The 72,089-nt window shown below is 33.4% G+C and overlaps 5 protein-coding genes across 10 annotated transcripts; 2 read left to right on the top strand and 3 right to left on the bottom strand.

Moving 5' to 3' along the window:
- Window positions 1-33,144: 33,144 nt before the first annotated feature.
- Window positions 33,145-39,477, bottom strand: LOC114182938 (tRNA dimethylallyltransferase 9). 6 transcript variants are annotated; one of them, XR_003604274.1, is made up of 11 exons: window positions 39,198-39,477; window positions 38,530-38,583; window positions 38,351-38,393; window positions 37,541-37,649; window positions 36,740-36,938; window positions 36,173-36,404; window positions 35,892-35,982; window positions 35,467-35,561; window positions 33,995-34,070; window positions 33,506-33,645; window positions 33,145-33,406 (listed from the first exon to the last, which is right to left on the bottom strand). XR_003604274.1 is itself a non-coding variant. In XM_028069749.1 (11 exons), the coding sequence occupies exons 1-11, from the start codon at window positions 39,435-39,437 to the stop codon at window positions 33,343-33,345; spliced, it is 1,347 nt and encodes a 448-aa protein (XP_027925550.1). In that variant the 5' UTR covers window positions 39,438-39,477; the 3' UTR covers window positions 33,145-33,342. The 6 variants fall into 6 exon arrangements, 3 of the variants coding, with proteins under 3 accessions (XP_027925550.1, XP_027925551.1, XP_027925552.1); XM_028069749.1 differs by having other exon boundaries at window positions 35,892-35,986; XM_028069750.1 differs by having other exon boundaries at window positions 36,301-36,404.
- Window positions 39,478-41,868: 2,391 nt separating this feature from the next.
- LOC114184662 (zinc finger BED domain-containing protein DAYSLEEPER-like) lies at window positions 41,869-42,961 on the top strand. Its single transcript, XM_028071978.1, has 2 exons — window positions 41,869-42,615; window positions 42,713-42,961. The coding sequence occupies exons 1-2, from the start codon at window positions 41,869-41,871 to the stop codon at window positions 42,959-42,961; spliced, it is 996 nt and encodes a 331-aa protein (XP_027927779.1).
- A 9,651-nt stretch (window positions 42,962-52,612) lies between these two features.
- Window positions 52,613-54,821, bottom strand: LOC114185524 (multiple organellar RNA editing factor 8, chloroplastic/mitochondrial-like). The gene is made up of 4 exons (XM_028073285.1): window positions 54,365-54,821; window positions 53,889-53,986; window positions 53,736-53,801; window positions 52,613-53,474 (listed from the first exon to the last, which is right to left on the bottom strand). The coding sequence occupies exons 1-4, from the start codon at window positions 54,745-54,747 to the stop codon at window positions 52,822-52,824; spliced, it is 1,200 nt and encodes a 399-aa protein (XP_027929086.1). The 5' UTR covers window positions 54,748-54,821; the 3' UTR covers window positions 52,613-52,821.
- Window positions 54,822-57,129: 2,308 nt separating this feature from the next.
- Window positions 57,130-59,266, top strand: LOC114184181 (ABC transporter G family member 10). Its single transcript, XM_028071452.1, has one exon. The coding sequence runs from the start codon at window positions 57,143-57,145 to the stop codon at window positions 59,249-59,251; it is 2,109 nt and encodes a 702-aa protein (XP_027927253.1). The 5' UTR covers window positions 57,130-57,142; the 3' UTR covers window positions 59,252-59,266.
- Window positions 59,267-64,962: 5,696 nt separating this feature from the next.
- LOC114184087 (protein DJ-1 homolog B-like) lies at window positions 64,963-69,487 on the bottom strand. The gene is made up of 7 exons (XM_028071326.1): window positions 69,207-69,487; window positions 68,693-68,842; window positions 68,418-68,603; window positions 66,264-66,344; window positions 65,905-66,102; window positions 65,684-65,824; window positions 64,963-65,318 (listed from the first exon to the last, which is right to left on the bottom strand). The coding sequence occupies exons 1-7, from the start codon at window positions 69,423-69,425 to the stop codon at window positions 65,121-65,123; spliced, it is 1,173 nt and encodes a 390-aa protein (XP_027927127.1). The 5' UTR covers window positions 69,426-69,487; the 3' UTR covers window positions 64,963-65,120.
- Between the last annotated feature and the right edge of the window lie 2,602 nt (window positions 69,488-72,089).

The following is a 72,089-nucleotide window of genomic DNA, read 5'->3' as shown; positions in this document are numbered from 1 at the left end:
AGAGAGAAGTAGTATTAGGAGAAACTTTGGTTAGAAAGATCATGTAGTTGCAATTAATATATGGTATAAGATTCACTGTGATTCCTTCCTATGATATCTTTTCCTTGACAAACCACAAATCTAGTTAAAAGAGCTGTGAGAAGAACAATATTAAGATTGTCACATCATATCAAAATGGTTTGATTAGTTTGATTAGTTTAATTTGAAGTTCAACGAGAAGAGACTTTGACTATTGTATTTCAACACCAAAAGTATTCGTGACTCTAAACTCAACTATAGTGTTAGATTTGGATCTTCATCTTTTTTTTGTGATTTTGGTACTAAATTTACTTTAACCTTGTGTTTGGATGGAGCATTTCAACAATGCTCAGAAATCAAAATGCTTTGTATTTGAATTGCTTGTCATTAAATTTTCTTCATTTTCTAAATAACTTGTTTGGATAAAGAAATTAAAATACCTTACATTTCAATTTCTTGTGAGATAAAATTTAATTTTTACAATATTTATTTTAGGCTTAGTTATGTTTTGAGTTCATGGTAAATTTGGAAACGGGCTCGACGACCCAAATGGGCTGAGCTGATCCAACTATCTAGCCGAATTGGTTTGACCCTACGACCCAGACAGGTCGGGCTGGCCGAAAAACTGAAACAGGTTGCGTCGGCCCGATGATCCAGACAAGCCTAATGGCCCATACCTATTAGTCGTGCCCGTTAGGTTCGTCAACCTGGCTCGGAACGACCCAACCCAACTCAGCCCCTCTAGGCCATTGGCTCGGCTTGGCCCCACTAGGTCGTCAAGCCCACTCGACCCATCTGGGTCGTTGGGCCCGTTTGTGTCATTAGGCCTGTCCGACCAATTTGTGTTGTTTGGTTGGCACAAACCAGCTAGGTGTTGGGCACGTTTAGGTCGTCAGGCCGGATGGGCACTTTTGGGTTGTCGGGCCGGTGAGGCCTGCCTTAGTAGTCGAGTCGATCGGGCCCGTCTAGGTCGTTAGACTGGTTTAATCCATTTGCGATGTCGGGACCGTTTGTGTCATCGGGCACACCCATCAAGTTTGTGTCGGTGGGCCGACCCGACCTAGCAAGGTCGTCGAGCTCGTCTAGGTTGTCGGGCTGGTTGGGCCTGACTAGGTCATCGGGTCGGTCAGGCTTGTCGGGTCAACGGGTCGGTGAGGTCGTTGGGCTTTCCCGACACATCTAGGTCGTCAGGCCCGTCCGACATCTCTAGGTCGTCTGGCTCGCCAAACTCGTGTGGGTCATCAAACTCGTTGACTCGTCTTGGTTGTCAAGTCAGTTTGGCCCATCTCTGTCTCCAAGCCCACCCGACTCGACTAGGTCGTCAGTCCCATTTGGGTCATTGGGCCCGCCAACCCGTTTATGTCGTCGGGTCAACCTGGTATGTTTGGGTCGTTGGGCCAACTCGACACATCTTGTTTATCGGGCCCCCCGGACGGTGTGGGTTGCCGGGCTTGACTGACCTGTTTGAGTTATCAAGCCCGCCCAACCTATATGTGTCATCAGGTCACCCGATCTGTCTAGGTCATCGGACCCGCCCGACCTGTCTAGGTTGTTGGGCTTGCTCGACCCGTTTGTGTCGTCAGGTCGATTTGATCCGTCTGGATCGTATGGCCAGCCCAGCCTATAATGGTTGTTGGGTTTGTCGGGTTCGTTTGGGATTAAGTCCAAAGTGTGAGGTTGAGTGAGAAGAATTTCAAATTCCAGCTTTTTTAAGGTATTTGAATTTCTTCTAATTTAGCTAATTGAAATACTTCAAAAAAATATATGCATTTTAAATGTTTTTTAATTTTTCCATCCAAACAAAGCATTTCATTACAAAGAATTTCAAATTCTCCAAATAAATGAATCACCCTCTTGAATTGCCTCATCCAAACACACCATAAGGGTTTAAGGGTTAAAGGAGTCGTGATTGACGTAGCATTAAACAGTTTCACTTTGCTAAGAAGTTCTTGAATGTAATTAGTTTGGTTGAGAAGAATTATGCCATTAGAGACATGAAATACTTTTATCGTAATGAAATTGAGATTATAAAAATCTTTTAAGGGGAATAGAGTATGAAGTTTGTTATTTAAAGCCTCAATAATACTAGTGATTAGAATATCATCAATATCAACAATAAAGATGTGACATATTTTTATTTTGTTTGAATAAAGAAAGATGCTCTCAAAATGCTCTCTCATTGCATTTAGCGACTATTTTTTCAAATCAAGCGTATTGTTGAGATGCTTGTAGTGATTGGATCATCTCTCACTGACGATTTCATTACATGTATCTTACTCACACTAATACTTTCATTGTTGTGGCCATTATGGTACTCTTCATGCATTAACAAGAATGGTTAGAAAATAAAAATCAAAGGGGTTTTGTAAGACCCGAAAAAAATTAAGTAAATAAATAAGTATTTATTTAATAAATGTGAGAGAAGGAATCTATAAAGTAATCAATGCAGAGAGCTATGAAAAAGGAGTAATGGAAGCTCAAGTGGTTAGACATGCTTGGTGTGTTTGAGGGGACTTGGACTCAAGTCTTGCATATGCCATTAGTGTGATGTTTTAATTATTTAATTTATTTTGGGCACATATATGAACACATGTTGTGATGTTACAAGTATACGTGTGCATGATATGTCAAGAAATATCTATTATTATTTTTATTATTACTATTATTATTATAAATTTATTTTACTATTATTATTATTTATTTTATTTTAATATTATTATTATTTTATTTTACTACTACTATTATTATTTATATTATTTTTATTTATATTATTACTATTATTATTTATATTATTTTTATTTTTATTTTATTCTTGTTACTATTATTATTATTATTTTATTTAACTATTATTATTATTTTATATTTATTTTATTATTACTATTACTATTATTATTTTATTTTTGTATGATTATTATTATATTATTTTATTATCATTATTATTGTTTTATTTAATTATTATTATTATTATTTTATCTTATTAGTATTTTTATTTTATTATTATTGTTTCATTTCATTTTATTATTATTATTTTTATTATTTTATTATTATTATTATTATTATTATAATTATTGTTGTTGTTATTGTTATATTTATACTTATCATTATTACTATTTTATTGTCCGTGCCATATTTTGGGACAATGGTTATGTGTTCTTCCTTGTTTGTATATTGTTTACTTGTTCAGGATTGTGTTGGTTATAACACTTTATTTTGATGGTTTAATATGAATTTATAAAGTCATAGATGTGTGCTTATACTTGAATGATGCATAGGAGCTGTGATGTTGTAAATTTGAGTATATAAAGTATATGAATGCATAATTTTGGTTTCTGGATGTTTGAGAATTGAATTGTTGGATTTGAGGAACTAAATTAGAGTACCTAAAACTAGTAGTGTCACATTACTGGTGTAGCGCCTGGCGATGCAGAGTTAACTGTCAGGCGATAGCAAGAAATAGGGAAGCCCTGTGTGTTGTGGCACTGGCGGTGTTGTGGAACTGCCAAACGGTCTACACTGTCATTTCAACTGGTGGCACTTATGTTGTGCCAAGCGATAACGCAAGTGGCAAGGTGTGTTATGATGCATTTTGTATGGCTTGTTATGTTGGGTCTGGTTTGGGATATGCTTGATCGTATCACGAGCAGGTTAGTTCGTGATTGGTCTTGGAACGCATGATTAATATGAGCGGGGAGGTTCATATTAATGATACTCTTGTGTGAGGATACGAACAAGGAGAGTCGTATGTTCCGTGCTCACAGTTAAAAGTTGCTGCGAGCGGGGAGGTTCGTAGATGGATGGATCACACATGTTGGACTACGGGCGGGGAGGTCTGTAGAGTTGGACTACAAGCAAGGAGGTTCGTAGAGTTGGACCACGAGCGGGCAGGTTCGTGGAAGCATTGGAATCCCTAAGACCAGCTTGAGTGTGTATCTTGTACAGGGTAGTGTGTTTTTTTCTTAATTTCGTTTTAATGTGTTGTGATGTGGACTTGGACCAGGAGGTGCTTGACTATGTCGTGAGCGGGTAGGTTCATGGATGGTGGTGAACACATGATAATATGAGCAGAGAGGTTCATATTATGATGCTTTCGTGTGAGGATACGAGTGAGGAAGTTCGTATGTTCTGTGCTCACACTTGAGGGTTGTTGCGAGCGGGGAGGTTCGTAGTTGTTGGATCACGTGTGTTGGACTACGGGCGGAGAGGTCTGTAGAGTTGGATTACGAGTGAGGAGGTTCGTAGAGGCAAGACCACGAGCAGACAGGTTCGTGGAAGCATATATATCCTGGGTCCATGGTCATGAAATTGTGGGTTGGAAACCTTATGGCAATAAGGTTTCTTAGTTAAGTGTTGGCTGAAATAAAGTAATTTGGGGTGAACTTCTATGTATTAAATTGTACGTTTATATTATTACATGAGCTCACCCTTTCTGAATGTGTTTGGCGATGATCGTGTAATTCGTTACACGGGAGCAGATGTTGTTTTAGGTGGAGCTAGTGACGCTTAGAGCTAGAGAGGGATTAGCTTAGGAAGTTTTATAGACTATATTTGACTATTTTGTAAATATTTAGTTGATCATTTTTGAACTATGTAAACATGGAGTTTACTTTATGGTTTTGAATTTCGAGACATTTTAGTAAGGTTTTAATTTTTCCGCATTTTGGGAAAGAACTTTGAATAATAATGACATATTTAATATTATTTTACTTTATTTTATTTAAATTAGTAATATTCGGTCGAGATGTTACAGATTCAACTCTAATTCAAGCATATTTCATGCAAACACAAAAATCACCATAAGAAAATCTCTTCAACTTTTGATTGAGGAAGAAGTAAAATACATGGCTATTTAACTTCTTATTAAGTAAAAGTGTCCAATGCTAAGCCAATCAAGACTCCTTTAGGCTCTATAGCAAAACTTACTCCCAAAACCACTAAAGTGTTGGGAGATCCAACTTTATACAATTTCATAGTTGGAAGCTCTTTAGTATGTAATCATAACTAGATTTACATAGCCTTTATTGATAACAAGCTATGTTAGTTCATGCATAGGCCTTCCATCATCACTAGAAAATAGTAAAGGGAGTTCTTAGATTGATGAATAAAATAATAAACTATGACTTTAAACTATCTAAAAACCTCATTGTCATTTGTTACTTTGATGCAGATTGGGCATCTAATTCTCCATACATGTAGTCCATTGTAGACTTTTGTATTTTCTTAGGAGACAATATTGTACCATAAGCCTAAAAAAACCACATTGTGTCTAAATCCAATTTAGAGGCATGGTTGCTCTTGTTGCTCAAGTTAAAATTTCTTATTGAATTTCAAGTAAAGTTAGACAAATCACCTTTGATATAGTATGACAACATTAGTACTACTCTTCTTGGTGCAAATATAATTTTTCATTAAAAATCAAAGCATTTTTAATTAGATTTGTAATTTGTTAGAAAAAGCTATCATTGTGAGAAATCACACACCTTAACTTTAAACTAATTTGATCTCCAAACTAGGGAAGATAATGCGGGTTAACCCGTCTCGTTTTGATTGTCTTGCCGCATTTGGTTTGCAAAATCTAGGTCGGGCTGACCCATCCCATATAAAAAAATGCGGATTAATTTATCTAGCTCCTTTCGCATAACATTTGACTCATAAGTTTGCAGGCTGACTTGTATAAGAAATTATTTGTTTTCTAATGTTCTCTCTTCATTATAACATGTGAAATACTATGGTAAAGGATTTTAATAACCTTATTTTTATTTAATTAAATTAGTAGAAATAAAAAATTCTACAAGTTTATTTCTTAAAATAAGTAATAATTATAATTTTATAATTTCTAATTTTTAAGTATTAGTCTGCTAGAAATTTCATAGCAAATGTATATAACAACAAAAACTAAATTTCAAGTAATCAAAGTTGTCAAACATAATTGATAACTAATGAAGGACTTTCCCAAAAGCAAACTTAAGTGGCAAATTCATACCATGCTCATATGAGTGGACACATTATAAACAATAAACACACTTTAAGTTAAATTCACACAATATGGACTATGGGACGAATCCATCTTGTCCCATTGTTAGTCCACATATGGTAGTTTATGCACGACGAATCTACACGACCTAATAGAATAAAATACTCAACTCACCCAACACTTATTTTTACCTGTCAACCAGCATGGTCTACCTCACATATTGTCATTCATACTCCTAACCAGACCTTGACACTTTTTTATTATCTAAAACCAAATTCAATGTTTGATCTGAAACCACATTTCAATTTAAGGTAATGATGCTATAACTCGTTAAAAATTACCCTTCTTTTAATTTGTATGGTGGCGGTTGAAGTGTAATTTTTTTTTCATTTACAATTATATTTGAATGGCATGGTGGCAAATTAAAAGCACACTAAATCAAGGGAAATGAAAGAGCACGTGATATGCAAAGAAAACTAGGTTTCGCTTCCACTGCTCGCTCAAAGGAAACCACTTCCCTAAACCTGGTGAATGCGCCATCAACGACCTCGCCCTACACTCGTCCAGTGAGCTCACCCTCACCATTGCCCATGAAACCTTCTTCTTCGTCGTCGACCTCGTCAACGGTCGTCACAATGTTGGTTGTGCCTCGACAAGGAAGATACCTTGTGTTAGTTTTGAAATGGTTGAAATGCCAAGAAGGAGTGTTGAATTGGCTAGTTAAAAATTTTGGCTATCTTTGAAAGCTAAAAACTACTTTTAATTGAATCAATTAGATCACCAAGTTAGGATGCAAAAGCTACTGGACAATATACTTTCAATCGGTCAAAAACAAAGTTAATCGATTGATTTTACTAAACAGATTCTGTTATGGTATAATCAACCGATTGAAACAGAAAAATAGTCGACTGAAATATTGGGAAAAATGCATATATGCATATTCGTGTTTTAAACAAGGAACAATGCACAAGAATGATTAAGACAAGTTCTAATTGATTATACAAACATGCTCAATGTTGCAGATGTCATGAAAACATGGAAGAACATGAAAAAGTTGATTAAAACTCAAGTTCTTTAAACTTTAAATGATTATGCAAGAGAGAAGGGTTAGCAAAAAGATTGGATCACAAGATTTTTATATTGGTTCACTCAAACCTGAGCTACATCCTAATTGGTTTAAAAATGTTCTATGCTTGAGTTGCTTGACTTGCAGCCCTAGAAAGTAGGTAAGCTCACCCATCATAGACATCTGAAATTCTCCCTACATAGCTGCAACAAACTCTTCACACAATGTGTTGTTATTTGAACTAAAGATGATATCATCAACATACACTTGAACAAGTATAACACCACTTTCATGTTTTCTAATGAAGAGTGTTTTATCCACTACACCTCTAGCATAACTTTTTGATAAGAGAAAATTGCTTAGCCTTTCATACCACTATCGTGGTGCTTGTTTCAAACCATATAAGGTCTTTTTCAATTTGAAAACATGGTTAGGATAGAGATGATCCTCAAATCCAGGAGGTTGTGATACATACACTTCTTCATTTAGGAAACCATTCAAGAATGCACTTTCACATCCATTTGATACAATTTAAAGTTACACATACAAGCATATGTAAGAGTAATCTCACAGCTTCTAGCCTAGCTATAGGTGCATAAGTTTCATCAAAATCAATGCCTTCTTCTTGATTATAACCTTTAACAACTAGTCTATCTTTGTTTCTTACAATATTACCATATTCATCCATTTTGTTTCTAAAAACTCATTTAGTTCCAATTATATTCATATCATCAATTTTAGGCACTAGAAACCACATCATTTCTTGCAAATTGATTGAATTCATCTTACATAGCAACAATCCAATTACTATCATTCAAAGCATCATTCACATTTCTAGGTTCAATTTGAGATACAAAAGCAACATGTTCACAAAATACAATTATATGTCTAGTAGATACTCCCTGCTTGATATCACCTATGATGTTGTCCTTTGATAAACCTCTAGACTGGATCCAATCCTTGGGAAAGTTATTGTCTGCAGGTTTTTCAATCGGCTGTTTTTCATTTTAAACCGATTGATTTCCTGCAGCAGAGGACTTTTTTGCAGCATAAATATTTTCTTGCAGTAGATCTTTTTCATCTGCATTCTTTGGCACTTGATCTTGCAACTTTGGGTTAGTTTCATCAAATACAACATGCATAGACTCTTTAACACTCATCAATCTCTTATTATAGACTCTATATGCATGACTTTGTATAGCATAGCCTAGAAAAACACCTTCATCCGTTTTTGCATCAAATTTGCCAAAATTTTTTTGCCATTGTTTAAGATGAAACACTTACATTCAAATACTTGTAGGTGACTTAACACAAGCCTTCGCCCTTTGAAAAGCTCATAGGGTGTTTTCTTCAAAATTAGCCTAATCAACATTATATTTAAAACATTGCAAGCAGTGTTGACTGCATCAGCCCAAAAATACTTAGGTAGTGAGTTTTCATTTAACATAGTTCTAGCTAGTTCCTGAAGTGACATGTTTTTCCTTTCAACAACACCATTTTGTTGTGGGTTTCTTGTTGCAGAAAAATTATGTTTAATGCTATGCTTTTCACAAAAGTGTTTAAACCTTTCATTTTGAAATTCCCCACCATGGTAACTTCAAATAGACACTATCTTGGAAATCTTTTCATTTTCAAGCATCTTGACAAGTCTTTTAAAAGCATGAAAAGTGTAATTTTTTGCAGCTAAGAACAAAGTCTATGTGTACCTTGAGAAATCATCAACTATGACTAATGCATAAATATTGCCACCAAGGTTCATGGTTCGAGATGGACCAAATAGATCCATGTGAGGCATCTCTAAAGGTCTTTCAGTTGAAACAACATTTTTGGATTTAAAAGAGACCTTGGTTTGCTTTCCTTTTCAATCGATTGTTTAATGCATAAATCTTGTTTGCTTCATTATGCAACTCTTCAAAATCATGCAACAATTGATTATAGTCATTTTTGTGAAGAGAACTTACTTGACTTGAGGAGGATGACTCATTTTTGAATCATCATTGTCCTCCCATGCAATGTATGCACGTCTCTCCTTTGGCTTCTTTTCCTTTTTTCTATCAACAATCTTCTCCTTTTCTTTGTTAGCATTTGGACATTCAATTTTGATATGTCCTTGTTTTCCACAGTTATAACAAGTAAAATTAGAAGTATTATTTAAATCAACTTGTTTAGAATTGTACCTCCTTTGGTTACCTTTCTTACCTCTTCCTTTGAGAGACATCCCAAACCTTTTGACAAGCAAATTCAGATTTGTATTCTCACTTGATTCAGTCACTTACTCATCTACTTCTTCATTGTTCTTGATGCTTGACCTCAAGGCTATATTCTTCACCTTTTTCTCACTTGACTCTAACTCATTTAGCCTTTGCATCTCAATCTCATGCTCCCTTAACTTGCCAAACAATGCAATTGTAGTCAAAGTGGATAAGTCTCTTAATTTTGAGATATTCGTGACATTTGGTTGCCAAGATCTATCAAGACACTTCAGCACCTTGATGTTTAACTCTTCTTTGTCAAATTCCTTACCCAAACCCATGAGATGGTTGATTATGGGAGTGTATCTCTTTTGTACATCCGCTATAGATTCTCCTTGTTTCATCTTGAATAGCTCATAATCTTGAATCAAGACATGCTTCCTTGCTCTCTTAACATCATTGGTTCCTTCATGGGTCACTTCAAGCACCTCCCATGTTTAGAGATGATGTGAGGATTTACAATCATATTGAGTTCTTCTCCTTTCTTCCTGAGTCCATTGAGTCCAAGGCTTATCAACCTGCACATTTGCAACAATATGATTATGAGTATATGGTCCATTTATGATTGCATCCCATATCCCTTGATTTATTGATTCAATAAAGATTTTTATCCTAATTTTCCAAAATTGGTAATTAATGCCACTAAACATCGGGGGTCTATGAATTGAGGCATCTTCAACAAAGGGTAACTTGTTTTCAGCCATTTCAAGTAGTTCAAAAACAGATTTATGACCTTACTTGAGCAAATTTCAAGTACCTAGTTCAAAAACCAATTGTTAGTTTTGAAATGGTGGAAATGCCAAGAAGGGGGGTGAATTGGCTAGTTAAAAATTTAGGCTATCTTTGAAAGCTAAAAACTACCTTTAATTGAATCAATTAGATCACCAAGTTAGGATGCAAAAGCTATTGGACAGATATTTTCAATCGGTCAAAAACATAGTTAACCGGTTAATTTTACTAAACAGATTATGTTATGCTATAATCAACCGATTGAAATAGAAAAACAGTCAACTGCAATATTGGGAAAAATGCAAAAATGCAGATTCGTGCTTTAAACCAGAAATTGTGCACAAGAATGATCAAGACCAGTTTTAATTGATTATGCAAACATGCTCAATGTTGCAAATGTCATGAAAACATGCAAGAACACGAAAAAGATAATTAAAACTTAAGTTCTTTAAACTTTAAATGATTATGCAAGAGATAAGGGTTAGAGAAAAGATTGGATCATAAGATTTTTATACTGGTTCACTCAAACCTGAGCTACATCTAGTTTGTCAATTTTCTCTATTTCAACATATTTACAAAGTATTCACCATTACACTTTCAAAATAAGCAAAAACCACAAACAAGACTCTTGAATCACACAAAAATTACACCAGCATAGCAAGAACCCTCTTGCAGACCTGGAAAACCACCAGGCACACACAAAGCTTGAGAAAGATCAAACCTCGGTGGTAGTGTCGCAACCGGGATCGCGACGAGACAGCGAACCAAAAAGAAAACGGGCTTAAAAAGGATTTGGGAGTCGCCACCATAATTATTCTGGAAAACTATGGAAAACCATAAAAATAAGACAAGTCTGTGAAAAACCAGATTTTGAATCCGGGAGTCGGTTACGCGTAGGAAAGGTGTTAGCACCCTACCGCGCCCGCCCGAGGACGGTACCTTTAATTAAAAATGCAAAGTTGATATGGTTTTCAAAATGTCAATTTTCCCCCAAAACAATGAAACAATAATATTAAAAAGAAACAAAAATATTTTTTAAGTTTTTGAGCCCGACAAGGGCTGACCTTGGGCCTACGTATTCTCATTAAAAATGAGAAATCAGGGCTATGTAGTTCTTAAAAAGACGTTTTGCTTGAAAATATTTATATTTTTGTATTTTGAAAATTTATATTTTTTTTTGGTATTTTTAGTTGAAGATACGTGTCACACGACGCGAACGATCGGACATACACTAAAAGAGAAAGAAAATAATTTTTTGGTATTTTTGAAAACTATTTGGAAGAAAGTGTCACACTACGCGTGCGGCCGGACAGACACAATAAAAATAAAAGAGAACTTTTTATTTATTTATTTTTATTTATTTTTATATATTTTAATTTTATAATTTTCAAATATATAATAAAATAAATAAATAAATAAAAGGATGAAATTATTTAAAAGGATAGAAGTGGAAAACAAAATATGGGAGTACATGAGTGATTAGTGGGGGTGCACAAAGTAAACACAACTCAACAAAAATAACACAATGACATAAGGGTGCGGGTAAGTAAAATGGGGAGTGTAGGAAGAACAGTGAAACAGGCCCAATTGAAATACAAGGAAGGGGTGCATGCAGTATGGGCAAGAGTGCGCAGAAAAAATACACAAACAATCCAAATCAAATGAATGGAGGTGCAGAGATAAGAAAAGGAGGTGCGCTGTGTAACTTCTAATAGATCCAAAACATAAACCAGGAGGGTGCGAAGACCGAAAGAGGAGGGTGCGCAGAGCAAAAGTGGGCTAATCCAATTTATTGGAAATAAGGAAAATGAGAAACCTAATTTTAATTCAAGCCTCCCTTCTCTTCACTTCACCAACGACAGCTCTTCTTCTCTCCTCCCGAGCCACCAAGACCCCAGCCGCATGTGCCACTGCGGCAAGTCCCACGGCTAGCGAGACGCACCGTCGTCGACGCCAGCCTCCACCGGAAGCATCGCCGGCGGGAACCCAACTCCCCAAAACGCTCCCTTCTCGTTTTTCTCCCGCGTGTGAGATAGGTCGGATCCCGGAGCTCCGCCGTTGCACACCATGCTGCTCCAGCCTCGTGTTCGTCAGCTCCGACCGCAGCGACCTGGACTGCCGCCACGACGTCATTGCCGCTCGCAGAGAGCACTGTCCGAGATGCCAGCTGCTGCCACGTTTCTCTGCTCAAAGCTCTGACTCGCCGGCGGCTTCCTCCCGTGGTTTCTCTGTTTCTGATTGGAGGTATGTGATCGGGGAAGATAGGAGAGTTTGGTGTTGTTCGGGATGTAACAGAACACGAAGAGTGGTGGTGAAGTATCTGCTTGATTTTCTGATTACAAATCAAAGGTGATGGTGGATTGGGAAATGATAAGGTTGTAGAGGATGGAGGTGAGGGCGTGATGCTGATGATGGCGAGATAGATTGAGGGTGAAGTGGTGGAATGGAGCGTGATTGGGTGATAAAGGTTGCAGTGTCTGGACTTTGTATTTTCATGTGTTTTTTGCAGGTGGAAGATGAGTGTGGAGTACGTAATAATGGGGGAATTGGTGAATGGACAATAGCCGTGAATATAGGGGTGATGGAAGCTCGTGTGTTGTTGGCTGCCTTTGGGGAATGGAGACGGTAGGGATAAATGGAGGTAATCTGTGGCTATGGGGTTCGGTTGGGAAGTGACTGTGGTGGGTTAGAAGGTAAAGCTAGTCATGTTACGTGTGTACAGGTGGAGGGAGGAGAATAGAATGGTGAAGGTGAGGGAGGATGGAGTGTATTACGTGATATTGATGTAGTCGTTGTAGTTGGACTCTGATTCTTTGTTTTTTTTTTTTGTTTTTATTTAGATGGCATAAGCACATTGTAAATGGAGACCACAACATCACAATAGAAGCTTATGAATCAACAAGCAAAAGAACACAACATAACAGAACATCATATTCGGTCATTTAACCATGCACAACAAGTCACATTTTCAGTTCATATTCACGGCAGCGATACTTACCTCTTGATGTTCCTTCACTCGTATTGCTCCTTTCTCTTTTCACTGTTGCTTTTGTCTTTTTCTCCCAAACCTCTGTGATCTCCCCCAACTCTCCTTTTTTCGTTGCCCCGCTATCCCTTTCTCTGCAGAAACAATATTTTGAAAATATGTTTTTCTCCCCCCAGATAGCTTTTTTTTCTTATATTTATGAGATCTCTGTTACTGGTTGAGAGACGTAACGTAAAAGGTGGGAAGTGGCGGGTTCTTCCCCTTGCCTAATCTCCAGAGTCACTCTCCCACTCAATCAGTCCATGTAGATGCAACTATAGTATAGTGATTTCCATTTTTGTGTGATAAGTAGCCGCAATTCAATTGATGCACACGTCTCCAGGGGTACCAAATGAGGAAATCACTAGTCTAATGTGTGCAGAAAATTAAATGCCTATGCCTTCCTTTTTTCAAATCTTTGTTCTATTTTTTTTTTCTTCTTTTTTTTTAGATATGTTTTTCCTTCCACTTTTTGTTAATCTGTTTCTCTTTCCACTTTTTTTTAACCTGTTTTTCCTTTTTTCTTTTTTTTTTAAAAATAAAATAAATAAATAATAATAATAATAATAATAATAATAAAATAAAATAAATAAATAGTAATAAAATGAAATAAAATAAATATAAATATGAAGAAAATTGAAAACAAAGAAAAAGAAAAAAAAGAAAAAAGAAAAGATAAAATAAAAATAAATAAATAAATAAAATAAAATAAGATAAAAGAACGTAATAAAATCAAAGTAAAATAAGATAGGAAAGAAAATAATAATAATAATAATAATATAAATAAATAAATAAATAATTAAAAATAATAATAACAAAAAGTAATAAATAAATAAATAGATAAATAAAATATATATATGTATATATATATTATAATCCGGATAAAATTGGGTGTTGACAGGTAGCACAGCCTAACCTACCACAAACCACATTCTCCAAGCTTCAAACACAAGTCAAAAGCTCCAAGAATTGATCCAAGATCAATCTTCAATAGTTGCAGTCTAAATGATCACGAAAGAGAGAGTTTCCACAAGTTTTCAGAATAATTTCGCGCTAAAAAATGATTATAATACCTCTCTTTCGAAAAACACAACTCTTATAGTCAAATTGTTACGAAATTCAACAGGTTGATTTCCAAATCAATCAGTTGATTTCACTTGACTTAAGTGAAATCAGTCGATTAAAAAATAAATCAATTGATTGCATAAGCCATAGTTTAAGACTACTGTAACATCCCTTTTTTTTAATAAACTGTATTATTTATTTTAAATAAAACAATTAGAAAATCTTATATTTTTACTAATGTTTCATATTTTATCTAAATGCATTTTAAACATTAAAAATATATTTTATCATGATGTAAATTTTACTTATTGAAAATAACAATAAGAATAAAACAAAACAAATATAATATATATATATACATATATATATATATATATATATATATATATATTAGGTAAAAATATTTTAATTAAATAGGTGTGTGTAAAAAAAATATATGAAGAATTTTCTAAAAGAGATAAAAAAAATAATAAATAATAATAATATAGAAAAAAGAAAAAAAAATAAAAGAAGAAGAAGAAGAGATAAGAAGAAAAGGTAAGAAGAAAAGATAAGAAGAAAAGAAAAAGAAGAAGAAGAAGAAGAAGAAGAAGATAAGATTATGAGAAAAGATAAGAAGGAAAAGAAAAAAAAAGATAAGCATTATCTTTTACATTAATGAAAGTCATGATGACACATGACTTAACTTGCTTATATATATATATATATATATATATATATATATATATATATATATATATATATATATAGATGAAGGGGAAGTTACGGTGGTGAGAAAGTGAGAAAGTGAGAAAGAGAGAAAGAAAGAAAGAAGAGAGAGAAAGAAAGAAGAAAGGAGAGAGAGAAAGAGAAAGAGAAATAAGAGAGATAAAGAGAAAACAGGGAAAGAAAGTTTAGAGTAAAGATTCAAAGAGATAGTCTTCTACAACTATTATTAGTGTGTTCTTCAATCAATAAGGTAAGGGGGAGTGAGGTTAAGCTCTTATATATTAATCTTGATAAGCTCATGGGTTTTATATTAATCTTTTATTTATTTTGACTCATATATTATTCTTTTTACTTTCATTTAACTTATTTTCATTTATTATCCTCTTATACTTATTTTATTTAATCTCCAATTATATACTGATCCTGTTTATTTATTTATTTTATTTAATCTCCAAATATGTATTGATCCTGTTTATTTATTTTATTTAATCTTTAGTTACGCACTGATCCTATTTATTTATTTTATTTTATTTTTATCTCCAGTTACGCACTGGTCCTATTTATTTATTTTATTTTTTATTTATCTCCAGTTACGCATTGGTCCTGTTTATTTATTTTATTTTATTTTATTTATCTCCAGTTACGCACTGGTCCTATTTATTTATTTTATTTTATTTATCTCCAGTTACGCACTGGTCCTATTTATTTATTTTATTTTATTTACCTCCAGTTATGCACTGATCCTATTTATTTATTTTATTTAATTTATCTCCAGTTACGCACTGGTCCTATTTATTTATTTTATTTTATTTATCTCCAGTTACGCACTGGTCTTGTTTATTTATTTTATTTTATTTTATTTATCTCCAGTTACGCACTGGTCCTGTTTATTTAGTTTATTTTATTTATCTCCAGTTACGCACTGGTCCTATTTATTTATTTTATTTAATTTAATTTATCTCCAGTTATGCACTGGTCCTGTTTATTTATTTTATTTAATCTCCAATTACGTACTGCTCCTGTTTAATTTATATTTTTGTTTATTTATAACGTTCTTACCCTTATCTAATTATTTATTTAAAGTTCTTACTTTGATTCTTATTTTATCATTATTTTTACAATTAAAAATAAATAAATGTGAAGTGAAAGTATATATTATTTATTTAGTGAGCTTGGATATAAGAAAATTATATGTACATTTTATCGTTATTTTATATTCTTTGTATAGTTTATACGATGACATGAATTGATAGTCATCACATTTAATGACCTTTGAAAATATCCAAGAGTATGTCGGTTAAGTAAGAGTTAAGTCTGGTTTCAATAAGTTGAGATTAAACCAGTGTCAAAGTGTTTGTATTTGGGAAGTCACAGTTTGGTACACTGCGGGATGAAAGGCAGGGACCATGGTAGGGTCTAAGGAAGTTTTACCAAGTAGGTGAATATCTGGATAGTTCAGAATAGCACCCTGGACTAGGATATTCATAGGCCAAACTTGGGACTATCCGATACCTGCTCGGCATCGCCAAGGTTAGGTAGTGAGTATATATCTCTTTTGTGAGCCGATGAATGGCTAATATTCTCGAGAAAGAAATAATTATGATTGTACCAATGTTTTATGAGAAATACTCAACTACCTAATCACTTCCCAAAGCAACTTTTGATGTTCAGATTGGATCATCAGAAGTGGAATATGGATCCATATGTCTGGTAAAACAAGATCAAGTTTTGTGGTTGTAGGTCCAAATCTAGGCCCCCGGTGTCTACATTGTTTGTTGAGTTTATTAAGATTGATATTTAAGGCTTATAAAGACCTCACTCCTTTCATATTTTTCTTTCATATGTACCTGTTGCATGAGCAGAAGAGGAACCTACTCAGTGAAAGTTGTTCGGGATGTTATTAGTGGATCTTCTAAAGATTGACTCATGGATAATTTCTATTAATATCTTTAGGAGATGTTAAAAATATAGAAAATCTTCTATTCTGATGTAGGACTCTTAATATTTAACAAATATATATTTTTGTAATATTTCATGAACAATTACATAGATGCAAACTACATATGTGAATATGAAGTTATGTTATTATTAATGTTCTCTCAAGGATAATCGTATGGAAAAAAAATTGATTCCATATCTTTTTATCAAATAATAATTATTTAGTATAGTAGTCGGGGCGTCACATTGAGTGGTATCAGAGCAGTTCCTTCAGTCAAGACCTTGGGTATGGTGTCTTCCATGTTTTTAGTCTCTACTAGTAAGTAGAGGTGCAAGTTGTTTGTTTATACATTTTTCTTGTAAAAGAGAAATGCAAGATAAGTAGACTAATAAAAGTAAGTAATAACAACAATTAATACTTGTAGTAAGGATAAGTTTTAACAATAGTTAAAAAAAAAATCTAAAGAACACTAAGGAAATTGTTCATTCTTTCAGGAAAAGATGGATAACGGACCAAACATTACCAATGAGTTGTTGGAAAGAATGACAATTGTCCTGGAAAATATGAGCCAAAAACAAAATGTTGAACCCATGGAAAATCAAGGATTAGAAACTTTTCGCAGGAATAATCCACAAAAATTTAAAGGGGGATTTAATCCTGAAGGTGCTCAATCATGGATAGCAGAAATTGAGAAAATTTTCATCGCAATGACGTGTGCAGATGCAAATAGAGTCACATTTGCTACATTTATGCTCGTTGAAGAAGCTGAAAACTGGTGGAGATTTACAAAACAACAATTGGAGGATGAAGGAAGACAAATTACTTGGGAAGCCTTCAAAAAAAAGTTTCTGGAAAAATATTTTCCAGAGGATCTTCGGAGGAGGAAAGAAGTTGAATTCCTTAATCTTCGTCAAGGAATCATGTCTGTAGGAGAATATGCAACAAAGTTTGACGAGTTGTCAAAGTTTTGTCCTTACTTTCATGATAGAGTTGATGAACGTTCCCGTTGTTCCAAGTTTGAAAGTGGACTAAGACCTGATATTAAACAAGCAGTTGGTTATTTAGAGATTTCTTCTTTTCCCACTCTTGTAAATCGTTGTAGGATTTATGAGGATGATACTAAGGCAAGACAAATTCAGTGGAGACAATGAGGGCCTTTGAGGCACAAAAGAAATGATTTTAATAATAAGAAACCTTACCAACGTCCATCTCATGCTTCATGGAATTCTTCAGGACAAAGACATTCCTCTGCTGCCAATAATTCAGCCGCAACCCACCCTATCAAATGTTTCCACTGTGGAGGACCTCATCTGTCAAGAAACTGCGCCACAAGGACTATAACTTGCTTCAATTGTGGGAAATTGGGTCATTATCGTAATGAATGCAAAGAGTTAATTAAGGAGCAAGGAAGTGGGGGAAGCAGCAACAGAGGAAATAATCAACTTGGAAGACCAAAGAAAACCGGAAGAGTCTTCACAATGAATGGTACTGAAGCTGTTCAATCTGAAGATCTAATCCAAGGTAAATGCATCATAAATGGTCACCTCGTTAATGTACTATATGACTCAGGTGCTACTCATTCTTTCATATCACATGAATGTGTCAAACATTTAAAGTTACATGTCTCTTTATTGCCATATGACTTAACTGTATCTACTCCTACCAATGTTCCAGTCACCACTTCACTTACATGCACAAATTGTCATATTTTTATAGGGAATAGAAAATTTTCTGTAAATCTTATATGTCTACCCTTGTCTCATTTGGATATTGTTCTTGGAATGGACTGGTTATCTTCCAACCATGTTCTCCTAAACTGTCACGATAAGACTTTAATTTTTGAATCACACATAGGTGAAGTTTTTGACTCAAAAGAATTAAAAGAGAGTACTACCAACCACAATGAAATCCCAAAAGGATCTCAAGTATACATGATCTTAACTTCTTTAAAAGTCAAGGAAATTCCAGACATTAATAAGTTTCCTGTTGTTTGTGAGTATCTTGATGTTTTCCCTGAGGATGTTCCTGGGTTACCTCCACAAAGAGAAATAGAATTCACTATAGACTTGGTACCAGGATCAAGACCTGTGTCTATAGCCCCTTATAGGATGTCACCTCTAGAGTTAGCAGAGTTGAAAAAACAAATAGAAGAATTGTTGGATAAACAATTCATCAGACCTAGTGTTTCTCTCTGGGGTGCACCCGTATTGTTAGTCAAGAAAAAGGATGGAACAATGAGGTTGTGTGTGGATTATCGTCAGCTTAACAAAATCACCATTAAGAACAAATACCCCCTACCAAGGATTGATGATTTGATGGATCAATTGAGAGGAGCTGTGGTATATTCCAAAATTGACTTAAAATCTGGCTATCACCAGATTCGAGTCAAGGTGGAAGATATTCAAAAGACAGCTTTTAGGACAAGATACGGTCATTATGAGTACTTGGTAATGCCTTTTGGTGTGACCAATGCTCCTGCCATTTTTATGGATTATATGAACCGTATTTTTCATGAATTTTTGGATAAATTTGTGGTTGTTTTCATTGACAACATTTTAATTTATTCCAAAAATCATGAAGAACATGAGAGGCATTTGAGGATTGTGTTACAAATTCTAAGAGAGAGACAATTGTATGGAAAATGGTCAAAGTGTGAATTCTGGTTGAGAGAAGTTCAATTTTTGGGTCATGTGATATCACAAAATGGCATTGCAGTTGACCCCTCAAAGGTTCAAGCGGTATTGCTTTGGGAACAACCAAAGAATATCACAGAAATATGTAGTTTCTAAGGATTAGCAGGCTATTATAGAAAATTCATTGAAGGATTTTCTAAATTAGCATTGCCTTTGACTAAGTTAACACGTAAGGGACAACCTTTCGAATGGAATGAAGCATGTGAGTTTAGTTTTCAAGAGTTGAAGAAAAAATTAACATCTGCACCTGTTTTAATCCTTCCTGACCCTACAAAAAATTTTGAGGTATATTGTGATGCATGCGGACAAGGATTAGGATGTGTGCTGATGCAAGAAAGAAAAGTTGCAGCTTATGCTTCACGACAACTCAAGCAACATGAGCTTAATTATCCTATACATGATTTAGAATTAGCTGCAGTGGTGTTTGCGTTGAAAATATGGAGACATTACTTGTATGGAGCAAGGTTTGAAGTTTTTAGTGACCATAAAAGTTTGAAATACCTTTTTGATCAAAAAGAGTTAAACATGAGACAACATAGATGGATGGAATTTCTGAAGGATTACGACTTTGAGTTGCAATATCACCCTGGGAAAGCAAATGTTGTTGCGGATGCTTTGAGTCGAAAGTCTATACATGCATCTATGATGATGGTGAAAGAATTGGATTTGATAGAATCATTCAGAGACTTGAACTTAGTTGTAAAGCTTAAACCCAATAGCATATGCTTAGGAATGTTAAAAATATCAAGTGAATTCTTAGAAGAAATAAAAAGAGCTCAAGAAATAGATAAATTTTTACAAGAAAAGTTGATAGCAAAAGTTGAAGGAAAGGAATCAGAATTTCACAAGGATTCAAATGGAATCATCAAGTTTAGAGATAGAATTTGCATACCTACAAAAGAAGAGTTGAGAAAGTTGATAATGGAGGAAGCTCATAAGAGTAGCTTAAGTATTCATCCGGGTGCTACAAAGATGTATCAAGACTTGAAGAAAATGTTTTGGTGGTCTGGGATGAAGAAAGAAGTGGTGGAGTTTGTTGCACGTTGTCTAGTGTGTCAGAAAACAAAAGTTGAACATAGAAAGCCTTATGGGGAACTACAGTCCTTAGATGTCCCAGAATGGAAATGGGAAAGCATATCCATGGATTTTGTGACAGGTTTACCAAAGACTGTGTCTGGTCATGATGCAATTTGGGTCATTGTGGATAGGTTAACAAAATCTGCTCACTTTTTACCTATTAACATTAGATTTTCCTTAGAAAAGTTAGCTCATTTGTACATAAAAGAAATTATCAAGCTGCATGGAGTACCTTCTAGTATAATTTCTGATAGAGACCCTCGTTTCACATCTAGATTTTGGGATAGCTTACAAAAAGCCTTGGGAACAAAAGTTAGGCTTAGTTCAGCTTATCACCCTCAAACTGATGGACAATCAGAAAGGACTATCCAATCTTTAGAGGACTTGTTGAGAGCCTGTGTTTTAGAACAAACTGAAAGTTGGGAGAAATTTCTACCACTTATAGAGTTCACTTATAACAACAGTTTCCACTCGAGCATAGGAATGGCTCCATATGAGGCTCTATATGGGAGAAGATGTAGAACCCCGTTGTGTTGGCATGAGAATGGAAATTCCTTAGTTTTGGGTCCATAGGTAATTCAACAAGCAACTGATAAAATTAAAATGATCAGGGAAAAGATGAAAACTTCTCAAGATAGGCAGAAAAGTTACTATGACAAACGAAGGAAACCCATTGAGTTTGAAGAAGGAGATCATGTTTTCTTGAAAGTTACACCTGTAACTGGAGTTGGTAGAGCTCTCAAATCTAGAAAACTTACACCCAAATTCATAGGTCCTTATCAAATCCTTAAAAGAATTGGTTCTGTCGCATACCAAATTGCTTTACCTCCAAACCTTTCAAAACTTCATAATGTTTTTCATGTGTCTCAACTTCGTAAATATATTCATGACCATTTTCATGTGATAGAACCTGATGTAGTACAAATACGAGAAAACCTTACTTATGATGTGCTTCCTGTAAGGATTAGAGATCGAAGGATTAAACAACTTCGGGGAAAGGACATACCTTTGGTAAAGGTATTGTGGAATCAACAAGATGAAGGTGATGCAACTTGGGAATTAGAAAGTAATATGAGAGAGATGTATCCCCATCTTTTTACAACCACGTGAATTTCGAGGACGAAATTCCTAAAAGGAGGGGAGAAATGTAACATCTCTTTTTTTTAATAAACTGTATTATTTATTTTAAATAAAACAATTAAAAAATCTTATATTTTTACTAATGTTTCATATTTTATCTAAATGCATTTTAAACATTAAAAATATATTTTATCATGATGTAAATTTTACTTATTGAAAATAACAATAAGAATAAAACAAAACAAATATAATATATATATATATATATATATATTAGGTAAAAATATTTTAATTAAATAGGTGTGTGTAAAAAAAAATATATGAAGAATTTTCTAAAAGAGATAAAAAAAAATAAATAATAATAATATAGAAAAAAGAAAAAAAAATAAAAGAAGAAGAAGAAGAGATAAGAAGAAAAGGTAAGAAGAAGAGATAAGAAGAAAAGGTAAGAAGAAAAGATAAGAAGAAAAGAAAAAAAAAAGAAGAAGAAGAAGAAGATAAGATTATGAGAAAAGATAAGAAGGAAAAGAAAAAAAAAAAGATAAGCATTATCTTTTACATTAATGAAAGTCATGATGACACATGACTTAACTTGCTTATATATATACATATATATATATATATATATATATATATATATATATATATATATATATATATATATATATATATATATATATAGATGAAGGGGAAGTTACGGTGGTGAGAAAGTGAGAAAGAGAGAAAGAGAGAAAGAAAGAAAGAAAGAAAGAAGAGAGAGAAAGAAAGAAGAAAGGAGAGAGAGAAAGAGAAAGAGAAATAAGAGAGATAAAGAGAAAACAGGGAAATAAAGTTTAGAGCAAAGATTCAAAGAGATCCTAGTTTTCTACAACTATTATTAGTGTGTTCTTCAATCAATAAGGTAAAGGGAGAGTGAGGTTAAACTCTTATATATTAATCTTGATAAGCTCATGGGTTTTATATTAATCTTTTACTTATTTTGACTCATATATTATTCTTTTTACTTTCATTTAACTTATTTTCATTTATTATCCTCTTATATTTATTTTATTTAATCTCCAATTATATACTGATACTGCTTATTTATTTATTTTATTTAATCTCCAAATATGTATTGATCCTGTTTATTTATTTTATTTAATCTTTAGTTACGCACTGATCCTATTTATTTATTTTATTTTATTTTTATCTCCAGTTACGCACTGGTCCTATTTATTTATTTTATTTTTTATTTATCTCCAGTTACGCACTGGTCCTGTTTATTTATTTTATTTTATTTATCTCCAGTTACGCACTGGTCCTATTTATTTATTTTATTTTATTTATCTCCAGTTACGCACTGGTCCTATTTATTTATTTTATTTTATTTACCTCCAGTTATGCACTGATCCTATTTATTTATTTTATTTAATTTATCTCCAGTTACGCACTGGTCCTATTTATTTATTTTATTTTATTTATCTCCAGTTACGCACTGGTCCTGTTTATTTATTTTATTTTATTTTATTTATCTCCAGTTACGCACTGGTCCTGTTTATTTAGTTTATTTTATTTATCTCTAGTTACGCACTGGTCCTATTTATTTATTTTATTTAATTTAATTTATCTCCAGTTATGCACTGGTTCTATTTATTTATTTTATTTAATCTCCAATTACGTACTGCTCCTGTTTAATTTATATTTTTGTTTATTTATAACGTTCTTACCCTTATCTAATTATTTATTTAAAGTTCTTGCTTTGATTCTTATTTTATCATTATTTTTACAATCAAAAACAAATAAATGTGAAGTGAAAGTATATATTATTTATTTAGTGAGCTTGGATATAAGAAAATTGTATGTACATTTTATCGTTATTTTATATTCTTTGTATAGTTTATACGATGACATGAATTGATAGTCATCACATTTAATGACCTTTGAAAATATCCAAGAGTATGTCGGTTAAGTAAGAGTTAAGTCTGGTTTCAATAAGTTGAGATTAAACCAGTGTCAAAGTGTTTGTATTTGGGAAGTCACAGTTTGGTACACTACGGGATGAAAGGCAGGGACCATGGTGGGGTCTAAGTAAGTTTTACCAAGTAGGTGAATATCTGGATAGTTCAGAATAGCGCCCTGGACTAGGATATTCATAGGCCAAACTTGGGACTATCCAATACCTGCTCGGCATCGCCAAGGTTAGGTAGTGAGTATATATTTCTTTTGTGAGCCGATGAATGGCTAATATTCTCGAGAAAGAAATAATTATGATTGTACCAATGTTTTATGAGAAATACTCAACTACCTAATCACTTCCCAAAGCAACTTTTGATGTTCAGATTGGATCATCAGAAGTGGAATATGGATCCATATGTCTGGTAAAACAAGATCAAGTTTTGTGGTTGTAGGTCCAAATCTAGGCCCCCGGTGTCTACATTGTTTGTTGAGTTTATTAAGATTGATATTTAAGGCTTATAAAGACCTCACTCCTTTCATATTTTTCTTTCATATGTACTTGTTGCATGAGCAGAAGAGGAACCTGCTCAGTGAGAGTTGTTCGGGATGTTATTGGTGGATCTTCTAAAGATTGACTCATGGATAATTTCTATTAATATCTTTAGGAGATGTTAAAAATATAGAAAATCTTCTATTCTGATGTAGGACTCTTAATATTTAACAAATATATATTTTTGTAATATTTCATGAACAATTACATAGATGCAAACTACATATATGAATATGAAGTTATGTTATTATTAATGTTCTCTCAAGGATAATCGTATGAAAAAAAATTGATTCCATATCTTTTTATCAAATAATAATTATTTAGTATAGTAGTCGGGGCGTCACAACTACTGCAGCCAACATTTTAATTTATTGAAAAACCATTCAACAGATTAGAAAACACAACAAAGACAAAATACATCAAATTAATTCTACACGGTCTACAATATGAATTACAAACATCAAATACACTTTCTTAATGATGTATCAATGTGGAGAGCACATGTTCCAGCCTTGATCAACATGAATACCATCAAATCTCCTTATCTTTATCAATGTAGGCTTCATTTCAATGGTAATGGCTTCTAAGTAATTCAAAAAGCTTCATCAAATGTTCATCAAATCTTCAAGAGACATACCACCTTAGCTTCATATGTCAACACCTTGGTCAAATTCAATGCCTCTGGTGACCACTTTTTCATGGCCGCGAAGGAGAAGGTTTCAATCCACCGAACTAAAGATGCTTGGAATGCTCAAAGCACGTTCTCTACACTGCTCATACTAGAGTTTGTGCTTCTTCAAATTCTTTCTTTATTTTCTCCAATTATCATTAAACATCAAGTTTGCTTCATTGTTTATTTTTATTTTCTCTGTTTCTTCTTTAGGTGCTCCTAAAAGAAGAAGAAATGTTCTTCCAGATAAGTCTTTTATTGAAATTTTTTCTGGAAATTTATACTAAAAATGTATGATACCACAAGAAAAGTTAGATCGACTAATTTCATTTTCTATCAAGTTACCTTATGATGATGCTACGAATAAATTAGTCATATCGGCACACATTGTGTACTCTAAGTTCATTGTCCCCCATCGTTTACAAAGATTTAAAATTACCCATTTTCGGTTGTTGTGTTATTTTGTGCTTAATATTGTTAGGAGGAGATTTGTTTGTTCCATAAAAAACTCCATCAACTGAAACAACTTCTCTACCTATTCTTCTGTTGTCAAGATAAAAAATTATTATTGAAAGAATCCTCTTAACTACACCACCAAATTCTTAACGTGTTGACATGTGTCAGAATAGGCATTCTATTTTTACTTTAATCACCATTCTGTGGTTTTAGAGGATTTTAGTATTTTATCAACCCATGAAGGCATAAACCAGCCTTTGCTTAAGGGTTTAGCACTCTGTACTAGGGGTGATTGAATAAGCAAATACAATGCATTACACTTTATTAGTTACTTTGGTATATGAAATGATGCAGCAGGTCTTGCAACTTCTGAACACTACTAAAAAAACTCATATTTCCTGCTAATTTTGTTTTGAAGTTTTTTTCGTAGGAAATACCTACAAATTTTGTTGTGAAAAAAAATGCAAGAAATTGCTACCAATTTTCTTGCAAAATATTTTGTATAAAACACTTTTCACAGCAAATTTTGTAGGAAATACTTGCAAATTTTATAATTTTTTAGAAAATGATTACCCACGAAGGAATTACCTGTCAATTAAAATTCTTAGAAAAAATGGTAGAAAAAAGTCTTTTCTTGCAAATTTTTTTAACAAATTTGTAAAAAAAAAAAATCTCATATAATATGAGAATTTTTAGTAGTGAAATTATCCTAAGTCATGAAGAGGTGTGTGCTGAAATCTAGGTCTATCATAATTGATGATCAATAGAGCCTATCATGATTCATTTGTTGATGGCCAGGTAATGCTTGAGAGAGAGATAAAGATGGAATTTTTTTTTACTAGAGCAGATGTTATTTTTTTATGAAGTGCCCCAAAGTATCTATTTTAAATTTTCAAATGTTTAAATGACGTAGAACCTAACTAAGAAATATGTTCATTTAAAAATTAAAGGTTCCATGATTTCTATGAATTGGAGGGGTATTGCACTATTATAATAAATTTGATTTCTCTCTCTTTGTACAAGTACTAAACCTTGACCATAATGATAATCAGAATGGTGACCAAATGGGAGGAAATAAAAAATAAGGAAAAGAAAGTCTTGTTTTCAGCATGCTAGTGAATGCATTAGATAAGTTATTTGGACCACAAAACATTTTCTCACAATATTTACTTGCACATAAATTGTTTATATTTTAATTTAATTTTTTAGAATATTGGAATTCTTATTATGTTTGGAGTCTTGTCATGTTTTTGGACTTGATTGGGTGGTCTTAGTAGTAGCATTACACTAGTACTTAACCCAATAATTACTATAATTTGGTGCTCCGTTTTTTTTTTTCTTGTTTCAATGCTTATTGTATGAATCTAATCTAGTTTCATACATTCAGAAGAATATTATTGGCAACCTCTCGTCTCTCTTTTCATCCTATTTCCATGTACAAGTTAATGCTTGCAAACAATCTGACAGCACTTGAAAGATCTCCATTGGCATAATTTAATCCAATTATTTTAATGTCACTTTTATAAAATTTCACAATACATAATTTTGATGTGCTTTTATGTCTTATACTGTCATGAAATGGTAAGTCGGTCAATAAAGTGCTTATTAATGTAGTTTAAAAATAAAAGAACTTATTAGCTTATGTATTTTTTTTATTGGTAGAGAACATGTGAATTAATTAAGTTCTTTTGTTTGTCATAAATTAGCATCCCAAAAGTGACACATTATATTGAATCCAAATAGTTTCTTTTAATACTTTCTATATTAAAAAATACCATTTTTCTTAAATTAGAGGTAAGTCACTGGTTCAACAACTTGTGTATTTATCTTTAATTGCAACAAGCTGGTGTTACTAGATTTGGTACGGGGGTTGCACTTGCTATTGCAAGCTCAATCTTGGTTCCAAATGTTGAGGCTATTGTAGCTTTTTATGGAGTTCCAAATTTTGTTGGTTTTTCGGATTGAATCGTGGAGAGCTAAAATTGAATCGTGGGCAACTAAGCTTTTTTTACTTAATTGTATGAAACCAAGTTTTTCACTTTGTATAACTGTTCTTGGTTTTCACGGTTGACCAATTTTGTAAATTACTATTTTAAATTTTTTAACTTTTTCTTTGGTCAATTTTTTTTTTTCTTATTACTCAAGTATAATTTTATATTAATTTATTGTGATATTAATGACAAACAATTGTTTTAAACGGTAGTTGTTATTTGGTAGCAGGACATTATTTTCTTTTAAAACTATAAAATAGAGAGGCATTTATTATTTTACGGGTAATGATACTTTAATTTAGTAAAACTTAACTTTTTTTTTTACCAGTTTCCTGAGGGCACTAGTTAAGAAATCATTAATATGCATTGGTACTATAACTTTTACATTGAAAACTGAAATAATTAAATACATTAATTAAAATAGTATAAATGCATATTACATTTTTTTAAAGACAAAAATATCCTTTTAATTTTTAGACAATATGTTTTTGATACAATTAGGACTTTGGAATTTTTAAAGTCTCTACTCAAAATTGATACTTTAGTTGTTTTTTTTTTTAATAATTTTAGATGTTCAACACTATTTTTTTTCCTGATTTTTTTGTTAATTTCAACTTTTTTATGTTTAATTATATTTAAACATTAAAATACATTTATTTTATTATTTTTATTAATAAATATTAAATAAAATATTAAATACATATGTACATCACTTATGGGTATTTTTGTCCTTTAATTAAAATAAAATTGCATTAATAGTTGTTATGTCAGATTTTAATTAATATCACAGTTAACTATGTACTTTTCTAAAATTTCGTGTATATTAATTATCCTTAACTAGTGCCCTTAGGACACTAGTTAGCAAGACCCTTTTTTTTTTACTCAGTGAGGTGGCGGCTGAAGGGTAATTTCTTTTTTTTTTCATTTGCAATTATATTTGAATGGCATGGTGGCAAATTAAATGCACAATGGATAAAAGGAAATGAAAGGGTGTGTGATATGTAGAGAAAACTAGGTTTCGCTTCTGCTGCTCACTCAAAGGAAACCAGTTCCCTAAACTCGATGAGTGCGCCATCAACGACCTCGTCCTGCACTCGTCTAGTGATCTCACCTTCACTGTTGCCCATGACAACTTCCTCGTTGTCGTCAACCTCGACAACGGTCGTTGCAAATGCCGGTTGTGCCTCGACAAGGAAGCTACTCTTGTCATGTTTAATGCCTCTAGTGACCACTTTTTCATGGCTGCAAAGGAGAAGGTTTCGATCCACCAGACGAGGATGTTGAGAATGCTCCAAGCCCGTTCGCTACACTACTCCTGCTAGGATTTGTGCTTCTTCAAATTGTTTCTCTATTTTCTCTAATTATCATCGAACATCAAGTTTGCTTCATTGTTTGTTTTTATTTTTTCTGTTTCTTCTTTAGGTGCTTCTAAAAGAAGAAGAAATGTTCTTCCGGATAAGGAATTCATAACCATTGATTTTAATGAAAAAGAAAAAAGAAAATATTGGTACATAGTAATCTATAATCAAATGCTTTTGTTTTATGTTTTAATAATGAATTAATTTTCTACGTATTTATAATATCGACAAACACCATTGTTAGGAAGTTCTCAATTTTAAATGATGTGCGAGTCCAAATGATTCGAGATGATTTTTTCAGCCTTGGTCATTGTACTATACCTAGGCGGTCATGGCTAACTACCCGGTCTAAACCGCCTACGACTAGCCCCATCATAAAAAGAATAGACAGATAGTTAACTGAATAAGACAACAATACACATAACGGCTAAGGCCACCTACTCCAAAGAATAGCGGATAAGTAAGAGCCGCCAACCCCAAACTTAGGAAATTACAACGGGGCTTCTAGTGTCAGATCACTAGCATAGGACTTGGGTCTGGCCTAGGCCCATTCAAAGCCTTAACATTAGCCTAATGCAATAAAAAGGGCCTAGCCCATAATAAGGGAAGGACATAATTAATGAATCTATAAATGCATGTGCACCCCAACGATTAAAGGTACGCTTTCATTAATTCACTAATCTATGATTTGACTTTTGAGAGCCTTTGTTGACTTGATCGTCGGATTCCTTTCCGCAGGTAACCTCTTAAGGGTCCAAACCGCCAACATTAGGAGAAGACACATCCAAACCGAGGAGTAACCAGTCTGAGAAGTCAGTGATTGGGATAAGATGTGATTTGTGTTCCCTGATATTCTGTTATTGTTTCTGCAGGAACAGTCACTATTGTCAGTCCAATGATCAACCATTGATAGGACATGTTGCGGGTCGTGAAACTTCTTCTTAACTAGAAGCTGAATCTCCAGCTCTAAAAAAGCCAATTAACTACACTTTGATATGGAGTGTTGATTCACCACACGATGTAGTTATTTTTGGTTGCCAAATCTTCCATTGGGATACAAAGCAATGGGCATAGTGGTTACCAAAAAACCAAATGAACCTGAAGTTGAAAAAGTTAGATGTGTGCCAAAAGATATGATAGAAACTTGTGAGATCTGTGATCTACTACTATCAATGAAGTCAAAGTTTTCAAAAATTTCATTCAAAGTTTGGAACACATGGCCATGTAAAAGTGGGATGTGGAGTAGAGGTGTATCAGTTGGGACATTCTTCTGCAGCACTTATTCTGACAATAAACAAGTGACAAATATTGGTTGCTTGAAGAATCTTGACCCCACTTTACATGCCATGCCAAACATAGACCAAGTTCATGCACTCATTAATCATAATGGTTTTTCAAAAATAGAGCATTTGTGTATTCAAGAGGCAGTGAGAAGGGTAAAACTATAAATAACGAGGAATCAAACTTACCAAGTGGTAGAACAAATGATGGTGATTTTTGGATAGATTTGCTTAGTGACAATGATGCTACAAGTAATGTAAAAAAGGGAGATATAGAGAGTGCAAAACTCTATGTTCATGTAAAACTAGCTTTGGGAGGAACATTTACTGATATGGCTATGTAGGTGTTTTCCCCCTTCAATGGACATGGCATACTTCAAGTAGGGTTGGTGAAGATTGAGATGAACAAGATTGGTGAACATGTTAATTAGTTTTTGTTCTTTTTTTTTTTGTCAAGTAAGAGATTTTTCAAGTGTTCCTAATATTTTAGTCGAACGAAGAAAATCATCTGCAATTAACAACCCTTAGTTTATTTTTCTATATTAATTTTTAGTGTTAGGTAGGTACAATGATATTTCTACTTTATTTAAAAGAAAAATTGTGTTTGAATTTTTATTATATATCTTGTCAATCACGAGTTTGGTTTTATATTTTTATTTTTAATTTTTAATAAACATTTTTAATATAACAATATTTAAAGTAAGTTGGTTTTGTTTGATCGCCTTGGTGTTACCATTTACTCTTATGCGAACTACTTAATTGAATAAGAACGAGCATATATACAAAATCTTACGGAAAAAAACACATTTAATTGTACACAAAAAAAACACTTACATCTCTCACTGATATTGTGGTATGGAGTAAGCCTTTAAAATGTACTTTTGTGGTAGTAGTGAATGATTGAGTTAGTGAAACAACTAATGAAAATTAATAGTGTATTGGAAGTAATCCATTAGTGTTATTGAATCTACTTCATTGAATAAGCACAACCATATGCACAAAATGTCACTAAAAAAAGACAATTACTCGTACACAGAAAGACACTTACGTTTGTCACTGCCTACTAATGTGGTACTTAGGTAGCAATTTCATGTGTTCTTTTGTGGTATCAGTGAAGGTTGAATTGGTGAATCTATTAATGAAAATGAATAAACACATCAGTATGTACACAATTTTACGAAGAAAAAGACATATAATTGTAAAAGAAAAACACATATGTCTTTCTATGCTAATGTGGTCCACTTAATTACAACCCAACTATAATTACCTTAAGCAAATAACTGCCTTGTTGTTTCACAGTTTTTGTACAATAAAAAATTCACATTAAGATACTTGTTTGGGAACACTAATAATGGTTTTCTACCAACATAGAATATTAGTGAGTTATTTAATTCAGTAAGCTGAATTTTGATAAACGTTAACCAAGCCCATAATTGTAAAAAAATTAACTAAATTTATCTTCAATAGTAACTATATTATTGTTTTAGACTTTTTGTACAAAATAAAGTCCAATTTGACATGCTTGGGGCACCACTGATGTTTTTCTGTAACCATGAAATGTCATTGAGTTTTTTATTTTACTACGTCCTAAATTTCACACATATTAAGCAACCCATAATAATAAAAACCTAGCTGAAATTACCTTTAGCAGTAATTGTCTTTATCTTTCAAACTGTTTGAACAATATAGAATCCAGAGTGAGATTCTTTTTTTACATTAACTTATATTCCCCTCATCATAACTCTTTCAAACTTTTTGTACTAATTGAAGTGGTAATTTTCATCCACATTAGCCATCTTTCAAACTTTTTGTATTGATTGAGGTGGTAATTTTCATGTTCATTAATTCAGGGACAATAATAATATGACTCTCGTTTTTTTACCTTCGTCCTTTACTTTCTAATATGGTTTAGTGTAAGTTATTGATTAATGTACCATTATTTTTTTAAAAAAAATCAATGATTCACATTAAGCCACATCAAGAAATAAAAGATGGAAGTCAAAATATAATTTTCCATATATATATATATATATATATATATATATATATATATATATATATAAAGTAATATTTGCTATAATAGAACCTAAAAAAATTAGTAGTTAGCGTTTTAGTTTTCTTCTTCCTCGTCTGTCTGTCGTATTCTTTACTTTTCTTTCTATATCCTTATAAACTTATACTAAAAAGTTAAAAAGAAACGTAACCAAGAAAGTAAAATTCAATTAACCATTTACAATTTTAATAATTGTGGATTTCTCCTCTATATAGTTTTTAAAATATATTTTATTCATTTTTTTCAATCAAATGTCATATATATCCTTTTGTTATTCTACTAAATGAATTTGTACAAGCACTCCACTTCTAGAACTTTTAACTTTGCCAGGAACACCTTGCATAGAAGAAACAATGTTGAAATTAAATATAAAACAATGTTAAGACATAAGTGGATAAAGAATAACTTCGTAATTTTAAAATATTTTAGAATGATTATAATAAAATTACATTTGAAATCTTTAGAAAGTTAATTGTTTATAATATTAAGCAAAAGAAATTATAACAAGAAGTATAATATTTATATTTCTCTTATAAAGTTGCACATTTTCTTTAACTGTCTTAACTTAAATGAACTAGATTGTATAAAAGACATAATAGTCGTGTCTCTCAAAAGGAAAAAAAAAAAAAAAAAAAAAGAGAGAGAGAGAGGATAATTTATTATAAAGTTTAATGTACCAAAATAAAGTATTACCAAGAAAAAAAATTAAAAATAAAAATGTTGACTAGGGTTAGTCTCCTTCAACTTGCAAGGTAAGTGGGTCAAACCATACCAGGCAAGAACATTTATACCACATAGCATCTGAACCAGATTGAATCATGCTAGCCCACCCTATGCTAGCGCCAAAATTCACAATACATAATAAAGAGAGAAAAGAAAATACACTTATATAAAATTCACGTATCGTCAAACCATTCATTATTATTAGATCATTTTATTCAAAACTTACCATTCGCTTCAAATTTCCTAAAATAAATCATGTTTAAAATTTTATGTTACCATTCATGTAAATTAAAAAAAAATCATGTAAATTAAAAATATCATTTTTAAAATTTTGAAAAAAAAATCGAACAAATAATAAAAAATAATGCATAATTATAATCAATGGGTATATTGATAGATGAAATAAATAAAATTCTCAATTTATACTAAATTATTAATCATGTCATTGTTAAGGTAAAATTTTAATCTTTTCTCACACACATATTGGTTCACAGGTGAAAAGATGGAAAGTTAAACTTCTAAGTTCAGCTGTCATTATAATATTCCAGAAAACAATATTACATTACAGCTGACAAAAAGGATGTAATGAAGAAAAGTTAATGAAAACAAAACTTTCTCTCTAACCTGGAAACTGTAGATAGGAGCCTATATAATTTCAAATTTAAAGTCAAGGGAATGCAAAAGGAAAATAATATCCATCACTTCACCTTTGAGTCTTGCTTATCCAGTTAAGAATATGAGAACAATCTTCCCCCTTCACAAAATGCCTTCATAAGAAAACAACACTAAAATTAAATCCTTTTGTTGCAAGGAATATAATTAATATAAGTTAATATTATACTTTGCCCAAAACAAAAAAAAGGTACCTATTTCTGGTGCGGTAAGACTTTATTTGTGTTTCTTCTCGGCGATTAGAAATAGCTCTCGACATTCTTAAGTGTTCAGGCACACGAAGACTTCCATTCCAGTCATGGTATGCGCCATTAATGAAACTGAGAATGGTTTCCTGACATGAGTAGTTCATTTCAAGATATGAGAGAAATAAACAAAAGAATGGATTGCCCAACAGAAAAACAAACATTTTCCTTAAGGTTAAAAAAAAAATACAAATACAGAAGGAACTATTTAGGTTTAATGGAACTACTTCAATTAACAGCTGCTTCCAAGTTCCAACCCATTAAAACTTGAAAAAGTACTACTAGCTTTTGTGAGACATAACTTTAGTAGTTTTCTATGAATTCAAAATTTATTAGAACACAAGTTTGTTGGCTTTAGTGTAGTGTTAATGTGAAATAACAAGAGAAACATGTGTTCACGAGGTAACACCCAGTGGCGAAAAGATTCGATTGTTATACCAGAGGTTTAGAACCATCAAGCCACTGGTATATCTTTTCATTACGAAACCATGTCAACTGCCTTTTTGCAAAATTCCTGCAGAAAGAATAAGAAATATCTTGTTAAATAACTGAATCACGCTGCTGCTCTGTAGCAACAAAACATGACAAGCATCTAAAGATCAAATAAATATGAAATCCAGTGGAAAAAAAATACCAAACAACAACAGAGGATAACATTGTGATGCATTGGCGAGATAGAACTAAGGTACTATAGGTTTTTTTCCTGATGAAATAATTTCAATATACCAGCATGTGTTTTATGGGTGGGTATAAATGATGGTAATGATCTACTAGAACCACATCAGAGTAATAGGCTAAGATATATAAACACTTTCAACGTAAACAGGATGTAAAAGCACAAGCCACCATCCTTGACATATGATAGATAGAAGCCGACCAAGGAAAGCTTTTTCTAAACAGCCACGTGTACAGAATACTAATTAACAGCATACACCAGTTTTTCAAACAGGACAAGCAAGTAGAACATCAAAACAAGCAAACAAACAACTTGCTCAAAAATTCTTATCTGATTACGATACTACAAGAGATTGAAAATTCATGAATCATAATTGGGTTTTGTTACTGAACATATTTTAAGCTGAACCTTTTTTTAGTTAATATCATGGCACTATGGTATAACATCCACCGTGCATCTTGTTGAACTTGACATTTAATTATACAAACCCCTAGTGCTTGCTCACTTTGGAATTAAAACATAAAAGAGATCATCCCGGGATAAGGATATGTTCTATGCGATCAATTCAGCACCTTGTCACTACACTATACATGAAAACATTACCCTTGAATTCATTGGCAAGAGAAAACGTAAGTCAAGCTTACATATTTATATCTTGCCCTTTTGAACTGGAGAATAACTTATCATAGTAGCACTTTTCTTTTCTTCTTTATTTACAATCCCTGTTTTAGTATTTGAAGGCAGCCTAAAGTAACAGTGATACCGTTTAAGAAAACAACAACTAAAACACCAACATTAACAGAAAAGTCCAAACAAAGTTTTGGAGAATTTTACCGATAGAGATTTGGAATGAACTAGCTTGGAAAAATTCCTAGAAGAGGTTCAGAATTGAAGCAGTGCTTCCTCTTGCACATTTCACGTGTTGGTCCAAGTGAACTCAAATGGTTGTTAGACACGAGAAAGAGATAGAGTATCCTCTCATGGTCTTAAAAGTTCTCAAACACAATGAAAGAACATGTTCTGTAGTCTGTATTCTAAATTTCTCATTTAATTCAACTTTATAACAACAAAGCTGTAATATTTTAACAGTAGAAACATTCAGTGAACAAAGATTTACTGAAACCAAAATCATTTAAAGGAAAATAATTAGTTTTTAATATATACAGAATATTTTAACTAAAAAGGAAAACTGAAGTACTCTGCCACTTTTATCTCAAAAAACAAAATGCATTACCGTGACGCTTTTTGAAATTCAAACAAGAATTTGTAAAACTCTGCAGCAGAACTCTGACCCCCTTGCTCTCTGCATCTTTGTAAGTACTCCATGGCCTGAAATTGGTGAATCACATTCACGTAAAGAAAATACAAGTAAATTCATCACAACTATTTCTGTAGAAAATAAAATGATCAACATAATACACACGTTCTATGGGCCATCAACTACTTTACATCCCTAATGCTTAATATAGTACTGTAATTTTAAATTAAACGCGCCACTAAAAATAGGAAAGTTGGAGACATATTCTACTTCAATTTCAACCAACACTGTTTCTTATTGCATAAATAATTTCTTGAGGTACACAATATACAAATATATTTTATCGTTTGAAATTTTAAGATGGTAACATTAAAATGTGATATAGAAAATGTAAGATATACTTGTCTGTAACCAATTGCTTTAGTTGCAGAATTGGAGTTTGGATGAAGACCCGCATCAAGAAGCCACTGAGCCTCGGACAAAATCCCATCCCTTCCTGCAGTTGAAGAGAGCTAAGAGACTTGTTGCAATTAAATATTCATGTATTATTGACAGAGAGCTTGTCATGTATTGTTATAACAGCAAGGTATGCACTGTGCCCATGCATAAAGGTAGAGAAGAATGCTCTACAAAATGTATGGGATTCATATACTAATTGAGTGTTTTCCTGTTCGGGGTATACCTAAAAGCATATCTTCACACCGATAATCAATTGATTTATAGAGGTCAAGTCTATGACTAGAAAGGAAAAAGCACATAAACTCATAGTCTAACTCTGATGAGCTGGTTTCTTCCATTCCATCACCGTACGTGTTCATATCAGATGACTCAGAATCCTCAGTAACACTACATTCACCCTGTTCCCTGAAAGAATCATATGGTACCCGAAATGCAGAAGGAGGTGATCCACTAGACTGCCATTAGAAAGAAATATACATAAATGGTGAATTCATAAACATATTTCAGACAATTCAGTAAACCATGGAAATATTGAATTTGAAATATATATCCCCGGAAACATACAGACATGTAAGTAATCAGTCCACTACAATGAAGTTCATTTAAAAGAGAAAATCGCACAACAACCATTTTACTAAAAAAAACATGGATATTTTCACTGTGGTTGGTATTCAATATCAGCACCAATGTGCAGCATATGAAAGAGAGTTTTCTTCAATCTTTCGATAAGGTTAGTAGCCAGGAGAGAATTTGGAGTCTCATGAAACTATCAGTAACTTGGGAAGCATACCTTAATAATCTCTAGGCTACGTCGTAATCGATACCAATCATTTGCTGCTAGAAATTGAGCCTTTGAATCACCTGCTTTTACCACCAACTGTACAGCTGTATCCCAGTCTTCATTCCTTTGTAGTTCAGCTAATTCTTGATTTACTTCAGATGTAATCACTGGAGAAGCTTTAGGTACATCTGGCTTTCCATATATGAACCTTATATTTAAAAATTCAAACATAACTCTCATAGGTATAGTGTCCCGCATTAGCACATCAACAGCTACATAAAGAAAATCAACTCAATAACAATGAGATATAACATTGACAATCCATACAGTAAATGCTCATACCGCTTCCTCCATTTGACAGAAATTTATAATATCCAACAAAGCCAAAAAAATAGACTTGTACTGGATTATGCTAGTGTAAAAATAGACTACTTGAAAATTACCATAACGTACTAGTATATTTCAAATTCTTGAAGAAATGAGGAAACAGTGAAACACTCAGAAAACCAAGTCGGCATCACTTGTTTCCTGATATTTCATTATTTTCATCATCTTAATGCTCAACATGAACTTCCACACCCCTATTTCTTTTGTTTGTTATGATATAAATAGCTGAAATTACTAAAGAAATGAATGACTTCCTAAGCAGGTTGTGGAAACAAAAAAAGACAAATGGATTTCATTTCCTATTTATGTTTTCTTGTTAACTTATTACAGATATATAATACAACCACTACGCAACAATTAGGGAGTTCATAAGGAGTAAAAAGTAGATTACATCGTCAAAATAGGTAATTGAAAAAGACATACCATCTTAAATACAATCCAGTGCCTCCAACAACTATGGGAACACGGCCATTGTCAAGAATACATCTTGTAGCTTGCCTTGCATCCTCAAAAAACTGCCCAACAGAATAGTCTGATAAATAATAATTAGATTTAATTAGTGAAAATAGAAGTTCTTCAAAGTTTCAATAACAGAAAAATCAACACGAGCTATGCAGCACAAACACCTCCCGCATATGAAGTGTCACAGTGTTGAACACATTTTCAGACAAATCTCAATAGCTGTTCAATTAAAAGTATATTTTGTCTTCTCAAACACTTGAGCCAACACCTCAGTATGAATGGAGACAAAAGTGTTTAAAAAAAAATCATTTTTTAACTTTTAGAAAAGTCAACTTAAAATATAATAAATTATTAAAAAAATTCTCAACTTTTTTTGGTTAGACTCATTATCAAAGAAAAATTGTAAAACTTAACATGCTGGTTTGAAAAGTTGAATATACCTTTGTGGAAAGGTGTAATTCATCTCACTTTGGGACTTTTTTGTAAAGAGATTTAGTGCTTTCAGTGCAAAATAAACAATGTATCCCAATAATCTCTTCTGAGGCTCATCATCACGGACGAAAGGTGAACATACTAGAATAAATAAATATTGTTTATTAATTTAGATATTTTGTTATGCTCTAATGTTTCCCATATTTCATTTCATTTGTTATGTAGCATCTCAGCGTGCTATATTTTAGACATTAGCAGGAGTATTTGGTGTCCAGATCAAAGAACATGCTTCATAGAAGACACAGGAAAAATTATACTCAGTCCAACATAAAAACACACCTTCAGATGGGTGCAGTATGTCAACCAGATGATGTGGTACCTCCTAACAAGAGAAGCAAACAAAACAAAAGTAAATGAACTAAAATCAAAGGTTCCAAAAATTATTGTTCAAGCAAATAAGAAATTCAAAAAGCTTATAACAGTCCCAGTAAATCATGCTTTATGTAACAATCGCACACCTTTCTTTCATCTGGGGAAGGCTTTGCAGATCCAACATCAAGCCCCCGATACACCTGTGGTACAATACAAGCCAATGAAGCCACATGAATGAAGAAAGAGCTTTATTTCATACATCATAAAACCAATTACATATCTCCTTTGGCATAACTGTTAAAGTAATTATTCCAGAAATCAACATTCTTTAAAGGGAAAGACAATATAAAGTTTACAGATAATTTATCCGAACTAAACTCAACAAAACTTGTCCAATTGTTCAAAATACACATACATATTTCCTAATTCATAAATAAACATCGTTCCACATCCATAGCATCTTCATGAAAAATCAATTTGTCCCACAATCATATCTTCTCATTTTACAAAATAATGTGCTGCAACAATTTAAATCAATAACATTTTATTTCATGAAATAATAATGATAATAATGATGATGATAGTAGTAGTAATACTAATTCAGCTGCTAAACAAACTTATCATCCATGATTTTGCTGAATGGCAATTTCCATGGACATTGCTAATTTTTGTGCTGAATGGCAATTTCCATGGAGATTGCTAACTTTTGAACTTAAAATCCCCAAAACCCTACGAGCATCACTACTACCACCTCATACGCAGTTCAAAGACACGATTGAGGAAAATGGTTGTTTGTGTTCAAATATAATATTACCTGGACGGAGTCTGCACTGACAATTTCGCCGTTGAGGCGCTTAGCGAGTTCCAATGCGAGGCGGCTCTTGCCCGAACCGGTGGGTCCAGAAATGACAATAACCTTTTCTTTGTTCTTCCTTTGGGATGCAGTCACCAGAAACCGCCGCCGGAAAGTGAACGAGCGCTGCAATGATGGGAATAACGACCTCTCTGGAAAACGGAAGCAGGTGCGGAGAGTGCAGACTCCATTGTTAATCATGGTCGAAGTTGCAGTGTGAGTGAGGCGTGCCAAGTTCAAACCAAGGTATATATACACTGGATAACAGATTTTGTAAATATCTGATTGTTACTTTTAATTTAACCAAGTTTAGAGTTACAAATTATAATTTAAAAGATAAGAAAGTGTTGATATTTTCTTTTCGGATAAAGATAATTTAATCTATTTTTCTAACTCACTTTTAATTCATCACTTTAATTATTATTAGATTATTTATTTTAATTTTTTTAAATGATGTGATATGATGATCTGATGATAATTAAAATAGTAGATTAAAAATGAATAAAAAAAAATTGAGTTAAATAATGTGTCCTTTCTTTTCATATACTTGAAAATTTAGAAATTGTCCTTTCTTTTCATATACTTGGAAACAAAGAAGAAAATCACATAAAGGTAGTATGTGTTTTTTTTTTCTAATAAAGATGATAATTGAGAAATTAATAAGGAGTGCATAAAATATGGGAATTGAATTTTATTTATAACTTTTATGAAGGAAATATTCCATTTTTTTTTTCATTAGTCAGACTTTGGTTAATAATTATAAATCCATTTAGAGTTTAAACCATTCACTTACAATACATTCTTATTTCTTGTTTTTTAATTTTTTTTTTCACATTTTACTTCGAAAATATTTGTTAAGGTTTAATCTTTTTTATGTTTTGAAATTTTTTGTGCACAAAACAGAAAAAAAAAGGTTTTCATTTGGAAAACAAAATTATAATTAATATTAAAAACTATAAAATATATACATGTAATTGAATTTTTGTTCATTCATTTCAACTTTACTATGTTAAAAACGTCTTTTTTTTCTTTAATAGATAATCTGACTCCAGTAAAGATTTAATCGTATCATCAATTATTTATATAACGTCTGAGAGTTATTATATAGTTTTTCATTTGACAGAAAAATTATATACTAAATGAAAGGTAATTTCACCTATATGTTTTTTAAAAATTCTTTTTCTTTAAATATCTAATATTTTTGTAAAAAAAATTACAAATCGAATAGATAGAATCACATTAAAAAAAGTAAAAACTAGATGAATATAAATGTAAAAAAGTTATGTGTGAAATTTCAAGTTGCAACCTACATCAAATTATTAAAGTTATAAAACTTTTAAGTTTAAAAAAATAACATCAAAGTTATAGCATAATTTAGTGGTTATCTAGTTTTTTATATGAATCTATTAATTAATAAAAAAGTACAAGACATTTTGGGGTAAATTTATAAGTACATATTAAATTTTAAATTTATTACCATCTATGTTATATTTTTTTAGTGTTTTATTTTAAAAATGAATATTATACATAACTAGGGACGAATGTTCTTAGAAGTTAGGGTGACATGACCCTAAGTTTTAAAATTGTTAGCATGTATAATGAGATAGATGGAAATTAATTTTTTTATAAAACATGTCATTTAATATTAACAAATAGTAAAATAGTAAAATTAAATCTAATAAATAATAAAAATAATCATTAAGATTTGTTTTAGTTATTCATTAATTGTATTTATCTACCACTCTTACATTTTTTATTTAATCTTTTTGTTTTTGAAAAAAAAATGAAGTTAAATGCACTTTATTATTGGTTTAATTACTCTTTTGGTTCATATTTTCATTTAAAAATATGAAGTTGATCCTTCAATTTCTTTTTAGTCTCATTTTGATCTTAATAATTTTTTAAAGTATATGTAATTTGATCATTTTTGTTAAATTTCTTGAAACGAATTACGAATTGTTTTCAAAATTTAAATTATTAATAAGGATGATTGTTTTGTTGGTGTAATTAACATAATCCTAGTATCAATTTTGATGAAAATATTTTATCTGCTTCAAGAAATTTAAATAAAAGAATCAAATTACATCAATATTTCAAAAATTGGAACCAAATGGAGACTAAAAAAAACCAAAGGACCAACTTGATATTTTTGGACGAAAACAGGGACAAAAGATTAATTAAACCTTTATTATTTTTGCTCTTGTATCTCATTTTTTTTGTTCTATTCTTGAAGAGAAAAATGTAACTCTCTCTTTTTTATAGTCATAATTAGTTTTTAATTATGACTTTATTATCATACATCTTTCTTTTAGTAATTATGTCTCTCAAAATTTAATTATATTTTAAGGGAATTTGAAGAACCCTAGTAGTCGTCAACTTCTATTCGATGGTGGCTTATAGAGGTGAAGGCTTTGCATATGGAGCACTGGTCGTGCATCACTTAAAGTCCTCGTTCATCATTGTATGATAAAGGTGGTTGGGTATGCTGCTTGGTGAGGCATAGAAAATTTTCTTCTTTGGGGTTTCATATTCTTTGGAGTTGCTTAGAAGATCAAGATCACAAAAAATCACCTTTCTCTAAATCTTTTCGAATGAGTAGGCACAATAATGTACATTTACCAAGTCCTTAATAATGTGTGTGATAGTCCTTAATAATGCGTGTGATATTCCTTTGAAATTCAACTTTTATAGCATTAAATATGTGAAAGGGTCGGAGACAAGAAAAATAGCATTTACTGAATGTGTTGTTCAAGTGAGGGGCATTGATACTAAAGTGGGCTTAAGGTTAGATGTTCCTACTAGATGGAATTCCACTTTTCTTATGCTTGAGAGTGGTTTTAAGTATCGTCGAGCTTTTGGAAGTTTCACTATACGTGATAGAAACTTTAAACATTGTCCAACAAATGAAGAGGGGAAAAGAGCTGAAAGGATGTGTGAATTTTTAAGGCCATTTTATAAGATAACCAATTTGATTTCAGGCACATCTTATCCAACCTCTAATGAATATTTTATGCAAGTATGGAAAATTGAGTGGTTGCTAAGGGATACTCTAAGGAGTGATGATCCTTTAATGAAAGACATGGCAAAAAGGATGATGGATAAATTTGATAAGTATTGGAGTGAATATAGTACCATTCTTTCAATTGCCATGATTCTTGACCCACAAATGAAACTTGAAGCACTCCGATTCTATTATTCAAAACTTGATCCTTCCACTTGTGATGAAAAGCTTAATAATATAAAAGGAAAGATGTACAAACTCTTTGAAGAATATGTGAGTGTGAGGTCAAATTCGTCCAATGCATCAAGTTCTCAATTCACTTGTTCAACAGAAGAACATTTGAACATGGAAGAAGACCAAGAGATTGATCCATATAATGTAAGTTAGTTAATCATTATTCGTAACTAATTTTGTTATTTATTATTATCTTATATTTATTTTAACCAATTTTTATGTTTGCTTTATATTGTTATAGGAATATATCAATTATGTAAGCCAAAATGTGAATGTAACTGGCAAGTCTGAATTGGATCTGTATCTAACGGAAACACCACTTGAGCCAAAGTATTTTCCAAAGTTAGATGTTTTGAGCTATTGGAAGGATCGACAAGAACGCTATCCAAATCTATGTAGACTAGCTTGTGAGGTGCTAAGTATTCCAATAACAACTGTAGCTAGTGAGTCTGCATTTAGCATTGGTGGTAAAGTGCTTAGCAAGTATTGATCTAATCTTCTTCCTGACAATGTTCAAGCTCTCATTTTAACTCAAAATTGGTTACATGGCTTTGAAAATATTGGTAATTTAATTTATATAACTTTTCAATCTTTTTTAACATCATACTTCTTATTCTACATTATATCATTTGTTAATAATTTATTCTTAATTTTGAAGATGAAGATAATGAAGATGCTCAAAAAGAAGAGGAAATTGTTCTAGACTTTTCAATCCATGACTCTCATGTACCTCTTGAACAGTAATTGTAGGTAAGGAAGCTATTTTTCTGTTTGTCCAACTTATACGTGTATTGTAACAAAATTGGAATTTGCTTGCGCCACTTGTTCCTTGTTGTTGTGATATATGAAGCTTAATTTAACCTTAGAATTATACGTGCAGTAAATCTTTAGTGCAGTAAATCACATTATATTTTCAGATTTTTTGTTTTTATTATCATCATTATGCATGTGTTTTTGATTACTTGGGCCACAATCTCTATTATTTGGTTTCTTTTATAAGCAGGGGCATAGTCAATTTGGAAAGCTTCATGTTATGGAATATGGAACTTGAAGAAATATAGTGAAGGAGTTAGTTTTTTTGTAACAGGATGATCATGGCTTCTCCAATCAGATTGTATAAGATTGTAGATGATTAGGTCCACAGGAAGCACATGAAATTTCAAACATTATGTTTGTTATTAACTCATTTTGCCATGGGACTTACTATTTTGTATATTTTTGTTTGTTTGTGGTGCATAACATCCATCTCATAAATCACCAATTTTTTTTATAGGCATTATTCAGCAATAGATAAAAAAAGAGAAGAAAAAAATTACAAATATGATTTTTTTTTTAAAAATCTTTTTTTTTTAATTTTTATACGGGTTAGTGAGCCAACCCACTTAACCCACCAACCTGTGGTGGGTTGAGCCAGGTTGGAAAATTTCTAGCTCACCAGAAAGTGAGCCGGGTTGAGCTCAGCAATTTTTAACCCGACCCGTGGTGAGCCAACCCGTGTGAGCCGGGTTGGCTCACTTTGACATGTCTATTTATAGTACATGTTGTGTGTTCCTCTAGTAAACGTCATGACAAGTTGTTGAATTAGATGAAATAACTCAATTGTTAGAAATTGGTGAACTGGAAACTAGTAAAGGAAAAACCCAAATACTTGTTGGAACTCACATTTTTATTCCATTTGTAATATGATTAAGCTATATAATGAATTTTTTTTGGTTCTTCAAAACAATTATTGTTTATGGATCAATTTTTCTCAAAAGGATGATGATGATAGTGCATTTAATATTTTGTCTTTATTTAAGTTCATATTGATTCTACACATAATGTAAACTATAAAAGTGACTGACTTTCTTTGTCGAGCTCTACACAATCAATCTCAAGATATATTGAATTCTATACAATTGGTTTGTTCTACTAAATTTTGATTTAAAAGTTGAGAAAGGACAGTTGGAAAAATTTGTTAAAATGTGTTATATTATTTTTGTGAACAACATGACATTGATATTCCTGGTTTTAATTTTACTTATGTTGTGCCTCATACGTCATGGTCATTCTCGACATAAAAAAGATCATGTCTTTGTAAAACATTATTTCTTGGTAAATATATTTTTTGTTTTGGTGAATAAGCAACTACAAGAATTAAATGACAGGTTTACTCAACAAAAAATATAATTTTAACTCTAAGCAATGTTTTAGTTCCTAAAGATGTTTATAAAGCTTTTAACATTGAGGATATATACATTCTTATAAAACAATTTTATCCTTTAAATTCTAGTGAACAAGAGAATATTAGCTTAGAATTTCAACTTTAACATTTTTTGTTGATGCTCCTAACCATCTAATTTGAAGAATTTATCAATTTTGCTTAAATTATGTCAATCTTTGGTTAGAACAAGAAAGTCAATAACATTTTAGTTAATTGACCGCTTAATTTGTTTTATTTTAACTCTACTTGCTTCTATGACTATAACAGAAAGATCATTTCTACAAAAAAGATTATCAAGGAATTGTGAAATAAAATAAAGAACGATTTTTGTTAGGTGAAAAACAGCACGTAAGAAGTAATAAATATCGTTCTCTCTACAGGGACTTGTGCAACACATGACAACTCTCACAACTCCCAACTCAAATAGATAACAAAGCTCACAAAAACACAAAGAAAATATTTTTGGTATTTTGCCAAACAGTTAGTGTGCAAAAGAAATTTAACATAGATTATATACAATTGTCAAGACTAGATTTCATTCACTTTATTCACATGCATTCACAAACATCTCAATTTCAATTTCATGCCAAAATCAACTCACAAAAATACTCAAATCCTATTCCTAGAAACTTTGAGTCTATGATAACTCATCAAGTTCAAATTCCTTGAATCCTCAACAAGTCAAATCATGCATTAAGTTCAAGAGTCTTAAGATTACTAATGAATTATGTTCTATCCCTAGATACAAGCTCCATTAGGCATTCAATTTCAATTCTAGGTTCAAAAGACATTTTCCAACACCTCAAGAACCACAAATCATGCATGGGTGGCCAAACCAAAGCAAGCATTAAGCATGGAAATCAAATGCTAACATAGAATTTAGTTCATTACATCTAATCTCAACAAATAGGTTTAGCTCTCCATGGTGGAGAACCTAGGTTTTACAAATTAGAGAGATTGGGAAAAGATTAAAACCAAAGAGAAGATGCAAGCCTTCTCCCAAGGTTCTTACCAACTGCTTCATGCTCCAATTGCGCTTCCCCTTCGCATCAACACCTCTAATTCGTAACACATCTTCCTCTCCAACCCCAAAGGGAGAAAACCACCATGAATGGAGGAGAAGACCCAAGGAGGAGTGGGAGAGCTTCCCAACACCCCTAGCAACCTCCAAAAGGCTCTCTAAGCACCCAAAAGCGTTTCTCTATTGTGCAAACTGAGGAATGATCCAAACCCTCACGAGAAACAAGATTAAAAACCCATATTTTGACATGTCAGGGAGCCACCGCTCAGCCTTATGGCGCTCAGCCCTAGTTCGTCATCGGTCGGCCTTGGGCAATTTGACAGCATTATGTATTTGAAGCACTAGGCATGATTTCAGTGGCGCCTGATGTGTGTATTTGCTTCAAAATCAATCTTTTCTTGTCCAGTCATGCTCCCTTGAGTTCTGGTTTGTTTTCTTCCACCACAAATGCTTTCTATTAACTTATTTAACAGACTTAAAAGAGATATTAGAGGTAAAACAAGCATAAAACAACTAAAACACAAAACAATACAAAACACACTAAACTTAAGGATATAACAAGATAAAAGCTAGGAAAGAGTTGTTTTATTCATGACAATAAACACACAAAAAGAGGTAAAAATGGACATTATTGACTCTCTCACACTTAAAACCTTGCTTGTCCTCAAGCAAAAGGTAATTTGGCTTAGAAAGATATATATTCAACAAAGGTCAAACAATTAAGAAGCAAGTTCGTAGAATCAAATTAGATAACATTCATAAATGGTCTCCTTACAAAACCAATATAAAGAGAATATGTGTAATCTTGTAAATCCTCAACTATGATGCTCACTATGCAAAGATGACAAGAATGTATGTATATGCTTTATAAGAGACTAACAACTATGGCAAAGATGTTTTCATTGATCAACCAAAGGAACCAATCCTCACTAGAAAAAGGTGTTTCACTCAAGCACACTAGTGTACGAGGGTGGGTGTTCTTCTCTCTTCTACCACTAATTGCACACAATTTGACTTTGCTTTCATTTCAAGTGCTAAGAGTTATCAAAACATGCAAACACCAATAAGGACCTTTTTTTTTTAATTCTGACAAGGCTAAGAAGGGGAATGGTGTTTCTAGGTAGCATGAATGAGTAAAGAGAGCAATCACCTCAACTTGACAAATTTTTTGTATTCACCCCTCTTCTATTTGAACTAGAACACAACCAACCACCACATTCCAACCACATTATTCACTTTCTTTTTTCTTTTTCACTTTTTCTCTTGGTCTCTTTTTCTTTTTCTTTTTTCTTTTAAAGATGAAATATTTACAAGACTGCACCACACCAACCACAACCATTTCTAATATGTTTCTCATGCTTCCCTTCTTTTAATGACTTCCCCTATACTTGAACCACACTAATGACCATGATATATTTGCTCTCTCCACTTCAGGTAAGGTGGTCAAATATTTTCAACAAAGCTCAAGGGTTTAAAGATGAAGGAAATGTGTTTTTAATGCTCAAGAGTTGCATAAAGGTTTTAGGCAAGAAAAACAAGTTGGCCTTTTGGATCAGAACATGATGCAAGGAAGGAATGTGAAAATGCCTTGTTATATGTAAACATGCAAATGAAAAACAACTAGCTATAAAACTCAAGCAAAGTTAATTGTAAGCCAAAAGAGATAACTCTCAATATATAAAAACTCTGAGGCTCAAAATCTCACTCGGTTTAGTCCTAAGGTTGTCATACAATTTGTCACAATCATTAATCGCAGTAAAAATAATGACACATTCCCATAATACAATCACGAGAACAACCACAAGCACCAAATTTCACAAGATCACAATATACTCTCAATGTAATTCAAAGTCAATTAATGAGCAAACACAAATGATTCTCCTCAAGGTCATGCAAAACTCGTTCAAAGTCATAAAACCAATGCATTCATATTTGTTAGACCAACCAAGTTACACTTTTGATTATTGAAAGCAGGAAAGGAAGCAAACTCCTTTGGGCAGGTACACCTTTTGCTCAAATCTCTCTGCTCCTTGTGTCTTCTTCTTCATCATCATCATCAATACCTAGCACTCTCAAGGCACAAAAGATACTCGAACAAATAGGTTAACCTAAAAATTTTAGAAGCCAATATTTGAAAATTGAAAATCACAAAACATAAAAACAATGGAGCATAATTGAAAGGAGAAAAAATAAAAATACTAAGAAGAAAAGAAAAATGCAGAACATAAACACAAGTACACCAACCAAACAACAATTCCAATATGCAGAATGATTAAAACAGATTTTCCAAGTAACCCCACTCAGATCCCTCTTGTTGCAAGATCACTCAATACTCTCATAAGGTGATGAATACTACTATCCTTGTTCTCTAAGCTAAAAACACTTAGATTCCTCTTGTTGTGCTTATCTAAGCCCAACACACATTAACCAATCCCTTGAATTAAGAATGCATCAAGACTTGCCTTAAGTACCAAAACAGTGGGGCCAAACACACAATCCCATCCCTGGTGACTTGTATTATCTGGGTTGATTTGGTTAGTTCAACTGTTGAAATCTCATTCCTAGGACCTTCCAACAACTACATCATGCTCTAAGGCGTAACCCGAGACAAGCATTAAACACAAACCAAACTAATGGAAAGCATAAACATCTATAGACAAACTACATAAAGGAAAGCACAAGAAAGAAAGAAACAACAAAGTCTAAAAGAGTCACAAATGCTAAAATTTCATTGTGTTGGAACACAAGTCCCCGACAATGGCGCCAAAAACTTGTTAGGTGAAAAATGGCAAGTGCATCGCACGTAGCAAGTAATAAATATCGTTCTCTCCATAGGAACTTATGCAACACATGACAACTCTCACAATTCACAACTTAAATAGATAACAAAGCTCACAAAAACACAAAGAAAATATTTTTGGTATTTTATCAAACAGTTGGTATGCAATAGAAATTTAACATAGATTATATACAATTGTCAAGACTAGATTTCATTCACTTTATTCTCATGCATTCACAAACATCTCAATTTCAATTTCATGCCAAAATCAACTTACAGAAATACACAAATGCTATTCCTAGCAACTTTGAGTCTATGATAACTCATCAAGTTCCAATTTCTTGAATCCTCAACAAGTCAAATCATGCATTAAGTTCAAGAGTACATTTTCCAGCACCTCAAGAACCACAAATCATGCATGGGTGGTACCAAAGCAAGCATTAAGCATGGAAATCAAATGCTAACATAGAAATGAAAAAGCATATGGATTAACATCACCAAATACACAAGAATTTAGTTCATTACATCTAATCTCAACAAATAGATTTAGCTCTCCATGGTGGAGAACCTAGATTTTACAAATTAGAGAGATAGGGAAGAGATTAAAACCAAAGAGAATATGCAAGCCCTCTTCCAAGGTTCTTAGCAACTGCTTCATGCTCTAATTGCACCTCCCCTTCGCATCAACACCTCCAATTTGTAACCCATCTTCCTCTCCAACCCCAAAGGGGAAAAACCACCATGAATGGAGGAGAAGACCTAAGGAGAAGTGAGAGAGCTTCCCAACATCCCTAGCAACCTCCAAGAGGCTTTCCAAGCACCCAAAAGTGTTTCTCTATTGTGCAAAATGAGGAATGATCCAAACCCTCACGAGAAACAAGATTAAAAACCCATATTTTGACATGTCAGGGAGCCACCGCTCAGCCTTATGGCACTTAGCCCCACTTTCCACTGCTCAGCCTTATGGCGCTTAGCCCTAGTTCGCCACGCTCAGCCTTGAGCAGTTTGACAGGATTATGTATTTGAAGCACTGAGCGTGATTTCAATGGCGCCCGATGTGGGTATTTGCTTCAAAATCAATCTTTTCTTGTTCAATTATGCTCGTTTGTTTTCTTCCACCAAAAATGCTTTCTATTAACTTATTTAACACACTTAAAAGACATATTAGAGGTAAAACAAACATAAAACAACTAAAACACAAAACAATACAAAACACAGTAAACTTGAGGATACAACAAGATAAAATTTAGGAAAGAGTTGTTTTATTCATGATAATAAACACACAAAAAGAGATAAAAATGGACATTATCAATTTTCTTGCAGAAAATCTAGTATTTACATTAAAAAAGAAATAATTAAAAATGCTAATCTTGATTCAAATATTGATGAGTTCAAAAATTTTAAAGAATATATGACGATCCTTTAAATGTAGTTATACTAAATTATGCGCTCATTATAATATTAATATCACTGATATATAAATTTTTAATGCATTATTTTGGATCCTACAAAATTATTAATTAAGATTAATCATAGGCACAACTTAAATAACAAGATAATTTTATTAAAATAAATCTTACAAAAACTATTAAACTTAAATAAGGAGTTGTAGCGACACGTGTGTTTGGATAGAATATTTTAATGAAGTAATTCGTTTTTTTGAAGAATTTAGATTTCTTTATAATAAAATGCTTTGTTTGGATAGAAAAATTAAAAAATATTTAAAATACAAGCATTTTTTTGAAGTATTTCAATTAACTAAATTAGTAGAAATTCAAATACTCTCAAAATAGGTGAAACTTGAAATTCTTCTCACTCAACCTCACACTCTGGACTCAACCCCAAACAGACCCAACAAGCTCGATAATCATGATAGGCTAGATCGGCTACACGATCCAGATGGATCAAGCCGGCCTCACGACACAAACAGGTTGGACAGGCCTCACGACCTAGACGAGTCGGGTAGACCCCAAACAGGTTGGTCAAGCCCGACACGGACAGGGCGGGCCTGATGACAAACATGTGTCAGACTGGCCTGACGACCCAAACAGACCGAGCTGGCCCAACGACCTAATCAGATAGGGCGGACCCGACAACCAAGATGACTCGAGTGGGCTCGAAGACAAAGACAGACCGAACCGACTTGACACGAAGATGGGTCAGGCGGACCAAATGGCCCAAATAGGATAGGCGGGATAGGCGGGCCTGACAACCCACATGGGCTCGATAGGCCAAACAACCTAGAGGTGTCAAATGGGCTTAACGATCCAAACATGTCGGGCAGGTCCAATGAACCATATAGGCCCAATCTACAATCCAAACAGGCCTGACCGGTCAAGCTTGTCACCGGCCCACTAACCCGACAAGTTTGACCAGCCTAACAACCTAGATTGGCTTACCAACTTGACAACCTAGACGGACCCAACGATCCGGGTGGAATCGACAAACGCAACGACCTAGTCGGGTCAGGCTGACCTAATGACACAGACTGACTCGACAAGTCTGACTAGCCTAACGACCTTGATGGACCTGACAACTCAAGCGATATCAACTAGCCTGACAACCTAACTTGGTCGGACCAACCTAATGACTCAGAATGGTCGGGTATACCCAATGACACAAACGGATCCGACAATCCAAATAGGCCGAACAAGCCTGAGGATCTAGTGGGACCAAGCCAAATTTTATCCTTTAATTTAGCCCCTTTTGCTAATACAAAATAAAAATAGAACTCATCTAGACAATCTAAAATTTAAATTTTATATTTTAGATTATACATTTTAGAGTGTGACCAAGCCAAATTTTATCCTTTAATTTAGCCCCTTTTGCTAATACAAAATAAAAATAGAACTCATCTAGACAATCTAAAATTTAAATTTTATATTTTAGATTATACATTTTAGAGTGAAAAATAAAAATATATCATAATTATATAATTCAAAATATATTTTTTAATATAATTAGTAGCAATATAGATGATTGAAATTGTATGGGAGTCTCTAGACATGGAGAGAGAACATGGGAGAGAGATATAGACCGCAAGAGGAAGAAAGGAATGAAAAAAAGTAAACAATAAATAAATTCCTTCAAAAATTTGGAATATATTTTTAAATTTTGCATCCCAAAATGCATAATCTAAAATATAAATACGAATTTATACAAAATAAAAAAATGCATATTTATTTTATATTTTATAATTCAAAATATATTTTTTCAATAAAGAAAATATGAGGGTAAAAGAAATCACCTACGGGGAGAGGGTGAAGGAGATAGGACGTAGGAAAAGCGGATGGAGGAGGAAAAAGGAGATTAAAAAGATAAAAAATAAGTTTTCAAATATGTTTTTACGAGAGTATGAAAATGCAAGAAGAAATGTAAATCGATGATAATGCATAGTGGATTCCGAGGCTCGTGCATTCTCCTAAAAGACAAAAAGAAAATAATCGTTTTTATATATTATTTTACCGTTATTATTCTTATAAATACGAGGAATTTTAGACATGCAAGAAACTACTATAATAAATGATAACTACATTAAAAAATTACAAAATGTGTAGTAATAATATAAGAATAAAAACTAACCAAAGAAATTGTATGTAAATACATTTTGCTAATTGTTTTAATAATGAACTTTCAAATTTATATTTTTTTATTATTATAAAAAAGTTGGCATATGCCTATATGTATCTTTGTTACACTAGAATAACACAATCTTAAAAAATAAGTAATCTTATAAGAATATATAAACGATCAATTTTAAATAAAGTATATAATTACTTCTGATAGAGATTATGTTGGAGGTTATTTAATTTTGTTAAAAAACAAGTTCCTAACTAAAAATTTACTAAAACTAACTATTAAAAATAAATTATATTCCTTTACATAAAGTCAGACTATTCCTCCTAATACTTGGGCCTGCTTCTCCGGGAGTGCCTTGACATGCCTACTTTGAGGCTTCTTATTTGGGTATTGTTGAACAACCTCTTTGCAAGCAATCTTCATTTCGTCTAAGTTTACTCAACTTAAATATTATTAACTAATAGTGCTTCTAACAAGGGTCAAGCTTCTCAAGAACTAAGACTCTAAAGATATATTATTGGCAACAATTACATAGGTTTGTAAAGCAACATCAATCATATAATAAGTTAGACGGTCATAAGCCAATAGATCAAATCTAGCCATCAAAAAATTGTGAACTTCAGACACACAACATGCAGGTTCATCAGGAAATAGAAGTAATAATTAAGAAGAATGATTTTAATTCGTTGAGAAAACATGGCATAAACTCTATGTTGTCTTGGCACAATTCTTCATTATCTACATAGGCTAGAAAAATCAGCAGTGATCTCACGCTGTGTATGGGTTTCCACCAGGTGCTCCTCCCATATCCCTGCTTGGCACGTCTCTACTGGGAGCATTGTTTGACCATCCTGCATTTGGTTGAAAACCTCCTGCGTTCTGGTTGGGGGGTACCCCTCCCATGTTACCAGTGTAGTTACCCTGAGGCGCACCACCTCCAGGACCATATCCACCACCCATGTTAGGAGGAGAAGGAGGAGGATAACCACCTCCAGCATTGGGAGGAGCATATCCACCTGCATTTGGTGGGGCGTATCCACCAGCATTGTTAGGGGGATATCCACCGGCATTGTTAGGAGCATATCCACCTTGGTTGCTGGGAGGAGCATATCCTCCATGGTTGCTGGGAGGTGCATAAGCCCCCTGGTTGCTGGGAGGTGCATATGCCCCCGGGTTGCTGGGAGGAGGTGCATATCCACCTGCATTGCTTGGAGGACCACCAGGATTTGACATAGGAGGCCTACCCTGCATGTCTCTGTTCACAACATTCTCCCTCCTCCTATCAAAGTTCCTTGACCTATCAGCATTGCGGGGCCTGTCATTGCGCCTGTTTCTCTCGTTTGCCCTGGCATTGTTTCTAACCCACTCTTCATGATACTTGGGATCATAAGGAACTGCTTGCCCGTTAATAAAGGGCTCACCTGATCAGGGAAAGAAAAAAGTTCAGAGCACATGGTTATGGCATTTGTCTCTCCAAGGCAGAATTCACCTTCTAACCCACTATGAAACATACTAAGAATCATAACATCCTAACCCACTTGAAACATTCTAACAATCATATCATGCCACACTATGCTCATGTAATCCAAAAACATTTATGTAACTAAAGGCACTGTCACAACAACCACACTTCAACCATCAAATGTACACAAAAAGGCAGACAACAGAACAACAGAGTTTACCTCCATAATCCTTTTCCTTAACATTCAAATACGAATCAGGAAGCACCCACCGAACTCCAGGCAATTCTGCAATACCAAAACAAAACCATGCATAAGAAACCCTCGTCAGCATAAAATCCAAACAAAACCCTGAAGGTTCAAAAGCACAGATACCTTTAAGCTTGTAAGAAAGCTCTTCCGACACAAGTGCCCCAAAAGCAAAGTAATGCCGAGTGGAAACTGAATATATCTTCATCCTAGCTTCCTCTTCACTATAAAAACGAAAATCATACACTCGAAAGTCCAAAAACACGAAACCACTTAAGAAATGCACAAAAACACGAAACCACTTAAGAAATGCACATCTTCGACCACGACAACTCCTACATACCTCATTCATGTTCATCTTATCATTTCTTATAAAAAATATATTCATCTTACCATAAAAACAAAACTCATTCTGTTAGTTATGAAAAAATAAATAAAAACTTAATCAAGCTATTTATTTTACCATACCCACAAATCAAAAAGGTGCTGTTTCTGTCCCTATTCTATTTGGACAATCCAATATAATACAAAAAAATTGCACCAAGTAATAAAACACGAATAAAATTAAGAGCATGAGCGATTAGTGCTGTTGTAGCTGTTACCTTCCAACAACTTTGGCCAAGGTTTTGATGTAGCTATCAATGATTTCGTCGCGAGTGGGGTCACCTTCAGGCTTCTCCACGACGACGAGCCAGTGTTCAAAGTCGCAGCCATCCAGCAATATAGTTTCTTTCGGGGGACGATTGGACCAGTTAGGGTTGGGGTCGTTAAGGGAGGAGGTGGTGGCGCGGGTGGAGAGGGCGCGGAAGGAGGAGGTGGTGGGGAGGAGGAGGCGGCAGAGAGAGGGATTGGCGGCGACAGAGATGCGACGGAGGAAGGAGAGGGCGGAGAGAGAAGAGGGCGGTGGGGAGGTGAAGGAACGAGATAGAAAGGGAGCTAGGGTTAGGGTTTTGGGGAAGACGCGAGAGAGGATCTGAGTAGCCATGGTTGAAAAGATTGATGGGTTTGAGAAGAAGATAGTGAAATGAAAGGGTTTAGGGTTTTCAATGTTTGTTTCAGACTTATAGAGGGATGGTTCTAGAATGTGTTGCACAACCAAACACTGTAAAATATCTTATCTCTATAATTTTTTTTTTCTCTGTTTTTATTAGCTAATCTCTTACAGTTCACCTATGATATGGCCATTCCATGAAGTTAATGATTATGAAATTTGCTACTTTATTTGATTTATACCTCATAGTAAATACACACTTATTATCTATGTAATTTATAATTGTGTGAAAAAAAAAAAGTAGGATATTGAAAAAAAAAAACTCATCATTGTATTTTTTACTTTAAAAATTAGTTAATATGTTAATTGAAGTAGTCAAACACATAATTTAATTTTTATTCTAAAATTTTATTAATTTTATATAACATAAAATAAATTTTACATTATTTATATAATTATATTGTATAAAATTATAAATTTCTAGAATTGAAACTATAAAATTATTTAAAATATACTATTTTTTAATTTATGTAATTTAAATAATAAAATTATTTATTGAATTATAAACTTAGAAAATAAAATTTTAAATTATGAAATATTATATAATAATGTAAAAGGTTATATTAAAAATCATTTACAATATATTATTTATTATTTAATAAGTAAGATAAAAAATTATAAATTATATATATACATATATATTGTAAAGTTATATAAAATTATATGTGGACTTTCAAATCAAATTATATGTAAAATTGTTAGCTCGTAATTTAATCGATATGTAGTATTTTTATAAAAAAAAGGTGGGTTGTGTATGCATTAATATTTTTAATTTTGTTATAAAAGTAAAACATCTTAATTCATATTGATAATGCATATGAACAAAATTAGAACATTACAGAAGGATCAGATTAAGAATATATGGCATATGCATAAATCAAACTAAAAGTGTCTGAAGTAATTCATTTATAACTCCATATATCAATTTCATAATATTTATCTATAAAAATAATTTGATAAAAAAAAATACTTAAAGAGGTTAAGTTGATGATTTAAGAAGTTAAATCATGAACTTAACTATTGATTTAATCTCTAATTTGTTAATTTTAATTTATTTTGGTCTCATTATTATTTTTAGGTTTAATTTAATCCTCCAATATTTTAAAAAAATTAATTTGGTTTTTTATTTAATTTAGTTCTGTTTTTCTTAAACAATTCAATTTTGTCATTTTTTATTTGAGACCAAATTAGTAATGAAATCTAATTATAATTTATATATATATATATATATATATTAAAATAATTTTTTAGAATTTATACATCAAATTACTTCTACTTCTATCTAAATGTAAGAAATAAAATAATTTCAACATTTAAATAAAATGATTTGATATATAAATTATAAAAAATTATTTTAATATATATATTATAATTAAATTTAATTATAAATTTAATATCAAATAAAAAAATAAAATTGAATCATTTTAAAATACACGAGGACTAAATCAAATAAAAAATAATAAAGAATTAAAATGAATTAAAATAACAAATTTAAGTCTAAGATGTTACACATATAAATTGTGATATGTTATTCCCTTTTATTTATATGTCTTGCGTAGTTTTCTTTTGTTAAGTAGACACCAACTTTCAACTACATATCGTGAATAGTGGTTTACTTCTTTTTTATTTCTCTAATTTATTATTTTATTTTCAAAAATTTTACTATTTAATATTTTTTAAGAAAATAAAAAGATTTCATGGTCTTATAAAGAATGCTTTTAGGTCAAAATAAAGGAAACTTAAAGTAAAGACTTGAAAGATGAAAAAAGAAATAACAGAGGAAGAATTTCATTTTACGTAAATATTTTTAGTTCAGTTAATGATATAAGATATAGAATGATATATTAAGAGATGATTGATGAACAAACTCCATTTAAAATTTAGGGTTAGGGTAAAATAAAGTCGTTTCTTACATTACGTGCACGATAGATAGACATTTAATTAAGTTTATCTATAATCAGGTGCTGAAGGTGTCAAAAGGAGTACATTTTTCCGAGGCAGATGAATTAACATGCAAAAGGATAAATTTTAAGTATTAATTGAGATAAAAATAAAGTTCAGAACTGAAAAGATTAAATTTTTATTGTTTTCTTAAAAAGTGAAGTTTCCCCATTCTTGACATGGCAGAATCATCTACACTTAAACAGAAAATGGTGAATCATGTGAAGAGAATTGCAGTTAACTTGTAAAACTGAACTTGATAATTTTGATCTTCCACCAACTAAACTCTGAGTTGCTTGCTTCAGCATATGGGGAAGATGGTGGGGGCAACCAAACACACACAGAGAATAGTCAATGTTCAGTTCACCAGAAAAAAAAAAAACTTTCTATGTTTACTTTCTATCTTTCTTTGGCTTTCTTGAAGCACTGTAACTCAACCAAACTATTTCCAAATACCACACACCAATTGAAGTACAAGAGAACACCAAGTCAAGCCCCTTGTTGCAAAGAGTCAAACCCCATTTGCATTACAAAACCTATAAGTGGCACACAGTTTGGTGTGTTAGTTCATCTCCCTATCTTGCTCTCTGTCTCCTCTTCTTCACATAACATAGCCAATACATGCATTTCTTCAATCACTTTGCGTGCATACAAACGCACAATGGGGTCACCATTCAGGCCAATCTCATGCACCAGAAAAACTCCATACAGAATAGAAACCAGGAACTTGTCATACAGGTTGTGCAGCCAAGTTGATGAGTATAGAAGTCTTTGTTTTGGTTCCAGTCCAGGGAGAGGTGCCAAGTTCATTTTGAAGGATGTGAATTGCGAGGCAAGGCCAGGGGAGCTGACTGCCATTGCTGGTCCTAGTGGAGCTGGAAAAACCACACTACTTGAGATTCTTGCAGGAAGAATACCCCCATGTAATAAAGTTTCTGGTCATGTGCTTGTCAATCATAAGCCTATGGATGTGAACTGGTTTAGAAGAGCATCAGGGTATGTGACACAAGATGATGCTTTATTCCCTTCTCTGACAGTTAGAGAGACACTGATGTATAGTGCCATGTTGAGGCTTCCTGGGGGAAGAAAAGTTGCTGCTGTCAGAGTTGAAGAGTTGATGAAGGAGCTTGGGTTGGAGCATATTGCAGATTCAAGGATTGGAGGTGGAACAGACCATGGTATATCTGGAGGAGAAAGGCGTAGAGTTTCCATTGGTGTGGACTTGGTTCATGACCCTGCTGTTATTTTGATTGATGAACCAACTTCAGGGTTGGATTCAGCATCAGCTCTTAATGTAGTCTCATTGCTTAGACTTGTGGCGTTTAATCAAGGTAAGACAATTATCTTAACTATCCACCAACCTGGTTTCCGAATCTTAGAGCTGTTTGATGGTCTTATTTTGCTGTCCGATGGATTTGTGATGCATAATGGATCATTGAGTCTTCTTGAGGCTAGACTCAAGTTAGCTGGGCACCACATTCCTGACCATGTCAATGTGCTTGAGTTTGCTCTTGATGTGATGGAAAGCTTGGTTATACATACTTCAGAATCTGGGAACAACCAGTTTCTGGTGAGAGAGAACCAAGATCATAAAATGAGAATGCAGCACTCTAAGGTTGTCAAAGTAAAGGCAATTGCATATTCAAATTCTCCTACGGAGGAGATTGCAATCCTGGGACAAAGATTTTGCTGCAACATATTCAGAACCAAGCAATTGTTTGTGAGCAGAATCATACAGGCCATAGTAGCTGGTTTTATTCTGGGGAGCATATTTTTGAATGTTGGCAATGAAAAAAGTCATGTAGCATTGCAAACAAGAAGTGGATTCTTTGCTTTCAGCCTTACCTTTTTGTTATCATCTACAACAGAAGGCTTGCCTATTTTCTTGGATGAGAGAAGAAGTTTTATGAGAGAGACCTCTGGAGGAGCTTATAGAGTTTGTTCCTATGTTTTAGCTAATGCCCTTGTGTTCCTTCCCTTCCTTCTATTGGTTGGTCTTCTGTACTCTACTCCAGTTTATTGGCTTGTAGGATTAAGGAAAGATATCGATGGTTTCCTTTACTTCTCCTTGGTGGTTTGGTTGGTTCTACTCATGTCCAATTCTCTTGTGGCTTGTTTTAGCGCTCTGGTGCCAAATTTCATCCTGGGAACCTCAGTGATTGCAGGTCTAATGGGGTCTTTCTTTCTATTTTCAGGATATTTCATATCTCAAGAAAAAATACCAAGTTATTGGATTTTTATGCACTATTTGAGCCTATTCAAGTATCCATTTGAGTGCCTTATGATAAATGAGTATGGGGGAGAGAGAGGGAAGACGAGGTGCTTAGAAATTAGCAATGGAAAATGCATACTACATGGAGTTGAATTCTTAAGACAACAGGGTCTAAAAGATTCACAAAAATGGAGCAATTTGCCTGTAATGTTGAGTTTCATAGTGGGATACAGAGTGCTTAACTTTTTCATTCTTTGGTTCAGATGCTACAGGACAAGAAAATAGATCAGATTTACAACAGTATTAGGTACTTGTTACAGTCTTTCCATGGATTTTTATTGTTTTTTAACCGATGATAACAAAACTCTATCACTATTTGTACCAATAAAAAAAAAAGCTAGTATTTTTTGTCTGATTCTTCTGAATGTTCCGTACTGCTAGCTCCTTCATGACTTCCTCGTATGTAATGCAACTATTTGCACGCAATACTTACAATGCTTTCTATTCGAAGCCAAATAGTGTATACGTACTCTTTGTCCCGATCCGGTAACTACACGGTGGTAAATGAGAAAGTCAAACTCACAACTCTTTTTACTTTTCTCGTGCCCTTTCCTAAGGGCTACATACTTCACTCCATTACCTTCTCGGACACTTCTCTCATTGTTAAATTGATATTTAAGTCCCTAACTTTGGCAAAGACTACTTGCTCGCTTTAAAAGCAACTCCAAAGAGAATGATAGAAACTAAAAATGATATTCAATTTTTTTTTTCTTCACTGCATAAACGAGTTCAGTTACCAACAACCGAAAAGTAAGAATGCATTACCAAATTCGAAACGAAAATGATATTTGAACAAAATTTTTTGACAAGATTTTGACAAATCATACGTAGCAACAAACTTTTAAAATTTTTATTACAAAAAGCTTTAATAAGTGAACGCTTACACGTGCGGCATTAGTTTCTTTGAAAACTGAAAGGGAGAAGTGAATTAGAGAGAAAGGGAAAACGGGCGAAAGAAAGAAGTGAAAGAGAGAGAGAAAACGAAGTTCTGCCACACTCTCGCCAGAGTAGCAGGAGACACAGAGGGAGCGAAAGACAGTAATCCCTTGGAGCATTGCGGGCAGAAAGTGAAAGAGAGAGAGACACCGAAATACAGAGAGTTTGGAGCAGTGGTGGAGACAGAGACTGAGAGAGAACGAGTGCTGCAAAGAAAGAAGAGAGGAACAACCATTGAAGACAACGAGAGAGTGAGAGAAGTGAGGCACTGCAGACTAGTGGTGGAAAGTTCGACGCATTGCAGCCGTTTGGGTGGGTTACCGGAGACAGCGGGTAGCGGAAGTCGTCGACGACAACCATTTCATCGTGTCTACCGTAGCATTGAACCCTTCTGTGAGCCCATTTCATTTATTTAACCCAAAGGTAACATATTTCGTTGGTATAATGGATTTGAATGGGTAGAGAATGATTTAATTTAGTTTTGAAATTTTGATTGAATTGGGGGAGTTTGATTTCATTGGCGTGTGTGTGTAAAGTTTATTGATCTGTGGTTAATGTATTGTTGGCTCTCTCCATGTGGTTGTTGGTGATGTGTGTTGTTTGTATGATATGCTTGGTCAATGAAAATTTTATCTTTGTGTTTGCTTAAATGTTGGTAGTTGATTTGGTTGTCTGATGTGTGTAAAGGTTATTGATGTGGGATTAATTTATTATTGCCTTTACATGTGATATTGTGTGATGCGGGTGGTTTGTTTGATATGTATGGTGGTGTAGGAGTACAAAATGGACAGCAAACGTGGTGGATATGTTGATTGCACTGAGGAGAAGAAGGTGTGTTAATTTGGAGTGATGTATTAATCTTTCTTCAATTATAATGAATGTCGTTTACCTGTTTGTTATGTTTTTCATATGTTATTTTGTCATTGCTGCAAAACGAAGTTTATCAGTGCTTTAAACAATAGATTAAGTGTGCAACAGAAGGAGTATATTGCAGCCACACCTTTTTGGTGGTTCACCATGTTAAATGATTCGGTCAAGATAAGTAGGAATCTTCTAAGTCATTTATGTTATAAATTGGTTGAAAGAAGGGGCGGTTTTGATGTTGGTGGCCAAGTCATAGAATTTAATCTATTAGATGTTTGTTTAGGGTTATGTTTGAGGGTTTTGGGTGAAAGAATTGATTTAAATGAGACAGTTGTGGATAGTGATAATTGGAATATTTTTTGGGGTGAAACAGTTAATGTTAAGTTGATATATGATTATCTTTTGAAATTTGATGATGATGTTGGTGGTGTAGAAGTATTTTGCAAGATCTACATTTTGTTAGGGATATCAGAATTTTTGTTGCCCAATAAGAAGGGTAGTGTTTTCCCAATAATTTTTAAGATATTTGATGATATGGACAATATCGGCAAATATAATTGGGGTACATTAGTGTATGAGTACTTGGTTAGTACTTGTGCATTGCTTCATTGGCTTTGAAGAATGAATCAAGTTCAAGGCATTTCCATGTTGTAGGATGTGTTTATCTGCTCTAGGTAAAGACATTATTGTTTGTTATTGTGTTTAAGTAATGATGTTGATTTTGCTTAAGATGACGTTGTAATTTATTTGGTTTTTTTGCAATTATGGTCATTTGATCATTTACTTGTTTGCAACTCAAAGTTCACATGCAAGATGAACAAGTTCCCTCGACTATTGCATTGGATGAATGTGAGAGTTGGTGACAAAGTCATAAGGAGTGCATTTCATAAGAATATAGTGAGGTCATGCTTAAAAATATCTTTTTTGTTTTTGTTTGAAGTTACATAGTGCAATTTCGTTTATAATTATTTGTTGTTTTGTACAGTGTGTTGTTGGTATGGCAGTGTCAGATGAAGAACTTCGTCATGATGTTGTAAAAGAAGCATTTGAAGAACTTAGTGTTAAAATGGCATCAAAACAAAGAACTTAGTGTTAAAAAATAGTAAACATTGTTATAAACCATAAATTTTATGGACTTTTACTTGGCTCTCTTGGAATAGCTTCTCAATGCGTCTTTACTTGAAGTGAACATCCGGCCAGGCCAATATTCTCAGAAACATTAACTGCAATTCTGGTCCACACAAAGAAAGTCTTTCTACAGCCCAAATCTACACCAAACAACATGTTAGATTACAAGATTTTAAACATAGTACAAATAAAAATACTAATTAAATGAAGTACTGTGTACCTGCAAAACTGTTGCTGACCCACTTAGGCAAAGCTCTGTCTACCCGAGTGCCAAAAACGAACGACTTAAACTTTTAACCAAATAACTATGAACTGTTTTACCCCAATTGTAATTTGACAACTTGTCTATATCATCTAAAACACTACAAGAAATATTACTAATAGTTTTTGAATTCCTAGAAAAGTAAAGCACAACAAAACAAACAAATATGTACAAACAACATACGTTATCAACTTCATCAGAATCACTCTCAACCAAACTCTTAATGATTTCAATAACAGTTTCAACAATTATTATTTTGTCTTTCAAAAAGTCCACCCACTACCCCACAAACATTTTTATCAAAATCTACATCTAACCCAACAACCCTCAATCTTAAACACATGCAAATGTCAGCACAAGTAAACGGGGTAGACCGTTGCATCACACGAAACAATTCCTGAGCAGGTAACCAACGCTTCAACATCTCAAGCAAAAGTGGATTACATGTCTGTAATGGTTTTCGCATGTGCAAACACCATTTGAATGGTGTATCTTCAATCCATTCATTTCGGCAATGCACTTTGTGTAACAAAATGTACGCAATCAAGCCTAACAATCAACAAAATTGTAAAAATTAATACTTCATTTTAATTTTGACAACAAAAGAATGACAACAGAATATAGAAATAACACCATGTCAATACCTTGTCATTAAATCCAAATTGACCAGCCATAACGTTTTCATATCCTACTATTGCAAAATAATTGCAATCAATGTCATTATTCCAAATAGCAATACAAACTAAAGGACATTTCTTACACAACACGGAATACAAATCATAGGACATTGTTGAACCACCACATATCAAAAACCACCTTTTGCCGAAACCGCACAAATTACATAACAATCAAATAACTCACTACAAAATTAAAATCCAAACAACAACACACCAAGACCCAAATATGGAAATACAAAACACGTGCTCTCTTCAAAATTTGCAAAGAGCCACAACACTAGAACACACAACAGCGAACTACAAAAATGACCACTAAAAATCCATAAAACACTCACGACAACACCACCAAATCAGTTTTCCAAACTTCCATGAAAAACGAAAATCTTCAAAAGCAACTTTTTGGCACAAAAGCTCAAAACTTTATGAAAACGAAATTACATTCATCATCATCGAACACAGTAGTGAAATGTCTAATGGAAGCAAAGCAAACTTACAATGCAATGCTATGGATGACGATATCCTTGTCGTTGACGACTCGTAGTCTCGGCAAACCCACACCGAACTCTGAATACAACGATCTGGATGAATGATAGTGTATGGGAATAGTGTAAGTGACCTCCGGTGTGGATGACGAAATGCTTGCCAGTGAGAACTTCAGGTCGGTGGCTCTCTTAATCTGGTTACTCCGGCGATAAGCACTTGGTTTTCTCTCTCTCTTTCACTTCTCTGTTTCGCCCTTTCTCCCTTTCTCTCTCTAATTCAATTCTCTCTTTCAATTTCCAAACTACGCAACCCCCGCACGTGTAACCGTTCACTTATTAAAGCATTTTGTAAGAAAAATTTTAAAAGTCATTTCCCATGTCAGATTTGCCAAAATCTTGTAAAAAAATTTTGTTTAAATATCATTTCCGAATACAAAAATGTAGTTGCAGACCATTATAAACAGAGCATAACAAGGGGATATGCATTGAATATTTAATAACATTGTATCAAAATATCATGGACGGATTGAATATTCAATGTCAGTTCAAATTATGGATGGGTGGAAATCCGGTGACACAAATACAAGTCACAAACTCACCTTTTCTACCTCAAAACTCCGGTGTCACCGAAAGGATAACTATTCTTTTCAAGATTCTTGGAGGTGAACATCCATGAACAGATTAGGCAAATTTTTTTCCCTCGGGTGTTATTTCTGAAGTCTCGTTAACACTAAGATTTTTGTTTCATGCTTTTATAATTGCCCACTTCTTTCAAATTGCTTCTTGATTTCAAATATTTGTTCAAAAAAAAAGTTGAAAATATTTTGTTCTCAAACTCTAGTACAAATCTTTAGAATCACTGTTAGAAGAAGGATAGCTATACTGATTCGGTATACTCAAAAGACACCGTTGGTACAAAATGGACGATCTAACAAGGATTCTATTTCAGTAAATTTCGCCTTACTGATCTCGTCTTTTATGGACTCGATCCCCCCCTTTTGACTGTATAAGAATATGTGGAGTTCAAGATGTCTGGAAGCACAGGAGAACGTTCTTTTGCTGATATTATTACCAGTATCCGATACTGGATTATTCATAGCATTACTATACCCTCCCTATTCATTGCAGGTTGGTTATTTGTCAGTACAGGTCTAGCTTACGATGTATTTGGAAGTCCCCGCCCAAACGAGTATTTTACAGAGATATTTTTGGAATTGCAAAGTAAATAGGAAAAAAAAATAAAAAAGTAAATTCAATATAACTCTTGGAGCCTAGCCCTAAGTTGCATATTTTAATTTATAAGGTAAAATGTAGATTCAACAAAAAACCATAAAGAAAATCAACATTTCCTTGTCTAAAGCAACATTATAACCACGACATAGATCCAATGGAACTCTTCCCTTCCATTTAAGCAAGAATAGTGATATATTACCTATCCTTTCTTGACAAGTCTAATGTTACGTATACATTAATATTATTATAATTTTATTACAAGGGTTAGGAGTGAAAATATATTTTTCTTTTAAGTAATTTAGATTCCACAACATATGGAAAGCAACTACCAAAGAGAAATCAAGGTTACCAACAAACCACATTCTTCCCGTTACTCAATTATTCATACACAAATATATAATAATGCCTCAGTACAAAAAGCTTCGCATTAAAAAATCCTATGGGGCGAGCGAACACTTGTTCCTTTGCAATATCTAGAACTAACTAGCATCCAAACAGCTTCTCCACAATAGCTAGAACACTAATGCCTTTGCAATATCTAGAGCTAACTGGCGTCCAAACAACTTCTCCACAATAGCTAATGCAAACTCAATGCCCGTTCCTGGGCTTTTACTGGTAATGAGATTCCCATCAACTACCACTCTGTTTTCTGCTGCACTCTGATCAAGTAACATGTTGCACTTTAAAGGATAGGCAGTGGCCTTTTTACCCTATATTGAAGAAAATAAAGAACCGTGTCTCGAATTAACACCATGGTACAATCGGAGAAGCATACATTTGAGATAAAGTTTAAGGAAATATTTAAGGCAAGCAAACATTTTATAACCACAAAATAATTAGAATGAAGACTCCACAAGGGAATTAGCAACAGAGAGTGTCTAAATGAACTTGAACACCATGTGCATGTTTTTCTAAACCTTGTTGGTTGTTGCAGGACAAGTGACCAAATTGATTACAGAAAACCAAACCAAATGTACTTATATCAATTTACATGCAACTAAGAGAATTGTACATATATTATTATCATTTTACTAAATCATGCTTAGGATCACGGATTGACCGAGAAAACAAATACCTTGAGCAAACCATGCCGCTCAAAGATTGTGGTGACCGATGCACAAATTGCTCCATAATATTTGTTTGAATCTCTTTGTTTTTCCAGCAATTTCACCAAGTAATATTCGTTTGTAAGTGATGCGGCACCATTATCTCCACCCTGTAGAAAATTGAATATATACGCAAACTAAATGTTATGTACTAATTCAATACTTGGACATAAATAAGAAGACATCTTACAGGTAAGACAACAAGGTCGTATGAAAGTTGGACTGCTTCTTTAATGAGCGTGTCTGCTACCAGATTAACACCGTGTAATCCCGTAACCTCTTCACGAATAGCAGCAGTAACCACAACATTTGCCTTTGCCCTTCGCAAAATATCAATGATGATCACAGTTTCCATTTCCTCACTACCATAAGTAATTGGTACAAGAATCTGAAAAGAAGATCAGTGCAAATACCAATGATAAAATTTATATTTGAAGGGTGCATACACACTCCTTCCAAAGAAATTCAAAATAATGATAGACCAACTTCCATTCAGAGATATTCTTGTCAATACACAGAAATTGTACGAAAAAAATGTCAACACCTCACCTTGGGTGGATTGTCACATGTCCACTGCACTAGGTTAAACTCCTTGAAAGTATGTTCGTCATCATGATTGTAACGCATGACCTAAACATTCAATTACACACAAACTTGATGAGAGAAAGGACAATAATTTACATCATAGAAAGAATATGATATAATAAAGCATTAAAAAATAGCACTTCTATTGTATCTCAAACATTCAATAGTAGAAGACCCAATGCACCCATGTGCAACAATTTGCTTATCCATTACCAATAAGCTTATCTTATATGTGATAGAATTTATTTTTCTCTTCATTTGGTTCCACCCCAGGGAAGGAAGGACGAGGAGCAAAGAGGGTGACCTCTCCCACAAAGTCTTTACTGTCAAACTTCAACAATGTAGCACAAACATGTGTTGCATTTTAAGGGACTGTCAAACACTTAGTTCCCCCTCCCTCTTTATGTGGATATATGATAATGTTAATTTTTACCATTATTTTAATTATCTTTTATTAACAAAATCAACTCTTTTCTAACTTTTAACCTGTTTAAAACCTTTATTTTTTACCTTGCTTTTGTAAATAATTACATTTTGGATTATATTAATCTAACGATTGAGCAAGAATTTTTTGTTTCAAACCAAAGAAGTTGTCAATCCAGCGAACACAAGAAGAAAAACCAAAATGTGAAGTTTTAAAAGATCTGTTAAAAGATCTGCTACATTATGCACCACAAAAGCCACGCCAGCGCCACAAAGTCACACACACACACACACGTGTGTGTGTGTGTATATATATTTATATGCTTTTCCATCGAATGTTCGTATTTTTTTTTTGTGCTTAATGCTTGTTTTAGTTCGATCGCACATAGCTTGATACTTGGTTCATTAGGTGTTGGAAAACAAGATACCTAATGAAGCTTGCATCTAAGAGTGGAGTTTGACTCATTAGTTGTCTTAAACCCTATTTACTAAAACAGGTTTGTTTATTAGGGGTTCAAGAAATTGATTCTTAATAAGAAAATCTGTGCTCATTCTACTAAGGGATTAGAGTTTGAGTAAACTTGTGGTTTGACTTTGGCATTATAATGGAAATGAGTTGAGTGATTAAATGCATGAGAGTGAGGTGGTGAAATCTAACCCCAACAGTACCAATCCATATCATTTCTAATCTTTTCTCTCTTCTGAGCGTTCATAATTTCCAAAGTGTTTACTTGTTCATGCATACATTTACTTTCTTGCACATACTACCAAATTTATGGAAATATTTTTCAATCTAGATAAGTTATTAATTGTATACTTGGACAACTTGGTACACTTGCCAAGGAGTTAACAATATACATGTGTGCATGTTGACAATGGTAGAGCATAACAAAGTACATCTAGCTTCATCCAATTATGAACACTCGATGTTTCAATTCCATGGCTGTCTATCTTTTGTAATTAATCATAACAGCTAGGAAATTTACAATATTAGACCTTGTTTGGATAAACTCAAGCACTTAACTTTTGAAGAAGCACTCTTTTTAATTTTTCCAAAGTTGAAGTGCATGAGGTGGTTTTAGCTTTTGGGAAAACCTCAATTCATTTCACCATCTAGTTGTTTACTTCTATTAATATTTATGGAGGAGCTTATCGAAATAAGACCTTAATCATAAACCACAACAGCTTTTTGTTTTGAGTAAATTTTTCTCTGCCTGGTTTCAGGAACAAATTCATCTTTGACATGTAGACAAAGACTCAAATATGTTCATATATGGAACTTTTTTCCTCGAATTATTGTCTTCAAATACCAAACACATCTATTTTTTATTTCCAGATATCACAAAACATGTCAGAGAGGATTTTCCAACCATATTAATTCCCAGATTATTCCCCCGGATACCGACAGATAAAGCATATTATCAGTTATAAGTAGACACCAACCTTGTAGATATAAAAAGGGTATCAAGCTATCCGGTGATAGCATGACAGGAGAGATGAACTAATCAGGACCATTTAATTTTACATCGGTGATGATCAATATCATTTCAACCTAATCTGATAACCCACATATAATTATATAGTTTAGATTAATTCCACCCACCAGTCACCTGAAATGCAACAGGTTCGTGTATACTACATTTTTCTGCATTTAAAAAACAACAAGAATTGTCAAGGCACGAATGAAACCCTCACCAGCGGGCCAGCAACATGTTCTGCTTTCACTTTTCCCAATAACTGCTCAATCAGCGCAACAGCAAACTCCATGGTAGTTCCCGGCGCTCGACTGGTCACTAATTTCCCATCCACCTGCACCCTAGACTCGACAGTAGTGGCTCCGTAAGAGGCCAATTTCTCCATCAATGAAGGAAAACAAGTCGCCTGTCCAACAACCACACACACACCGAGTCACCAAAACCATCACCAGCAGCAACACAACATAACAAAGTGGACTGCATAGCAAACTTTACCTTTAATCCATTCACCAAACCCCAAGGCCCAAGCACTACCGCAGGAGCAGCACACACCGCGGCATAAAGCCGTCCTTCCTCCACATGCTTCTTCACCAACCCTTCCAAAACCTTACAGTCCCTCAGATTTTCAACACCCGGTATCCCTCCCTACACGCACAAATCACAACAATAATAATTAGTAAACAGCATATTAGTCCCTAAGATTTTAAACGTCAGTGTTTACCTCTTACCTTCTAAAAACTGTTTAATAGTGATGCTTTATCAGTGTAAATTTTTTTACACAGTCAATTAATGAGAAATCATAATCATACTTGGTGATTGAACGACACACACATGCATGGCACTCCTCATGAACTCAATGATAGACTAATCTGAATTAAGTCATTCTATCCATGACGTTAAATAACAATTAAATTCACAACTAATAGCTAATCAATTAATGGAAAACGTCTTAAATTCGATTATCGACGTTAAATACAATCTCTCGAAAAACACGTCGAAGGAGAGGTACAGGGATTGCGATGAGGTCAAACGATGTGTCGACGATGTCGGAGACGAAGACGTCTGCGACGATCTTGACATCGAAGCGAGCTAGGACGGTAAGGCTGGCGGAGGCGGAGGCGATGGTGACGATGGCGCCGGCGCGGCGGAGGACGTCGGCGATGATGACAGCCTCCATGGGCTCGGTGCCATCTGCGATTGGAACCAAGACCTTGCGAGAAGTGGCCATCAGAGCAGTGGAAGAGAGTGTGGGAGTGAAGAAGGAGAAACGGTTTTAGTTATTGTTGTTGAGTTTGGGTTTCGGTTATATCAACTCCGTTTAATTAAACAAATTTAATAAATGTTTCCATTCTTATAAAATTTTATTTATTATTTTAATTTAAAATGTAAATAATTATAATTTATTTTAAAGTATTTATTATTAAAAAATAATTATTTTTTAATATTGAATATTTGATAATATTATTTTTTTTTATTGTAAGTTTTTATTATTTTATAAAAAATAATTTAAATTAATATTGAAGTAGTAAAGAAATTGGATATGGATATGAGTACGATATTATACCCGTTATCCGGTGGGCAGTGACGGAACTTGGACAAAAAATTTGGGGTGCCAAATTAGATTTTTATATATAAACTTTTTTAGTTAAAATAAAACTTCATTTCCTCTGCTTAAAACAAGCACACATAATAGTAGAATTCAAAAAAACGTGATTATCATTCGCTATTATATCATGATACCAAACCACAAATACAAATTTAGATAAGTCCTTCGTACCTCATCAATTTGATTTGGTGGGTATTGTCAGATGTGAGGATGTTTTTCCCGGATCACGTTCTAATGAATTTTTAAATTCATTATATGTAACTCTAGGAATTTTAGATATTTGTTTTTCATTTGTCTTGAATTCTTGGTTTTCTCATTAAATTCTCAATTTTAGTTAACATAGATGCATTATTTCTCATCTTTATCACAAACTTTTCTCTTTAGTAAAAGAATCAATTCTTTTACTCTTTATCGTAATCTTTCTAATATAAATTTAACACCTATCACCTATTTAGAAAAAGATAAAATCTGTATTCACAAATCACAATTATCACATTTACATTGCAAAACATAACAAAACCCTTACCAACTTTTCTTAAATAAGCAACACTGTATAAAATCAAAAATTTTAAAAATTTATCATCGGTAGGAGAAAACACAAAATCCCTAAATTTCATAATTAAGGGTTATAATAATTCGGGAAAAATTATAATTAGAGTTCATACCAATTTTGTAAGGCCCATTTATTTTCTGGCCTTATTCTGTAAGAGCTGCCCCAAATCAGTTGGGCCTAGGACTGTCCCAAAGGGGGGCAAGTGTAACATCCCTAGGAATATTACTTAAATAAATAATTATAATAGACAATTAAATCTCAAAAGTCGCAGTATTATTATTCCCAAACGCGGGAAAACTAAAATATAGAAACACGCGCAAAAATTTATAAAATAGTAGTATTAAAGCTTTACAATTTCCAAAATTTCAAAACCATGAATGAAAGCATCATAAATATATAGTGAAAACTCCTAGCTCTAATCCCAGCTAGCCCTCACTCCGTCGCCTGTGCATCCTCAGCATCACCTGTATCAATATCTGCTCCCGTGTAACGAATCACACGATCATCGTCATACACAAACAGAAAGGGTGAGCTGAGAAATTTAAAACAACACACACATATATATATATATATATATATATATATATATATATATTAACACCAGATAAATCATACACCCGTCTAATCAACCTACTTAGTTCTTGGCCAAGACCTTAACCCCAAGGCTGTATAGCCTTCAGTTCACACAAAAGGTTAGCCTTGGACTCGAGAATGTGATGCTCACACGAACCTGCCCGCTTGTGGTCCTGCCTCTACGAACCTCCCCGCTCGTAGTCCTATTCTACGAACCTCCCCGCTCGTAGTCCTGCTCTACGGACCTACCCGCCCGTAGTCCAACACATGTGATGCACCAGCCCCGTACCTCCCCGCACGTGGCATCTCTCAAACGTGAGCACGGAACATACGAACCTACCTCGCTCGTATCCCTATGTGAGAGTTCCCCGCTCATATCATCACATGTTAACCACCATCCATGAACCTACCCGCTCATGGCACAGCATCTCTCGATCCAAGTGTAGTATCATTGCTCAAAACAACACACAAACAAATCAGGAACAACAACATCTTCGCCTGGCCCAGTCAACATGCCGCCAGGCGAAATCAGTCCAGACCGCCTGGCGCTACCAGCTCACCGCCAGGCACCAGCGCCCTTCCAGCACCACTGTTTTTCTGTCACCGCCTAGCGGAGCACACCCTGCCGCTACGCACCGCACAGTACATGGACCTCTACAGTTGTCTCTATCGCTTGGTGGTTAACAGCAGACCGCCAGGCGCTATACCAGAGACACTCTTCTGCTAGTTTGGCACTCGATGCAGTTGGTTCTACAAACCAGATTGCTCTATAGTACCTATCACATATGTTTTCAAGACCGGCTAGTTATGTAATCATCCCACTATCACTTTAGTTACCTATACCTCAATCATATACTCTTTTATCCTCACCATTTGATTCACCAAAATCCTCCTTCACTCATAGTTGTTCAACCAAACTTAAGAAGATTACCTAATCCATTCCATTGTACTTACTCAATTATGAGAAATCCAATTCCTGCACCACTTTAGGCTACACAACTCATATAAACTTATTTTGTTAACTCCGCCAGGCTACTTACTCAATTATGAGAAATCCAATTCCTACACCACTTTATGCAAATTATTATCCATTCCTAGAGTCCATGAATTTCTAGACTTCATCACCCTAAGTACATCCTTGTGACTACTATATTGTCTCT

Source organism: Vigna unguiculata, chromosome 5 (assembly GCF_004118075.2).
Source record: "Vigna unguiculata cultivar IT97K-499-35 chromosome 5, ASM411807v1, whole genome shotgun sequence".
In the NCBI taxonomy this organism is placed as follows: domain Eukaryota; kingdom Viridiplantae; phylum Streptophyta; class Magnoliopsida; order Fabales; family Fabaceae; genus Vigna; species Vigna unguiculata.
This window is presented reverse-complemented; position numbering and strand designations above follow the sequence as displayed.

What these genes read in the sequence shown, in the direction of transcription:
- LOC114184662 (XM_028071978.1), top strand. Translation starts at nt 41,869, where the DNA reads ATGTGTGTGATAGTCCTTAATAATGCGTGTGATATTCCTTTGAAATTC. An exon ending in AAGAGATTGATCCATATAAT is followed by an intron (nt 42,616 to 42,712) that starts GTAAGTTAGTTA and finishes ATATTGTTATAG; the next exon opens with GAATATATCAATTATGTAAG.
- LOC114185524 (XM_028073285.1), bottom strand. Translation starts at nt 54,747, where the DNA reads ATGGCTACTCAGATCCTCTCTCGCGTCTTCCCCAAAACCCTAACCCTA. An exon ending in GCTTTCTTACAAGCTTAAAG is followed by an intron (nt 53,802 to 53,888) that starts GTATCTGTGCTT and finishes TTGGTATTGCAG; the next exon opens with AATTGCCTGGAGTTCGGTGG. An exon ending in TAAGGAAAAGGATTATGGAG is followed by an intron (nt 53,475 to 53,735) that starts GTAAACTCTGTT and finishes TTCCCTGATCAG; the next exon opens with GTGAGCCCTTTATTAACGGG.
- LOC114184087 (XM_028071326.1), bottom strand. Translation starts at nt 69,425, where the DNA reads ATGGCCACTTCTCGCAAGGTCTTGGTTCCAATCGCAGATGGCACCGAG. An exon ending in ACGACCTTGTTGTCTTACCT is followed by an intron (nt 65,825 to 65,904) that starts GTAAGATGTCTT and finishes AATTTTCTACAG; the next exon opens with GGTGGAGATAATGGTGCCGC. An exon ending in AGCGGCATGGTTTGCTCAAG is followed by an intron (nt 65,319 to 65,683) that starts GTATTTGTTTTC and finishes TCTTCAATATAG; the next exon opens with GGTAAAAAGGCCACTGCCTA.
- LOC114184181 (XM_028071452.1), top strand. Translation starts at nt 57,143, where the DNA reads ATGTTTACTTTCTATCTTTCTTTGGCTTTCTTGAAGCACTGTAACTCA.
- LOC114182938 (XM_028069749.1), bottom strand. Translation starts at nt 39,437, where the DNA reads ATGATTAACAATGGAGTCTGCACTCTCCGCACCTGCTTCCGTTTTCCA. An exon ending in CATACTGCACCCATCTGAAG is followed by an intron (nt 37,650 to 38,350) that starts GTGTGTTTTTAT and finishes ATTATTTATCAG; the next exon opens with ACTATTCTGTTGGGCAGTTT. An exon ending in GTAGCCTAGAGATTATTAAG is followed by an intron (nt 36,405 to 36,739) that starts GTATGCTTCCCA and finishes TTCTAATGGCAG; the next exon opens with TCTAGTGGATCACCTCCTTC.